Genomic DNA, 72,089 nt, shown 5'->3' with positions numbered 1-72,089 from the left:
GATAGGAAACGTTCTGCAGTTTCCTGTAGGCGATGATGTCATTGTAGCTGAGGTAGGAACTACCAGTAGGTTAGACTTTCAACTTTTATTGTACCGGACTTATGTATCTATATGAATTGTAATAATGGCAAAGAAATGTAAATTTATTCAGAACCTTCTTGAGGTGTAATGGCTTATTATGTAGAATAAAATGACTTGTGTTATTTTTGGTATTCATCTCTGAGACTATAACTTGTGGTGTGTGTGTGTATATTGTGGGGTCACAGTACGGAGTAGTTGATTGTTTATTTAGATTGGGTGTTTTTAAGGGAAATAAAACTCGTGACAACCCGGATCTCCGACCCCGAATTTGGGGGTGTTACAAGCATGGTATGAGACATTATCTCAGTTTTTTCTGGAAAGTGGATTCAACAGAGGGACTATTGATAAAACTTTATTTTATCTCAACCATGGAAAGGACTTACTTTTGGTACAGATATATGTTGATGATATCATTTTTGGTTCTACAAATGACACACTTTGTAAAAGGTTTGCCAAGCTAATGCAGTCAAGATATCAAATGAGTATGATGGGAGAACTTAGCTATTTTCTGTGCCTTTAAGTCAAGCAGAATGAAGAATGAACTTTTATTTGTCAATAAAAGTACACCAGAAATTTGTTGAAGAAATTTGGAATGCAAGACTATTCAAGTGCATCAACTCTTATGGCCCCTAAAACAAAATTGGATAAGGATACTGGTATATCAGTAGATATTACTGATTACAGAGGTATGATTGGCTCACTACTCTATCTAATTGTAAGTAGACCTGATATCATGTATGCTACCTGTCTTTGTGCGAGATTTCAAGCAGATCCAAGAGAACCTCACTTAATAGCTGTGAAAAGAATTTTCAAGTACCTTAAGGGTACAGCTGATCTGGGATTGTGGTATCCTAGAGAATCAGACTTTAAGCTAATAGGTTACTCAGATGCAGATTTTGCAGGGTGCAACATTGACAGGAAAAGCACAAGTGGAAGCTGCCAATTTCTTGGAGGCAGATTGGTTTCTTGTTTTAGCAAGAAACAAAAGTCAATTTCCACATCAACTGCAGAAGCAGAATACATTGCTGCAGAAAGCTGTTGTGCACAGATTCTTTGGATGAAGAATCAGTTACTGAATTATAGGTTAAGATATTCTAAAATCCCTATTTATTGTGATAATCAAAGTACTATTGCTATGACAGGTAATCCAGTTCAACACTCAATGACAAAGCACATCAGCATTAGGTACCACTTCATAAGGGAACATGTGATGGAGGGTACAGTGGAATTGCACTTTGTTCCAACAGATCAACAACTAGCAGATATCTTCACAAAACCATTGTGTGAAGCTACTTTTACAAGATTAGTAAATGAACTTGGAATGGTTTCAGGTTCTTTCTCTAAATCTGCCTAGTTTATGTTCTGATACATTAGACCTCATGATATTCAATCCAATGAGGATAACTGTGCTGGATGCTGACCTAGTAGTCTTTAATATACTAATAATCCCATGTTTGAAGTAATTGTTTATGTGGAAATCTTTTAATACAAGCAAATTCTGATATTGAGCTTGGTTAAAGTTTACTTTGTGTATCTTATTACTAAGTCAAAAACTAGAATAGTACTTCTTATCTGTTAAGTTCTGATGTTGGTAAATCTTATGGATGTACTAAGTGCTGATAAGCCTCACTTATCAAAAGAAAAAAAAGAAAAAAAATCAGGTACTCCTTTGAGATCTAGAGAAAAATACATGTGGAAGGGAAGACCCAAGTGCATTGCTGGTATTAAGTAATATGCATTAGAAAAGCAAAATAAAATTTTCTTGGTGACTTTTCACATTCTCTGGTTACTGGAGAAATACACTGATAATAGCATAAATTCTGATAAGCAGTCGTGACTCACTTACACTGAGAAGCCACTGTAAAAAGGAATTTCAAAAGATGCATAAAATGAGCACAAAACAGTTGAGGTGGACTTATGCATGAACTCATTCTGTAGTGGACTTCAGACTAATGACAGATTTTGAGCAAAGTTCTTAGTTATGACTTATTTCTAAGATATACTGAAGTGAATCAGACTTTAATCATTATCTGATATTTAGCTTACTGCACACACATACACGCCATATGAATGATGAAAATTACTGTGGTGATGAATGTTGTTTTAGATGAACGTTTAAGTGTCAGTTGCATAAATTCTGAGGACAAGTTCTGATGGAAGTTCTGATGATTAAGTTATGTTGTAACCATATCAGTATTTGTGTGAAGAATTACAGAAATAAACATTCACCTTTTGAGTTAAGGAGCCATATTCTACTGACTTTTAAATTCTGATAATAATCAAGTTCTGATGCTGACGTGGCAGTATTTATTTACTTGATTTATTTTTGGTCATTACTTGAACGGTCATATTTTTACAGAATATCGGTTTATGTGAGATAAAGCAGTAATAATCATTTGTTTAGTGGGAACGGTTTTTTTAAAAAAACTGAACGTGCAATGTAATCATTAATTATTTACCGTGCCCATTAACTTTTGCCTTAACTGCTGCATGGCTGACAGGTGTAAAGGTCTGTTCCACTTCTCATTAACTGCTGTCACGTGGGTTGTCTAAGTAAAAGAGATAAAAGATTTTCAAATCTTTTATTCACATATCTATTCTATTCACTCCCTCTCTTTTTCTTATCCTCTCACATTCTCTGACGGTTTTCTATACAGACATTTCATCAAACACCTTCCAGGCAAACTATTTTCTCACTTATTTCTGATGGCGCCCAAGGATTTAATTGTTGATGGAGCCAAGTTTATACCAAATAACTATGCTGCAATCCTGAATAATGCTAAAGCTCCATCAGATCTGCACTTTGTGCAAGATTTTTTAGCTAATAGCGAGATTGGGTATGCTTTGACCCAACCTCAAACTATTTCAAGCAAACAAGTGCTGACATTTTGGCGAACTGGGCTTTTTGATAATGGTGGTGTTGCTGGTTCACCAAGCATAATTTTCACATCAGGAGATGTCGAGCATGTGGTTACTCCAAGAGCAGTTCGTAAAGCTCTCCACTTACCTGAAGGTTGTACATTCTCAACAGTGGAGGATCCTGTTTTACAGCAGCTTATGGCCAGTCTGGGCTATGAGAAAAGTTTGGGAAAGATGGGTCAACTAAAAAGATCAAATATCAGAAAGGAATGAAGCTTTTTCTTTGATTGTATCACCAAGGCATTCGCCAATAAATGCTCCAACTTTGATCTTATTACCATCATGAGTCAGCAAATCGGGTATGCCCTTATTCATCAAACTCATTTTAATTTTGCAAGTATTGTGCTAGGTTTTATAGGGGATAGGATGACAGAGGATAGGAATGAAGTATACTTTGCTAGATTCTATCAACTTATATATACTTATTGTTGTGCTGATGAACCCCAACCAACCAGTGATTTAATTTCACCCTTTAAGCTTGCAAAAAGGGCCTTTAATGATTTGTTAAATGCTGACAATAAGAAATAAATGTTGAGACCCTTACAGATTCCTCAGTCAGTAAAACAAATCTTGGTAAATGCTGATCCACAAACTTATACATCTGTCTATCTTGATGTCCAACCCACCAACTCATCACAACCAACACAACAGCCATCAGAACATACCATCTCTCACCAACCTCAAACTCAACCTCAACCTTCAACACATCCAGTGAAACCTTCATCTTCAAAACCCAAGAGGACTAAGATAGTACCTCAGTCTCAACAGAAGAGAAGGAGAATTATTCTGAGAGATGAGTCAGATAATGAGGAACAGGTTCCTATATCAGAACCTGTTGTTGTAGAAGCTGAGAAGATCTCTTCTCAGAAAGATACTGAAACTGGGAGTTCTAGGCCCCTCAAAAGGCTTAGAAAGCTAAATACTGATGATGAAGCTCCCAAAGTCTCTACTTCAGCAAAGAGACTTAAAAAGCAAAGAGCCAGGAGGGCTGTAAGTGAATCATCACACTCTGAAATAATCCTGAACGCAGCAGCTAAGGAAGGGGGTCAGGAATCTCTGATCTCAACAGAACCTATAGTAATTGAATTACTTCTCACTGCTGAATCAGCTCACAAGTCTCCTATTTAAGAACAAGAGGATATTTCAGAGCAAGTGCCTACACCTCCTGTGTCTCCTATTAATGATCCAGTACATGCTGAAGATCCAGGTACAAGTGATGAAATAGATATTCACAACTTGGTTGTACCTGATGTTCTGTACTTGGAAGCACCACCCACTCAAGTTACTCCACCAACAACACCACTTCTAGATGCTGATTTCAATGCAGATATTCCAACAAGACAAATTCTGAATATAGATGATGAAGATCAGATTGTAGGTGGGCATCAAAATTTGGATGTTGATCAGAACTTAGTTGCAGATCAGAATTTAGAGGATGATGTTGAAACCTCTATAGCCTCACATACTGTTATTCTATCAGAGGATGTTGATACTGCAGGCTCTGTAAAATCTGATGCTGACAATGCTGAAATTACTGGTGAAGCTGCTACAAATGTAGACGTTGATGCAGCTGGTCCATCTGGACATGCACCTCAACAAGCTCCATGCAAAGCTGATCTAATCAAGAAGTTTGTTAGAGAGGATGCACCAGTATCTTGGAGTGAAACTCCTAGAGGAAAGGAGTGGACTAAGGAATGGTGTTAGGTCCCAATGTGTTTATAGAAGGGGGGTTGAATACAACTAGTACCGAATAATCGAATAAAATACGGAATAAAAATTGAAACAAAATTCAAGTTAAATAAGAATATTATTAAACTTGAAAGGTGTTACAACAACTGTATCGATTACAAGGAATTAATCTCAAATTAATTATCACAAATCTAGAATAAATTCGACATGAACTTTTTCTATTTTTGCAATAAAAAGATTCAAATGCTAAACGCAATTTGAGATTAAGTTCTAGGGATTTTGATCCGCTAGATAGTTACACAAGAACAAGATAAAGATTTCTAGTGGTTTGGATTTAACTTTACAAACTAGAAATGGATGATCTTGAATTAGCAGAGAAAATGAAATATTACTTCTGCTTCTTTTCTTTTTGCTGTGTTCTTGACTTCTGTTTGTTCTGGATAATTTGTTGAATGGCTGCTTCTGTCTTTTTAATCAATCAACAGAATGGAATGAACTGGAATGACAATCCCATAACTGGCAAGACTTTCGGTAGGACAATGGATTGAACTAGCAAGACAATCTGATTGAACTACAATGACTTTCGGTATGACAATCAGTTGAACTAGCAAGACTATCTCCTTCCCAGTAGAACTTTCGGTAGGACAATTGAAATGACTTGGCATGACAATCGGTATGACAATCCTGATTGTCATGCTAGTTCATTTTCAATTGTCTTGCTGATTTAAGACTGTTTTTAATCCAATTAAACTTCTGAAAATTCTTAATATTAATTCTGAATTAATTAATCAATTAATTCAATTAATAAATAAATTAATCTTTGTAGATATAATTTATTTTCTTAATTAAATTATATGACTTAATTAATTAATAGAGAATTAATACTAACCTTGAGCAGCAACCATTCTTCTGAAAATCTTCTGAAAATCACTGAGAATTATGAATCAATTCCACCACTTCAATGTTGACACTCGATGTACTATCTGGTTCATGAGTGACTAACTTCCGTGACGTTTCTTCATGTCTTGACTTTGATAATTGATTTTCTTCAGATTAAATCCTTGTAATTATCTGATACCCTGACGAGATCTCTGTCACTTGATTAAATCCACAATCTTGATTTATATCACTGAGGCATGATCAATTTCTTGAACTTCTTCCAGTGAATAAATTCCTCAAGTCTGTAGATGAACCTTATTTCTGAATCCTTTGACAGATATTACTTTGCGAGATCTCTTTGACGGTAGATCCACTATTTACTTATTACATTCTTATTTGAGTTGAGTTAAATCCTCGAATATACAAATAGGCTATGAAATATGCCTTACAATCTCCCCCTATTTGTTTGTTAGACAATAACACACAAATACCTAGAGGATAACTTAACTAACAAATAAGAAAAAGATATAAACAGAAATGCAAAGTAAATAGCAGAAAAGTTCTGGATAACATTTAACCTTTTCCAGATTCCAAATAGATGTTCCTCTAGACTGAACATATCTTCAAGTAGTTTCATCTTCTTTTGTACAACCACATTTCCTGTTGAGAAGCACATATCTCTCTTGCTTCTCATCCTATGAGAATCAACTGATTAAAGAAGATCACATTCGTTTACCACCTCTCCCATACAATAGGATCCGCAGATAAAAACCAATGGTACTCCCCTTTTGAAAACAGCTTCTTCCCTTACTAGAAAATCACCTTGTGTTTACCACCTCTCCCGTACAATAGGATTCATAGTTATAAACAACAATGGTGTGGTGTAGTGTACATATGTAGGATCTTTTTCTTCCTCCCTGCTATTTCTCCCCCTTAGTTGAGGAATCCTCCAAACTATTACTTAAGCTTTTATCTCCCCCTTTGAGAAGGAATGTATGTCATTGTCTGAAGGAGTTCTCATGTTTCACTTGGTTGGAAAAGAAATAACAAGTAGTTTCTCTTTCTTCCTCACTGTGAGTGTGTGATTCTGTTTTAGTGTACCTCACATGTGTTTCACTCTTCTCTCCACTCGTGTTTACACTCATTCTCACAAGTGTATCACTCCTCTCATAGCTTCAACATTCAGGTGTACCTGCAAGGAAAATCACCTTAGCCATCTTTTAGGAGGTCACAGGTGGTGCAATGGGAGTTCGCAAATCCCCATCCTTGTTAAACTCGTCAGATGAATCTGATTCATAATTTACAAGTTGCTAGTTTCCCTTTTAGGGTTCCAGATTTGAATTCTGGGAAGGTAAATAATGATCCAAAGAATTTAGCATAAAGATCAAGGTTCCCTTCTAATGTCTGTGAAGACATTTCCTTGTAACTCATCAGGTAATATCTGAATCATTGTCAACAAGTTGCCGATCTGAACCTATATCAGATCCACTATCCGCATATGCATCCAGGGGATTTAAGCCTGGGGAGGTAGACACTGACCACTGACATATGGCTTTTGGATCAGTATCCTCTCCTAACACCTGTAAAGGCAATTAGTCCATTAATGAACCTTGAACAATCGAATCTGACCTTATAATGGTCAAAACTCTTATTTCCGTCAACTCATCCTTTGTGCATGTAACCTTTCCTTGTGCATCAAGAATTGTTTATGTTTGAGGTGGTGACACTACAACGGATACCCTGGATGACAAGCAAATTTTAATAGACGTACCCTGTTGAGAGAATGAATCTAGTATCTGTTTTTGTGCCTTTTCAGCCATTACATCTTTTTGAGAAGATGTATGGGAGCTAGCAGTTGTCTCGGTTTAAATACTACTCATCTATGTAGGAGACAGAGCTACTGGGTTGACTACAGAACCTTCCTTACGTGGTGCACTAAGGCACTATCTCCCTCACGCTCATTCATACTACATTTTAGTGGTAAGAGAGTGTTGGTTGGTTCTGTTTTTGTGTTTGTCTTTACAATCTGGGATAGATGTTGTGGGTTTTTCAACCTCATGACTGTCAATGAAAGAAAGCCATTGGAGACTGAACCTGTATCACAGAACATATGGCAATATAGAGATAAAATGTACTTAAGATCTTTAAGGAATGAAAATTATACATTTAATCTTTTGAGAGAAATGATGTACACTAGTGATTTCAAAAGATTTTAATGAAATAAGAAATCACTAATGTAGAAAGAAGTTTGATTTTCTCCTAAAAATCACTGCACATATAAAACAATATGTTTGTGCCTAGTAATAAGAGAGTTATTAATATGACGACTCTACTAGTTCATATTAAACTGTAACTTCAGTTAGAGTGACATACCATGTTCTTGACGATTGCTTGAGTAGTACACTAGTTCATACCAACCTGAAGTGAGACTGTGAAGAAGAGATTGCATAGTCCAATAGATCTGCAGCTACAAAGTTCATGAACTGTGGTGCATTGACTTCCTCTTTTGACTCACCAACCAGGAGTACACTTGTACACATCTTACTAGAGTCCAATTCCAAGTGTAATGTACAGCAGGTGCCTGATATGTCGTAATATTCTCAAATCTCGTCACTGGTGCTATATGTTAGATACTGCTTCCTGATAATAACCTAGCACAATATACAAATTTTCAATGATAACATTCCCAGCTTGCAAGCAGCCATATCCCTCAGATAAACCTTTGCTGTTATCTCCAAAGGTAACCATGGGGCCAGCTTTCTCAACCACATTTGATAGCAGGGCTCTATCTCCGGTCATATGTCTTGATGATCCACTGTCAAGAATCCACACTACCGGTTACACCTGTTTAATGCCCTGCACTACAAATGGATTAGACCTTCTTCGGAACCCAAACTTGGTTGGGCCCGGCATACTTGTAGAATTGTCCTTTGTCAGGGAAAACAACATTTTTAATTTTAATGGTCTCAACTTTCTCACTAACTGAACATGTGACCTTATAAATAGCCTTAACAAATTTCTGTTTAGGCTTAGGCAGAAATGTCTCCTTTCTAGCCTTAGAAGGACTAGCAGTCTTAGACCTATCATGCTTCTTGTTATTCACATGCTGACGAGGAGTAGTCTTATCATTAGAAACATGCTTACCATTAAAATAAGCATACATCATATTAAAAGCACAAGACATACAATTAGAAACACCACATGCTTTATGACAGTGATTAACAGCAGGCTATTTATGCATGGTAGTCATGGCATTTTTGTTTTCCAACTCATGTGTGTCTGAGTTAGTCTCAGTTGCTTTCACAACTTTGACTAGAACTTTCGACACACTCGACTTGGAAACAACCTTCTCATTAGCAAGATCTTCAGCACGCATTTCTTCTTGAATAACAGAAGAGGTCGCATCAAATGGTTCAGCAATTGATGCTTTATAGAGGGGTTCATCAACACCCTTAAGCACATGTGGTACTTCCCTCCCTTTAGCACAGACATGAGGAGGGGAGTTTATGCCTAATTCTCCAATAGCAACATTGTAATCATAACCTATTCCAGATGTTTGATTAATAGCTTGCTTACTGTAGAACTCTTTAGCTTTCGAACAAGAATTGAAGTAGGCTCTAACCTTAGTCTAAAGACCGGTGATCTTGTCTTTGAGAATAGTTTCGAGTTTTCTATAACAGTCAACTCTATTCTCTAGAAAAGATACTTGTTCTTTTAACTTGTCTTGATTAATGTGCACAAGTCTTAATTCATTGACCTCTTTCTCAAGGTCTTTGATCTGTAAATTTAACAGTTCATTATCACGACGAGCACAATCTAAGTTACCTCCTAGATGATAAACTAATTCAGCATCAATATATTTTACCTCTTTTCTTGACGATGAAGCTTTTCCATCAATAGCCATAAGAGCAAGATTCCCTTCTTCTTCATCTTCACTATCAGTATCATCCCAGCTTCTTCCCTTTGCCAGGTAAGCCCTTTCAGAGTTACTCTTCTGATTTGAATCATAAGAGTTCTTCCTTACTTGCTTTGGCTTCCTGCATTCTATGGCAAAGTGTCCCAACTCATTGCAGTTATAGCATCTAATGGTGCTCCGATCAACCATCCCTATTTTGTATCCACCACTACTGGTGTTAGAGGATGAAGATCCACCTGTCTGGAATCTGTTGTAGTTGGACTTGTACTTGAACTTGAGATTTCTCTTGAATCTGACATTGGAGAATCTCTTGACAATTTGGGCCATTGACTCATCTTCCAATTGCTCCAGCTCTTCCAAGGAATGAAAATCATCACTGGATTGATTTGTAGTAGGAGGATCATATTCTGCTACTAACACATTTTCCTCAGCCTTGGAAAACTGTACCATTCTCTCTAACTGTTGAGATTGTTGTTGTTGTTGACCTTCAACTACAAGAGCAGTAGATGTGCTAACCATTCTATCTTTCCCGTAAACTTCCTTTTACTGAATCTGCTCTAACTCATAGGTTTTTAACACACCATGGAGTCTATCCAAAGAAATCTCACTCAGATCTCTAGCTTCTCTAATGGCAGTGATTCTATGTTCAAGATGAGTTGGCAGTGTTAAAAGGAACTTTTTGTTGACCTCCCTGATTGAATAATATTTTCCATTTATGTTCAGGTTGTTGATCAACGCATTGTACCTCTCAAACACTTCAGTAATTCCTTCTCCTGGATTGGATTTAAAGTATTCATACTCAGAGGTTAGGATCTCTAACTTGTTCTCCCTAACTTCCTCTGTGCCTTCATTAATCACCTCAATAGTTTCCCATACGTGTTTGGAATTTTTACAGTTCATCACATGTCTGTTCATCAAGGGATCAAGGGAATCAATTAATATTAATTGAAGGCTGGCATCCAAGGAGGCTTCTTCTTTTTCAGCAGGAGAAAAATCCTCAGGCTCTTTTGGATAGGTTCTCTCTTGGGTAATCACAACATAATCTACTATCACCTCTGGTTCAATAACCATTGGAGTTGTTGGACCCTTCTTTAACAAGTTCAGACATTTGGGATTTGCAACTTGTAAAAACAAGAGCATCTTCTTCTTCCACATGATATAATTTTCTTTATCAAATAGTGGAATTTTAACGGTTCCAACTTTTTATGAAGTCATTATGAATTTTTGAATAAATAAAAATTCAAGGAGTTGAAAAATCACAAAAGTCTAGGATCTTGATTTGTTCGTTAATCAGAGTGCTCTGATACCAATTGTTAGGTCCCAATGTGTTTGTAGAAGGGGGGGTTGAATACAAACGGTATCGAATAATCGAATAAAATGCGGAATAAAAATTGAAACAAAATTCAAGTTAAATAAGAATATTATTAAACTTGAAAGGTGTTACAACAACTGTATCGATTACAAGGAATTAATCTCAAATTAATTATCACAAATCTAGAATAAATTCGACATGAACTTTTTCTATTTTTGCAATAAAAAGATTCAAATGCTAAACGCAATTTGAGATTAAGTTCTAGGGATTTTGATCCGCTAGATAGTTACACAAGAACAAGATAAAGATTTCTAGTGGTTTGGATTTAACTTTACAAACTAGAAATGGATGATCTTGAATTAGCAGAGAAAATGAAATATTACTTCTGCTTCTTTTCTTTTTGCTGTGTTCTTGACTTCTGTTTGTTCTGGATAATTTGTTGAATGGCTGCTTCTGTCTTTTTAATCAATAAACAGAATGGAATGAACTGGAATGACAATCCCATAGCTGGCAAGACTTTGGGTAGGACAATGGATTGAACTAGCAAGACAATCTGATTGAACTACAATGACTTTCGGTATGACAATCAGTTGAACTAGAAAGACTATCTCCTTCCCAGTAGAACTTTCGGTAGGATAATTGAAATGACTTGGCATGACAATCGGTATGACAATCCTGATTGTCATGCTAGTTCATTTTCAATTGTCTTGCTGATTTAAGACTGTTTTTAATCCAATTAAACTTCTGAAAATTCTTAATATTAATTCTGAATTAATTAATCAATTAATTCAATTAATAAATAAATTAATCTTTATAGATATAATTTATTTTCTTAATTAAATTATATGACTTAATTAATTAATAGAGAATTAATAATAACCTTGAGCAACAACCATTCTTCTGAAAATCTTCTGAAAATCACTGAGAATTATGAATCAATTCCATCACTTCAATGTTGACACTCGATGTACTGTCGGGTTCATGAATGACTAACTTTCGTGATGTTTCTTCATGTCTTGACTTTGATAATTGATTTTCTTCAGATTAAATCCTTGTAATTATCTGATACCCTGACGAGATCTCTGTCACTTGATTAAATCCACAATCTTGATTTATATCACTGAGGCATGATCAATTTCTTGAACTTCTTCCAGTGAATAAATTCCTCAAGTCTATAGATGAACCTTGTTTCTGAATCCTTTGACATATATTACTTTGCGAGATCTATTTGACGGTAGATCCACTATTTACTTATTACATTCTGTTAGGTCTCAATATGTTTGTAGAAGGGGGGTTGAATACAAACAATACCGTTTAATCGAATAAAATGCGGAATAAAAATGTGAAACAAATTTCAAGTTAAATAAAATTATTATTAAACTTGAAAGGTGTTACAACAACGGTATCGTTTACAAGGGATTAATCTCAAATCAATTATCACAAATCTAGAATAAATTCAACATGAACTTTTTCTATTTTTGCAATAAAAAGATCAAATGCTATAAGCGATTTGAGATTAAGTTCTAGGGATTTTGATCCGCTAGATTGTTACACAAGAACAAGATAAATAATTCTAGTGGTTTGGATTTAACTTTACAATCTAGAATTTTGATCTTGAATAAAGCAGATGAAAAATGATATGTCTTGCTTTTTGTTTCTGCTTCTCTCTTGACTTGTGTGTTCTGTATGATAATTGCATGAATGTCTTCTGCTGCTTCTTTTAATCCAACAGTCGAGTAGAATGTACTGGCATGACAATCTCTTTGAGCTGGCAAGACAATCAGAATGAACTAGCAAGACTTTCGGTATGACTATCAATTGTCATACCGATTGTCATAGTAGTTCAAAATCAGATTGTCTTACTGAATTAATAATAGATTTTAATGTAATAAAAAATCTGATAAGACAATCCTTTTGAATTAGCATGACTTTCGGTATGATTATTGATTGTCATACCGATTGTCATACTAATACAATCAGTTGTCTTTATGAATTAATAACAGATTTTAAATCAATTAAAAACCTGAAAAACCTTAATATTAATTTTGAATTAATTAATCAATTAATAAAATAAATTAATCTTTGCAGATATAATTTATTCTCTTAATTAAATTATATGACTTAATTAATTAATAGAGAATTAATATTAATCTTGAGCAACATCCATTCTTCTGAATATCTTCTGAAAATCACTGAAATATATGAATCAATTCCACCACTTCAACGTTGACACTCGATGTACTGTCTGGTTCATGAGTGACTAACTTCCGTGACGTTTCTTCATGTCTTTACTTTGATACTTTGATTTTCTTCAGATTAAATCCTTGTAATTACTTGATACCCTGACGAGATCTCTATCACTTGATTAAATCCACAATCTTGATTTATATCACTGAGGCTTGATCAATTTCTTGAGCTTCTTCCAGTGAATTAAGTCTTCAAGTCTGTAGATGAATAATGTTCCCTAACCCTTTGACAGATGTTACTTTGTGAGATCTCTCTGACGACAGATCCACTATTTACTTATTACATTCTTATTTGAGTTGAGTTAAATCCTCGAATAAACAAATAGGCTATGACATATGCCTTTTAATCTCCCCCTATTTGCTTGTTAGACAATAACAACAAATACCTAGAGGATAACTCAACTAACAAATAAGAAAAAGATATAAACAGTAATGCAAAGTAAATAGCAGAAAAGTTCTGGATTATATTTAACATTTTCCAGATTCCAAAAGAAATTTACAAGTGAATACAAGATAGATGTTCTTCTAGCCTGAACATATAACTACATTAGTCTATCTTGATTCATAAAGCTCTAATCATATTACATTGAGTTTTGAGCTAATTGACTTCAATTGTCTCCTCTTCTGACTTCACCTTCTTCTAAATCTTGAAGCAACTCTTTGTCAAACACACGATCCTTTTCTGAAGTGAAGCTTGCTGGTCTGACTGGTTGAACTCCAACTGACTTCAGCTTATTCTTGATCTGATTGTACCTTTTAATATTCTTTTCACAATAAGCTTGAATCAAATCAGCAGCTTGAGTCTTCAACATGGATGAGTGTCCAGCAGTTCTTAAATGATGTTCCATCCAGACCAGATGCTTAGCTGAGTAGTCTTTAAGGGATTGTACATCTAGCTGACAGATTTGAAGACAATCAGACTTAAAGAATCTCACCTGATGAGGATTGTTGACCACTTGAGGACTAGCCCTGCTGGCAAACTCTTTAAGCCTTTCTCGAAGAACTTCATTCAATTCTGAGCTACTTTTTACCTTGTTGAGAAGAACCCAAGTCTCTGACAAAGAACGATTCTCAAACAGATGAAGTGACACCTTGAAAGATCCTTCACTCTGATAATATACAAAAATGCTCATCTCATTTAGGGATCTGTCAAAAGCAGCTGTGATCCTTGAGCCTTCAGTCTTGATAGGATTCATGTACATGTCATTGTTAGGATTTGAGATTTCCAGCTTGTCAAGAAGATGTAGGAACTGCCTATCATTGTTAGTGCTCAGCTGAGGCATATCAAGTACTCTCCTAGCTTCATCCCATTTTTCACCAATCTTCAGTCTGACATCTCTTCTCCTTTCTTGAGCCTTAATGTCATGAAGACGTTGCTTTTGAAGAGTTTATGTTCTTTGTATGTATTTCCTCATGTCAATGATCTGGGAGACCTTTTTAAGTTCAGCTTCTTTTCTTTTCATCTCTGACTGCTGCTGAAACTCTTTCTCAAAGATAGGATCCACTGTCGCTTCCTCTTCCCATTCTCCAAAATCACTTTCCTCTTCAGCTTCAAATAAACCATCTTTATCTTCCAAGACTGGTTCAGTGGGAATGTCAAAAATATCAAAGTCATCATGTTCTCCACTGTAGTAGACATCATCAGCCTTTCCTTTGTCTCCAGCATAGGTATCTTTTTCTTTCCCCTTTCCACTACTCCCTTTCTTCTCCCCCTTAGTTGAGGGATCCTCTACTGACTTTCTCTTAGATCCTCCATGACCTCCATCACCTCCCGAGCCTGAGCCTCCACCAGACGGCCCTTCAAAGTAAGTCCTTTGTTCTTCATTGGGACAGTGAGAATTTTTTATCATGTAGTACAGGTGCTTCATCCCTTCATTCAGATGTTCCATACCTGTCTCTATCTTCAGAAATCTGGTGGAATCCAGTGAATGATTCATTTCAACCAAATCTTCAAGAGAAGTCATCCTTGTATGTAGAGAGCAGAAGTTAGAAATGTCATCAGCTGATAAAGTTGGAGTTTCCTGAATGGAATTGAGCTTTGGTGTGACAGTGTTCTTGAGATCTGAGATATCATTCCTTATGAGTGCCAGCTGATTGTTGACTGAGGTGGAAGAAGAAGACCGTTCAACCACTTGTGCTTTGAATGCTTGAGCCTCAGCTTGGCTTTTAGCAAGTTCTTCTTTTAGAGCAGCAATTTGAGCTAACAGGTTTTCAGTATCTGTGTCTGTGTGTGCTCTCACCTGAATTTCACTCGTGTTTGGTTCACTCACCTCACGTGCTTGTGTTTCTCTCAATATAATTGCTCGTGAGGAGTCTTCCTGTTGCTGTTCTTCTGTACCTGCAGTTAAAATCACCCTAGCCTCTTCAAGAGAGGTCAGTGGTGGTGCAATGGGAATTCGCGAGTCCCGATCCTCAGTCAAACCTATCATTTCATGTGAAATAGATGTCTGAATTGCTTCAGGGATAGATTGACCGAGTTGCCCTCCACTTTCTCCAGATAAATCTGCGAGTGGAGAATCCCGTGAGGGAGCCAGAGGTGTTTGATCTGGGAGGGGAGAAAATGACTCTATTAAGGGTGGCTGAGAGTCAGATTTTCCCTCAGAAGCATGTGATTGCTCTTCTGCCGTAACTATGGCAGGCACTGTAACAGACTCTATGTGCACTCATTGCTCTGTGTCCTGAGTATCATCTGTGGGTATGTATGGTTCCATTGTGAGTAATGGAATTATGCTTGACTCAGTACAAGATGCCATGGCCCTATGGCGAATTTCAATAGATTCATCCTGTTGAGAGAATGTCTCTAGTAACTGTTCATTGGCCATTTCAAAGTCCATGTCATGTTGGGAGGACAAGGATGGGCTTTCAAATGCCTCAGTATAAGTTCTTCTTTTCTTTGGAGGAGGCAGAGCTGAGGGTTCACTCACATTTAACAATGCACTACTTCCTATTAATCTTCTGGGTAACATTTTAGACAGTGGGGGAGAGATTGAGATAGGTTGTGACTCTGTGTTTGGCTCTATGACCTGGGATTGAAGCTGTGGTTCTACAACTTCATGGTCAGTCCTATCGACCACTGGGGGTCTTTCAACAGAAGTAGGAATGGAGTGAGAGTGAGGAATTACTACCTGTAATGGAAGAGCATCTGATATTGGAGGAGCCTGGGTGGCTTGAACCACTGGAGGTTGAGGTTGCTGTTCATGACTGGGAAGATTGAAAATAGGTAAGGGAATATAAGTGGCCATGAAAGCAGATACAAGTACTGGAACTTGCATGAATTTGAAGGTTGTGTCTTGGCGGGTGTAAATCTTTTTGCTTACTGGAGGGGGTTCGGTTATCGCAGAGTTAGCAAAAAGGGCTTTGTGCTCAGGTGTGAGAAGATGATATGCTATAAGCATGAGAAAACTAGCATAGTAACATGATACCCTACGATTTGTAGAATGATCACGTAAAGCAGTAGTGAGACGTCTCAAGAGAATGGGAAAAAGTAGTTTGCCAAAATTGATCCTTTGATTGAAAACAACCGCAAGACCAATATACTGCAGAGTGGAAGTGATGTTGTGAAAGTTGGATTTAGTGCAGTTGGCAAACACTTTAGAAATTGTATCGAAGAAAATGTCCCATTCAGACACCAAATTGGATTTAGAAAGTTTGGTTAAATTGATCACCCCCTGATAGTGAATAGCATGGAAAAAGTTTATGATATCATTTTCTGAGGGCAAATTACAGAAATTGTCCAATGGAAAATTTAACGCTTGATTGACAACTGTTTCATCAACTACATACTGTGTGTTTGCCACGGTGAATGAAAAAGATTTTGAATCATCGGCCACAGTAGAGGTTGTGCAAATCAGTCTAAGCAGATCGACATTTAAAATCACATTTGATTTAATAGCAGAGTTAACAATCGAATGGTCATTTAAAAATCTAATCCATGGCTTAAATTTTCCACATCACATTTTTCTGGATTAAAATAACCAACCTGATTATGCGCGACAATTTGGAAATTGAGAGCCATTTAAAATAATAATAAGACACACACTTTCATAATTTTAAGAATAATATTAAGAAAATTCGAATTAATTAAATTAATTTAATAATTCGAATTAAATTAATTATAATCGAAAAATTTAGACAGAAATGTATCTCGTTAAAATTCTTAACTCACAAACGCAGATTTGAAAAGCCAAAAGACACAAAATAGAAATTGAAATTAAAATAAAAATAAAAATAAAAAAATAAAAAAAAACTGATTTTTGGGAAAAATCGAATTGAAGTAAAAGAAAAGAAAAAAATTGGCAGCATTTCTGTAAGTATATACTTGTATGTATATATCACAGGAGTGAAGTTTTAGTTTGCTGAGTAAAAACTCGAGCAAAGGAAGACAATGGCAGTTGAGTTTGTTTTTGGTCGAAGAGAGAGAAGAGAGAAAAGATAAACTGTTGGAATTTTTTAAGAAAAAGAAACTGAATGGAAATTAGAACACACAAAAACGATTAAGTAGTATAACTGGTATGACAATCGGATTGTCATACCGATTGTCATACCGATTGTCACACCAGCTTAAAGACAGAAAAAAACAAATAAAACAAAACAAATAATAATATATAACTGGTATGACAATCTGATAGTCATATCGATTGTCATAGCAGTACAAAATAAGACAAAATAAGTCTGATATTAATTTTATTACTGGCATGACAATCAATAGTCATACCGATTGTCTTGCCAGTTATAAAATTAATCTGATTTTAAAATAACCAATCATTATTACTAAAATGACTTTCAGCAAGACAATTTCAATTGTCTTGCCGATTGTCATTCTAGTATAAGATAAATAAGTATTTACATATACTGAGTAATTAACATAAAAACAGAATATATAAAATATTTCAATTTCAGAAAACTGAAATGAATATTGCAGAAAATATTTACATAAATAAAATAATTAAAATATTTCAGAGATAATAATATTTTCAGTCCAAAAATAGATTTCTTTTGAATTTTAACAAATTAAATTCATAGAACAATATTTTTAGAGAAAATAAAATATTCTGAGACATTAAAATTAACAAGTTGAGTAAATAAATAAGATAAGATAATAGAAATTACATAGAAATAAGCAAGATATATGATACAATGATAAAATAAATTTGCAAATGAATTTTTCATTTATGAAAAATTCATTTGTAAATTCATTCAAGAACAGATCTCAGATATTAATTAAATTAATCACTAAAACTATTCAACATGCCCAATTTATCAACTAATCTGGTAAATGTGGATTCATCAAGTGGTTTAATGAAAATATCTGCTATTTGTTCTTCTGTTGGAACAAAAAATAGTTCAACAGTACCATTCATGACGTGCTCTCTAATAAAATGATACCTGATGTCAATGTGCTTTGTCCTCGAGTGCTGCACAGGGTTGTTGGTGATGGCTATTGCACTTGTATTGTCACATAAAATAGGAATTTTGTTCAATACAGAGCCATAGTCTCGTAGCTGGTTCCTAATCCACAAAATCTGAGCACAGCAGCTTCCAGCAGCAATATATTCAGCCTCGGCCATTGAGTTGGAAACTGTTTGTTGTTTCTTGCTGTACCATGAGACTAGCCTGCTTCCTAGGAATTGATAACTCCCCGAGGTGCTTTTCCTATCAACAACACTTCCTGCGTAATCTGAATCTGTATATCCAACAAGGTTAAAACCAGATTCTTTAGGGTACCAAATACCTAGATTTGGTGTTCCCTTAAGATATCTTAAGATTCATTTTACAGCAACGAGATGAATATCTCTAGGATCCGCTTGGAACCTTGCACATAAGCATGTAGCATACATAATATCTGGTCTACTTGCAGTAAGATAGAGTAACGAGCCAATCATACCTCTGTAGCTTGTGATATCTACCTTAATGGAGTTTTCACATGGTCCAAGCTTGACAACTGTAGTTGATGGAGTCCTTGCTGATGCAGAATCCTCTAGATTGTACTTTTTGAGGAGTTCCTTGAGATACTTGGATTGACAAATAAATGTTCCATCTAACCTTTGATTTACTTGTAATCCAAGAAAGAACTTCAGCTCTCCCATCATGCTCATTTCAAACTTGCTGTGCATTAACTTAGCAAATCTCTTACAGAGATTATCATTAGTAGACCCAAATATTATATCATCCACATAGACTTGGACTAATATAGTATCATTCTTATGTTTTTTAGAAAAGAGAGTTTTGTCTATGACACCTCTAATAAAGCTATTTTCAATAAGAAATTCAGAGAGAGTGTCATACCATTTTCTTGGAGACTGTTTGAGCCCATAGATAGCCTTGAAAAGAAAGAAGACAAAATCCAAATGATCTGGATCTTCAAGACCAGGAGGTTGCTCTACATATACCTCTTCATCCAGCTTTCCATTCAGAAAGGCGCTCTTGACATCCATTTGATAAACTTTAAAGTTTGAGAATGCTGCGAATGCCAGAAATATCCTGATGGCCTCAAGTCTAGCCACTGGAGCATAGGTTTCATCATAATCAATGCCTTCAGCTTGAGAATACCCTTTTGCTACCAGTCTTGCCTTGTTTCTTGTAACCACACCATCTTCATCTAGTTTATTCCTGAATACCCACCTAGTACCAACAGCTTTCTTGTGTGTAGGTCTAGGTACCAGTTTCCAGACTTGTTGACTTTCAAACTGATTGAGTTCATCTTGCATAGCAATCACCCAATCTGGATTAGTTAGTGCTTCTTCAATCTTCTTAGGTTCCATCTCAGAAAGAAATCCTGAGAACATACACTCATTTTGAGTAGCACGTCTAGTTCTGACTCCAACATCTGGATCACCAATAATCAACTCAAAAGGATGAGCTTTATTCCAGACAGTCTATCTTTGAAGATTTGATCTAGATGATTCGCCTTCAAATTCATTGGGATGTTGTGTCCTACTAGATGATCCTTCAGCATCTCCCCCTGAGTTGTTGCCATGTTGACTTGAAGATTCTCCGTCAGTAGCAGTGGTATCTCCATTGTTGCCAAAGTTTCCATCACTATTACCTTGAGTATCATCATGATTACCAGGTTCTTCACCAGCAACAACCTCAGGTTCTTGACCATGTTCTGATTCTGAATCTGACATATCATCAAACTTCAGTTTCTCAGAAGGATCTTCAGTTTGGATACTAGGGAGTTTAGTGTCATCAAATGTAACATTGACACTTTCAGTTACTTTGTGTTGATCAATGATATACACTCTATATGATCTTCTTCCATATCCAACAAAAATACCCTCATATGCCTTTGCCTCGAATTTACCACGACGATCATCTCCATCCTTGAGCATGAAGCATCTGGCACCAAATACATGAAAGTATTTGATAGAAGGTTTCTGTTCATTCAAAATCTCATAAGAAGTTTTCATGAAGTCTTTGTTGATTAGAGTTCGATTCTGAGTATAACATGCAGTATTGACAGCTTCAGCCCAAAAGTACATTGGAAGACCTGATTCACTTAACATCGTTCTTGCAGCTTCAATCAATGTACGATTCTTCCTTTCTACCACTCCATTTTGCTGAGGGGTTCTAGGAGCTGAAAATTGTCTGGTAATCCCTTTGTCTATACACAATCCATTGAGAAGTGAATTCTTGAATTCTGTTCCATTATCTGACCTTATTGCTCTAATAGGGACATTAGAATCTAACTCAATCATCTTGATATGATCAATCACAACTTGTGGTGTTTCATCCTTAGAGTGTAGAAATAAAACCCATGTATACTTGGAATAGTCATCAACTATCACAAGACAGTAACACTTCTTTGACATCGAAAGGACATTAACTGGTCCAAATAAATCCATGTGCAATAATTGCAGAACAAAAGTTATGGAAGATGTGTCAGTGCCTTTGTGACTTGCTTTCTTTGACTTTCCTTTCTGGCAAGCCTCACATAGTCCTTCTGGAGAGAATTCCAGCTGAGACAGACCTCTTACCAATTCTCTTTTTACAAGAGAATTCATTGTTTTGAAATTGAGATGAGAAAGTCTCTTGTGCCATAGCCAACTCTCATCTGACGATGCCTTTGCATAGAAACAATTGACTTCAGGATTGCTTCCAGAGTTCATGTCAGCTACGAACAGATTTCCTTTCCGGATTCCCATTAAGGAGGGTTTTTCACTTTTCTTGTGCAGAATCTGACACTTCAGCTTGTCGAATAAAACATTGTAGCCGTTGTCACAGAACTGACTAATGCTAAGCAGATTGTGTTCAAGTCCTTGCACAACATACACATTTTCAATGATAACATTTCCAGCTAGCAAACAGCCATATCCCTCAGTTAAACCTTTGTTGTTATCTCCAAAGGTAACTACTAGGCCAGCTTTCTCAACCACATTTGATAGCAGGGCTCTATCTCCGGTCATATGTCTTGACGATCCGCTGTCAAGAATCCACACTACTGGTTGTACCTGTTTAATGCCCTGCAATACAAATGGATTAGACCTTCTTCGGAACCCAAGCTTGGCTGGGTCCGGCATACTTGTAAAATTGGCCTTTATCAGGCAAAACAACATTCTTAATTTTAATATTCTCAACATTCTCAATGACTGAACATTTGACCTTGTGAACAGCCTTGACAAATTTCTGTTTAGGCTTAGGCACAAATGTCTCCTTTCTAGCTTTAGGAGGACTAGCAGTCTTAGACCTATCATGCTTTCTATTATTCACATGCTGACGAGGAGTAGTCTTATCATTAGAAACATGCTTACCATTAAAATAAGCATACATCAGATTAAAAGCACAAGACATACAATCAGGAACACCACATACTTTATGAGAGGGATTAACAATAGGCAACTTATGCATGGTAGACATGGCATTTGTGTTATCCAACTCATGTGTGTCTGAGTTAGTCTCAGTTGCTTTCACAACCTTGACTGGAACTTTTGACACACTTGACTTGGAGACAGCTTTCTCATTAGCATTATCTTCAGCACGGATTTCTTCTTGAATAATAAATGAGGTCTCATCAAATGGTTAAGCAATTGATTCTTTATAGAGGGGTTCATCAATACCCTTAAGCACATGTGGTACTTCCCTTCCTTTAGCACAGACATGAGGAGGGGAGTTTATGCCTAATTTTCCAATAGCAGCATTGTAATCATAACCTATTCCAGATGTTTGATTAACAGCTTGCTTATTGTAAAACTCTTTGGACTTCGAACAAGAATTAAAGTAAGCTTTAACCTTAGCCTCAAGACCGGTGATCTTGTCTTTAAGAATAGTTTCAAGTTGTCTATAACAGTCAACTCTATTCTCTAGAAAAGATACTTGTTCTTTTAATTTATCTTGATTAATGTGCACAAGTCTTAATTCATTGACCTCTTTCTCAAGGTCTTTGATTTGTTGATTTAACAATTCATTATCACGACGAGCGGAATCTAAGGAACCTCCTAGATGATAAACTAATTCAGCATCAGTAAATTTTACCTCTTTTCTTGACGATGAGGTGTTTGCATCACTAGCCATGAGAGCAAGATTCCCAACTTCTTCATCTTCACTGTCAGTATCATCCCAGCTTCTTCCCTTTGCCAGGTAAGCCCTTTCAGATTTACTCTTCTGATTAGAATCGTAAGAGTTCTTCCTAACTTGTTTTGGCTTCCTGCATTCTGTGGCAAAATGTCCCAACTCATTACAGTTGAAGCATCGAATGGTGCTTCGATCAACCATCCCTGTTTTGTACCCACCACTGCTGGTGTTAGAGGATGAAGATCCACCTTTCTGGAATCTGTTGTAGTTGGACTTGTACTTGAACTTGGGATTCCTTTTGAATCTGACATTTGAGAATCTCTTGACAATCAGGGCCATTGACTCATCCTCCAATTGCTCCAGTTCTTCCAAGGAATAAAAATCATCTCCTGATTGATTTGTAGTAGGAGGATCAAATTCTGCTACTATCACATTTTCTTCAACCTTGGAAGATTGTACCATTCTTTCTGACTGTTGAGATTGTTGTTGATATTGAGGTTGTTGTTGTTGTTCATCAGCTACTAGAGCAGTAGACGTGCTGACCACTCTACCTTTCCCGTAAACTTCCTTCTGCTGAATCTGCTCCAACTCATAAGTCTTTAACACACCATAGAGCCTATCCAAAGAAATCTCACTCAGATCTCTTGCTTCTCTTATGGCAGTGATTCTATGTTCGAGATGAGTTGGCAGTGTTAAAAGGAACTTTTTGTTGACCTCCCTGATGGAATAGTATTTACCATTAATGTTCAGGTTGTTGATCAATGCATTGTACCTCTCAAACACTTCAGTGATTCCTTCTCCTGGATTGGATTTAAAGTATTCATACTCAGAGGTTAGGATTTCTAACTTGTTCTCCCTAACTTCCTCTGTGCCTTCATTAATAACCTCAATAGTTTCCCAGATATGTTTGGAATCTTTACAATTCATCACATGTCTATTCATCAAGGGATCAAGGGAATCTACTAAAATTAATTGAAGGCTAGCATCCAGGGAGGCTTCTTCTATTTCAGCAGGAGAGAAATCCTCAGGATCTTTCACATAAGTTCTCACTTTGGTGATCACCACATCATTTTCTATTACCTCTGGTTCAATAACCATAGGAATTTTTGGACCCTTCTTTAACACTTGCAGATATTTGGGATTAGCAACTTGTAAAAATAGTAGCATCTTCTTCTTCCACATAACATAATTTTCTTTATCGAAAAGTGGAATTTTAACGGTTCCAACTTTTTGTGTAGTCATTATGAATTTTTTGAGTGAATAAAAAATTCAAGGAGTGAAAGAAACACAAAAGTCTAGGATCTTGATTTGTACGTTAATCAGAAGGCTCTGATACCAATTGTTAGGTCTCAATATGTTTGTAGAAGGGGGGTTGAATACAAACAATACCGTTTAATCGAATAAAATGCGGAATAAAAATGTGAAATAAAATTCAAGTTAAATAAAATTATTATTAAACTTGAAAGGTGTTACAACAACGGTATCGTTTACAAGGGATTAATCTCAAATCAATTATCACAAATCTAGAATAAATTCAACATGAACTTTTTCTATTTTTGCAATAAAAAGATCAAATGCTATAAGCGATTTGAGATTAAGTTCTAGGGATTTTGATCCGCTAGATTGTTACACAAGAACAAGATAAATAATTCTAGTGGTTTGGATTTAACTTTACAATCTAGAATTTTGATCTTGAATAAAGCAGATGAAAAATGATATGTCTTGCTTTTTGTTTCTGCTTCTCTCTTGACTTGTGTGTTATGTATGATAATTGCATGAATGTCTTTTGCTGCTTCTTTTAATCCAACAATCGAGTAGAATGTATTGGCATGACAATCTCTTTGAGCTGGCAAGACAATCAGAATGAACTAGCAAGACTTTCGGTATGACTATCAATTGTCATACCGATTGTCATAGTAGTTCAAAATCAGATTGTCTTACTGAATTAATAATAGATTTTAATGTAATAAAAAATCGGATAAGACAATCCTTTTAAATTAGCATGACTTTCGGTATGACTATTGATTGTCATACCGATTGTCATACTAATACAATCAGTTGTCTTTATGAATTAATAACAGATTTTAAATCAATTAAAAACCTGAAAAACCTTAATATTAATTCTGAATTAATTAATCAATTAATTCAATTAATAAAATAAATTAATCTTTGCAGATATAATTTATTCTCTTAATTAAATTATATGACTTAACTAATTAATAGAGAATTAATATTAATCTTGAGCAACATCCATTCTTCTGAAAATCACTGAAATATATGAATCAATTCCACCACTTCAACGTTGACACTCGATGTACTGTCTGGTTCATGAGTGACTAACTTCTGTGACGTTTCTTCATGTCTTTACTTTGATACTTTGATTTTCTTCAGATTAAATCCTTGTAATTACTTGATACCCTGACGAGATCTCTATCACTTGATTAAATCCACAATCTTGATTTATATCACTGAGGCTTGATCAATTTCTTGAGCTTCTTCCAGTGAATTAAGTCTTCAAGTCTGTAGATGAATAATGTTCCTTAACCCTTTGACAGATGTTACTTTGTGAGATCTCTCTGACGACAGATCCACTATTTACTTATTACATTCTTATTTGAGTTGAGTTAAATCCTCGAATAAACAATTAGACTATGACATATGCCTTTCACATTCTTATTTGAGTTGAGTTAAATCCTCGAATATACAAATAGGCTATGAAATATGCCTTACAAATGGAACGCAATTAGTTTGTTCCTACTGAAAAAATTCTTGCTGAGCACCTGGCTAAGGCTGATGAAATGCTGATAAATGATAATTTCAAAGCACAGCTTAGAGTTACTGCATTGAGTACTAGGCACCTTCAAGGTCAACACTCAATAACTCATGACAAGATGAACAAAATTCAAGAATCACTGATCCAGCAAGATATGAATATAAAATTGGAAAAGAACAGATTTTTTAAGCCAGCCTTTGACCGAATTAGATATATTGAAAAGACTCAGGAGAAGCAACAAGATCAGATTTCTGAAATTCTAAAGAATCAAGCTTCTCATCAAACTCAACTCAATGAGATCCAATCCTCAGTGGAATTGCTTGTCTCTTTTCTTCTACCTGCTGATGCCAAAAAGGGGGAGAAAGTGATTAAGTCCAAATGCAAATCTAGTCAAGTACTGAAGGGTAAGGATGATGGAAATGATGACCAGGGAAACTCTGAAAAGGGTAGAGGTCATGGTCAAGGTAAAGGTTCTTCATCAAGGACAGCTGAAACTTCTATACAGAGATCAAGCTCTGATGCTGACAGAAGAATAAGTTCTGGTAAATAAGTTCTGACAAAGCCTGATATTCTTACACAGGGTGAAAGTCAAGAGTTTATGCAGAAACTGAAGCTCAAGGGGAAGGAAACAATAGTTTACTATCAAGACCCTAAGTTACAGAAGCTGGATGAAGAAATTTCAAAGAGATTATTTCTTAAAGAAAATCCAGGAATGGACTTTGAAAGTCTAAAGGAAGAAGAAGCCAGATTTAAAGCAGAAAATGTCAAATCCAAGTCTAAAGCTTCTATTGTTGAAAAGAAACTTCCAAAGCCTAAGGGTATTGTGATTAAGGAAAAGACAAATTCTAAGGCAACCAAAGCCAAATCACAAGTGGAGGTAGAGCCAAGATCCAAGGGCAAAGCAAAAATTGATGAACCTGTAAAGGTATACATGCCAATCATGGATGAAGAAATAATTAATGATGGAGATACTAGTCTGATTTTGAAGAAAAATGATATTCAAACAACCTCTGACAGAGCTCATGTTGTTCAAGATTAGGACTTAGTAAAATCTGATATTGCAGTGAAACAAGCAACCTCTGACATAGCTCAAGTTGGCTTGATATCAGAAGATAAAGAAAAGGAAACCTCTGACATTGCTCATGTTAAACCTTCAAAGATGTTACTACCAGGATTCACAAAAGCTCAACAGACTCAACCTTTGAAGACTACATCAAGTGGTTTTGAAGCAAGAGTTGTTCAAGGAAAGGAAGCAAGAGATAAATCAGGATTGGGTAGTTCTAAAGAGAAGAGAATACACAACACTACCAATGATCCAACTTCCTTAAGTGAACCAGGAATAGGAGCAACTCCTGAAAGATGAATCAACTTGAATCTGTACACATGGTTTACCATTCTGTTTTGAAAGAAGATATCATGTTATATTTTATGACTGATGGGAGGGTATTCCAGATCAGGAAGAATGTTATTTCATTGAAGTATTTTGAAGAACTGGAACATGTTATATTTCTACTTCAAGTGAAAAACAGATCAACAGATGGTGCTGCAGGTTATTTAAAATCAAATATTCAAAGACAGAAGAAACTTTACTCTGTAAAGTCTGACAGCCCATACTGTCCTAAGTACAGATCTCACGGTGGAGATATTGTTGAAATGAAGCCTAATACTGCTAAAATCATCACTACATTTTCTGGTATTAAGGGACTTGAATTCAATCTAGAGTCTGATAAAGCCTATATCATCAGACTGGATCAGGATACAAGAAAAGCTAAAATAAATGATCTCTGGGCTGCTATCTTTCAAACTGGTGAAGATACAGTTGAACTGAAAAATGCTAAAAGGAGGATGGTCAATGAACTTGAATATGCTAAGAGAACACTTTTGAAGAACTATCTCAGAACACCTCCTGACATCAAAGAGATCAGAAATTGAAGCCAAGTCAAAGATCTACAACTGCTTAAATTCTGAAGTCTATACAGACTGAAGCTGATATCAAACTTTAAGGATGGTAAAGATACAAGGACTGTAAGTTGTAGTTATCTAGTCAAATTCGGATGTATTTGTACTTAATATTTTTGACATCATCAAATATCTGTTGAACTTGTATATTATGCTAATTTATAAGTTGGGGAGATTGTTAGATATATTTGTGATGTTATGTCTAATGATGAGGACAATCAGGACTTAACTGGAAATCAGTACTTATACTGAAGTCAGGACTTAAGATATCAGAACTTAAGTTGTCAGAACTTAAGTTATCAGAAGATATTTATCAGGAGATAATACCAGGACTTAAGGAGACTTTCAGATAAGGAAGGCGGCTGATTGAAGGAAAGAAGATCGAGATTAAAACAAGAAGAGATATGCATGAAGAAGAATTCTATGAAGAATAGAATACTTGGAAGAAAAGATAACTAGTTGATATATTTTAGGATACGGAATTATATTCTATATCAATTAGAAGATTATCTTATAACTGTGTGTCTATATAAACACAGCATAGGGTTTACACTATATGTGTTATCTAATTCGAGAATATTATTAATTGTAACCCTAACAGCTCTCGTGATATTTGTTCATCACTGAGAGAGGTCGGTTCCATTATAATACTGTTTTATTAATAAGATTATTCTGTGTTTAATACTTGTGTTCTTAATTCGATTTGATTGTGCTAGACACTGTATTCAACCCCCTTCTACAGTGTGTGTGACCTAACAACATTTAAAATATAAATAGACAAAAGGTCTTTAGAAAATGTGTTGGTCTATTTTAGTACAATTTTTGTAAACTGTGCATGTTGATCTATAAAATATGTCACGGGTCCTTTGTTCTAGTTATAACAAAACAATCTAGATTTTCTTGTATTATCTCAAGAAGTTGAAGCTAAGTTCTGAAATATCAAGAACTTAGATTTGTAACACAACCTATTTGATTTTCAATATAACAATCAAGTGAGTTTTGATAATTGTTGTCTCTGTCATTTTACAATCAATTAATTCTCACTACAAAATATTTAGTTTGTGAAGTTCAAGTAAACCAAACACATAACTTGATTGCTTTCTAACATATCAAAAAGTTTTTAAGAAAGAAAAATTAAAATATACACAATCACGCCCCTTGATTTGCATTTCATACATAACAATACCTATACCTACATGAGTGGGTAACCGATTGACGACGAGTTTTACCGAATATGTAATAATTTTAATATTTGACAATATTTTTAACCTTTAACAACATTTAAGTCATCAGTTATGACAATTTTTCTAGCATTCGAAATATCGAGTTTTTTTATATATATATTAGCAAGTCGTGATTCATTTCATATAAGGCCGTGTAAATATAAATTATCGGGAGCAAATTATAAGCCTAATCATTTAAAACAAAGTAACTATATTTCTTATATCAACAAATATTTTTGTAAAAAAATAAAGAAAAATGTCAATATATAATTAAGAATTCACTTAAGAATGAGAAACAGAATATAACAGATATAATGAATTGAACCAGATAGAGTTCAAATTTAAAATAAATTGAAAATCACTAATTTTCAATTCATATTCATAACAGTAAATTATACATCTAATAGAATAATAAATGCGCCAAGAGAGGAAATGCAAGTTCCCAGCCACCAAATTTCAAACAACTGATATCCACACATGTTTTCAGCGTCTCAAGCAAAACCAACGGGCTAATATTCTTTCGTCGAGTAAGAAAGACTTCTTTGCTTTACAATTGAAATTAAACAATCAATTATTCAGCAAATAAATTTAGATATTCCGTTTTACATGTTAAAGGCTGTGGAGTAGGAGTATTCATCAAACCGTCCGCCCTCATATCGTTCGCGTAGTTTAAATTTTTCGTGATACAGTCGTAATTTGCATATTTATCAAACCCCACGACACAATACAATTTACAGTTTGAGACTTTATTCTCGTGATTAAAACTGCTTAAACCGCACTACACTGTATTTTAATAATATAATTTGCACCGCTTAAAATTTACGCGGCATGATTGCGGTTTGAGAATTTGGTCAAACCACACATGCAATTTGATTTACGATTTTAGCCTCAACCTTACCACATCGCACCGTAAACAACTCTATTGTGAAAACAACAACATACTTTTATTTTATATTTATTTTGATCCAATAATTCGTATTCTCAATTTTCTTTTTCACAACATCTAAATATAAATGAAAAATTGTTAAAATTATCACATTTATTACAAAAATACGTCAACTAACTAATGATCATTTCCTTTATAAGAATAAACTCTGTGTGTATTTATATGATCCCCGTAAACAATTAAAACACAATATTGTAGTTGAGAAACAATTTTGATATTATTTTAGAACTTGCTCAATTTCATTTACCACAAAAATTAAATTAAAATAACTATAATCGTATATCCGTTTATAAATAAAATTACGAAAAAAATTTACAAAAAGTTATAACACTCCTTTTCAATTTATAACAATCAACATAATTTGTCAAAATAAACCAAAATAAATTTGGAATTCGGAAACAATAAAAGGAAAGTTTAAATTGGTGAATGTCAAAATTAAATATAAATCATGTGAACAAAGTGTTGGTGGTTGAGGTCTTTGTTAGTACTCTCTAGGGAGATCTGGAGCTAGACTCATAACAGGTACGTGTTTAATAATCAATCAGGAAAAAGATAGAAGTTAAACCTAAATTATCCCGGTAAGCTCGATCTTTTTTCCATTTTAATAGAAGCTGCAAAATGCAAGTTACACGCTGTTACCCAGAAAGCACATTATTTTGACAATTTGACCAATACCTGCCAAGAAAAGTTCAACAAGGTAGCCCGTTTTCTACACAACCCTCCAAAACCATTACTCACAACATTTGTATCTACATTTTAAAAACCATTTGGAGGCACACACATAAACTAAAAACAAATCAAAAAACAAGAAAACAAAGAGAGTGGTCATTATTCATTACCATAATTCACCCTCCCTCTCTTGATTTCTCAGGCACAAACATGATAAATTTTCATTCTTTGTAAACCCCTTTTTGTTACTTTAATCAATTGGGGTCTTGTTTAATATTAACAAGAAGGGCTAGAACAAGAAATATAAGGCAATGGAGAGCATTTTAGCAGGATGGCAGGTGACAATTTTGTGTGGAATTGCTTGTTGGATTTATGTTTCTAATTTTCTTGATCTTACTGTAAAGCTTCGATCTTTAACCCTTCCTTGGATTTCTGCTAAAGTGGGCTCTGAAATTCCCATTATACTTCACATTCAGGTTGTTTCACTAGTCTTTTCTTGATGGCCATTTTGCTGATTATGCCTATTTTCATGTTTGTGTGTATTTTAGTGTTTTAAATGGTTCTTGTGTATGTTTGGTTGGATGTGCAGAAATATCAAAATGGGATCTTGGATGTTTTTTTCTCTGGCTTGTCTTGTGTTGTTTCTGTGCCTTTTTACACTGCTTTTCTTCCCTTGCTATTTTGGGTAAATTTTTAAGTTTTTGATGATTTTTTGATGGGTTTTGCTGGTGATTTATGTATGTGCATTTTTGGATATGATTTTCTGGTTTATGTTGTAGAGTGGGCATGGCAAATTGGCTAGACAGATGACCCTTTTGATGGCTTTTTGCGATTATGTTGGGAATTGTGTAAAGGTAATGTGAAGTATACTCTTAGTCATCCCTTGTGAGTGATACCTAATCAGCATGTGATTTTTTTATTATTAATTTGTATTCTATGATAATCTTTTATGTTTCATAGGATTTGGTTTCAGCTCCTAGGCCAAAATCACCTCCTGTTAGGAGAGTAACAGCCACTAAAGATGAGAAGGAAAATGCATTGGAATATGGATTGCCTTCATCGCACACTCTCAACACAGTCTGCTTGTCAGGGTATATGGCTATCTCCTTCTTCGATCTGTATTGTTACTTAACAATTATTTTAAATATGATTGAAATTTATATAGATTTTTTAAAAGAAACATTGAGAAGCTGTCTGTTCTAGCCTGTCTATTCATGTGTTAGGATGACGTGTTACTTAAATTGTGTTATTGTTAAAAAGAATTACACAGGAACAGTGTGTGCTCAAGTTGCCTTAAAGCCTCAGCTGAAATCCTCTATTGACTTAGCCATTAAGTCCCGAATAAACACTACTTTGTACAATAATTTGATGAGACCATGTCACAGAGTTTAGCAATAGAGTTTCTCAATAATTTGTACAATAGTTTAGGTGAGACCATGGCACATAGTTTTTCAATAATTCCGTCATTTCTTTTTTCCTTTCTAAAGGCATAGTTCAACAGTCTTCTTGTGTTGGTACACCTGCTCAAAATGGCAGGGTGGAATGTAAACATAGACAATTACTTTCCATTGCTCGATCCTTAAGGTTCCAATCTGGCCTACCTATCAGGTTTTGGGGGGAGTGTATTTTAACTGCTACCTATCTTATTAACAGATTACCAACTCCTGTTTTGTCTAACAAAACTCCTTTTGAGTGTCTTTCTCACTGTCAATCAGACTATTCTATGTTAAAAGTCTTTGGGTCTTTATGTTATCCTTCAATTCATGAACATAACAAGTTTGCTGCTAGAGCAGTTAAGAGCAGTTAGAGCAGTTTCCATTGGTTATCCTCATGGCATTAAGGGTTATAAACTTCTTAATTTGGATACAAAATAACAGTTTGTTTCTAGGCAGGTTGTTTTTCATGAGACATCTTTTCCTTTTTTGAATCAAACTCATCAAGCACCTTCCTCAGATCCTCATTTCTTACAGACCTGGTATCAGTCTGATGTTCCTACAGATGTTTCTGTAACTGTAGATCAGTCTGCAGGTGTTTCTTTTCCTTTTTCTAGTACTTCTGATTCTGCAAATAATTCTGCAAATTCTGACATTAGTCCTGTTGTGTCTACTGATTCATCAGATGTGAGAAATGATTATCCTCCAGATAGTGATAGCCTTATTACTATTGATTCTGTTGAACATGTTGTACCTAGACATTCTACTAGGGCCAGAACTAGACCTTCTTGGTGGCAAGACTATTCAATTTCAGGCAAAAATTATTGTTCCTCTGTATCTAAATATCCCATCAGCTCTTTTGTGTCCTGTCATTCATTTTGTCATCAGTACAGGGCTTTTGTTAAGGAACCTACCTCTTTTACCAAAGCAGTGTTGGATTCTAACTGGATCAATGCCATGAATAATGAATTAGAGGCCTTAGAAGCTAATCAGACCTGGACCTTAGTTCCTCTACCTGCTGGCAAGAAAACTATTGGGTGTAAGTGGGTATTTAAGATAAAATATCTCCCTAATGGTGACATAGAAAGGTACAAGGCATGTCTAGTGGCTAAAGGCTATACACAAGAACATGGTGTTGATTTCCATGATACATATGCACCAGTAGCTAAAGGTGTATCCGTTAAAAAATATTTTCACTTGCTGCCAAGATATTAACAATGCGATTTTACATGGAGATCTTCACGAGAAAGTCTACATGGATGTTCCACTTGGATATAAGATTCCTTCTTTTGTTCCTTTGGTCTGTAAGCTTCATAAATCCCTTTATGGTTTACGGCAGGCCTCTAGAGAGTGGCAGGTCAAGTTATCTGTTTTCTTAGTTGACTATGGCTGTGGTTTACGTCGATGACATTTTACTTACTGGTAATAATCTTTCTGTTATTCATGACATTAAGGCTGCTTTACATGCGAAATTCAGTATCAAAGATCTTGGTGAAGCCAAATATTATTTAGGGCTTGAGGTCTCTCGTACTGACCAAGGCATTGCTTTAAGTCGAAGAAGTTTATACTTGATATGCTTGCTTCTGTCAATATTTTGGATACTAAACCATTGTCTATTCCTCTTTAATCTCTTAGGTTCCTCTTTAATCTCTTGGCAAGCCAAGAAGCAAACTGTTACTTCAATGAGCACTGCAGAGGCTGAGTATAGGGTTTTCGCCACTATCACCATTGAGCTCATGTGGTTGAAGTATCTCATTAATGATATGCAAATTTCTATTACAAGTCCCATTTCAGTATTTTGTGATAATCAAGCTGCCATTAAGATTGCTACTAATCCAATATAGCATGCTCGTATGAAAAACATCGAGTTAGATTATCATTTTGTGCATGAAAAGGTGCAGACAGGTGCAGACTGGAGTTATCATCCCTCAGAAAATTCACTCCTCCTTGCAGCTGGCTGATAGTTTTACTGAGGCCCTTGGTGATTTCAATCATTGGTCTATTTGTTGGGATTACACAATCCTTGTGTTATCTCAACTTGCGGGGGAAGTAATACGAGTGATCATACCAGTATGGCTAAAAACAATAACACATGAACATCGTGTGCTTAAGTTGCCTTAAAGCCTCAGCTGAAATCCTCTATTGACTTGGCCATGAAGTCTCAAATACTTTGTACAATAGTACTAGATTAGTTCTCGGGCAGATGTCCGGTTATATAATATTTATTTTAATTAAATTAATATTTAAAAGTCAATATATATATATATAATTTTTACAAATATATCAAGGATGTTATATTATATATCACGAAATAAATTAAACATAATTATATACTAAATTATATTAGTTATAATTTGATATTAGTAATTTATATGTATTAATAGACATGTCTTATATTTTATTTGAATATGTTAAGTGAAGATTTACGATGATTAGCACGATCGGATAGATCAAGTGATTATACGTTATCCTTTGTCGGGTTCATACCATTGTGAGAATTTTTTAGGACATTGTAAGGTTACAAGTCATATTAGTAAAAAAAAGAAAAGAAAATTACAATGATAATTAAGAAAAAATGAGATAAAAAAATTAAGGAGATATATAAATGAAGGAGAGAGAGAATTAGTGGCGGAAGAAAACATAATTAAGGAGGAGAGAGATTTAGTGGAGAAGGAATTTAAGTTTTAAGAAAAGGTAGTGGAGCTTGCCATGTAAGCAACTATTTTTAAGAAGGGAAAGACACGTGTCCAATTTAATGAGAGTGTGACACATGTTCAATTGTATTCTTCTTTAGTATAGTATAGATAGATATGGTCATAGCCAGATAATTAGTTGGTTAGTTACGGTCAACTCAGTTGACCAAGGCTTTTATATATATCATCATTCTGTAATGCTTACTCATTAAGTTTTCTATCGATCAAAACATCCTCCTCTTCGTTTCCATACATACACAATATGTACATACTATTCTATCAGTATACACATATAACTTAGCTCAGACCCTCGCACATGTATGAAATAGCCCAGGAGTTCTAATTGATTTTGAGTGTGGAAGTAGTCAGGGACGGAGGCAAGGGGTGGCAGGCGGGTGCGGCCGCCACCCCAAGCTCCGATATAATCATGAAATTAGTATTAAAATTTACGGGTAAAAATTATATATTAATATATTTAGTATCAAAATATTGTTATTTTTTAAATTTCGCGCCCTCAAAAATATATAATTTTTTATAATTATAATACTAAAATAAATGATATTTACAATAATTATGAATTCAGATACGTGAATTCAAGTATATTTGTACATTGAAATTGTTAAAATTAACTTCTATTAATTTATTTAATATATTATCAATTATAAAAATATATTAGTTGCTCCGGATATAAAAATTTGCTCCAAAAAAAAAATCGCCCCCGCAACCTCTTATTTCTGGCTCCGTCCCTGGAAGTAGTAATGAATAGGTTGTAAATTTACACTTTACACAAATTGGTGTGTATATAATTTTATGTATTCTGTTTTAATCGTTATGTTCCAAACTAGTGCCGCAATTCGAAGAATATATTCATCTGGTATACTGAATTATTTACATACCCGCTGACTCTCTCAAATACTTGGGCATTCAGGTACCTGTTGCATTATGTTTTGTCATACATTGAAAGTAAAGATGCTTCCATCCAAATTGCCGGATTTGCAATTGTTTTCTTCATTGTTGGCCTCATTGGCTGTGGTAAGTTTTTCTCTGCCTTTCAAGTTTTTGGTCACTTAGCCCCTTCTTTACTTTTCCCACTTTTTAAGTTGACATTTTACTCTCTTGTCAGGAAGAATCTACCTGGGGATGCACAGCTTAATCGATGTTATAGGTGGTCTAGGTCTTGGATTGGCAATACTTACATTTTGGCTCCTTGTACACGACTACATGGACAGTTTTGTAATTTCAGGGCAAAATGGTATGCGGACTCGTATTAGTATATTAAATTAGATGGGTTATGTACTTGTATCAGTATGAACGATTCTCAGTCGCATAAATTCTCATAATAAATTTTAAGTGATAATTGAATTGCTTAAATGTCAGTCCTAGTCAGACAAAGTCAAGGCTGTTGCTATTAGAATATGTCACTCAATTATTAATATAAGTTGCTGTGCTGAGGATGCCACAGACAATAATTCTTGCATATGATTCTCAAACCACCGATGCATGCAATTTTAATTATCATTATTATTAAGGTGGTGGCTTAACCACAACCAACAATGGTTTCAACAACTATGAGTGAACACGTGAAAAGAGACAATTATTGGAACAATTCATGGCATGATTGTAATAATTTTGACATGATAGTATGAGGGTATTTGTTAACACTGTACTTTTTCAAGGAAAAAAAAAGTTTTTATGTCCCTTAACAATGCAAAATCTTGTCGTGGCATGTTAACCGTAATAATGGTCTTTAGACATCTACTTCAGATGATATTTAAGAGAATATTTGTAAGGCATGAGCCAACCGTGTAGGTTGTATAACTAAAAAGAAAGGTGTTTGGCCTGTTTCTCCATGGATCAGTTCTGAGTTCTATAACCTCAAGTAATAAGCTGTTTATGATATTTTGCGTCCTATCTTATTCAGGTTGACTTATTATGTACATTGTACATATTTACTAGTCTTTATCCCAATGATGATTTTCACCCAAGTTAAGTCCATTTCATTAGTGCCAACTAACCGAAATTTGAAAGTTTGGTGTGCTGTTTTTAGATTTGTATAACGTTAGTAAGCCTTTAATTCAAATAAGTGAGATATCACCAGAAAAGATATCAAATGTTACCTTGTGATTCTGTCCGTTACTTTTTGGATCTTAACACCAATTTTTAATTTCCTTGCAGTCACATCATTTTGGTCTGCACTTACTTTCTTGTTGCTCTTTGCGTATCCGAAACCAGAGGATCCAACTCCAAGTTTTGAGTATCATACAGCCTTCAGCGGTGTGGCCTTGGGAATTGTAAGTGTAAAAAAGCTGCATGGTCATAACATATTATGTTTCATATAATTGTATGCCTTTATCTTGAATGCTCTTGATGTTAACTGGTTATTAGTGGGATAATTCTTTTAATGGCCCAAGAATAGAGATGTCTTAAGTATTTCCTTGTGCATTATGTGTGTATACAGGATATAAAAACTTATAGAGCAAATTAATTGTGTTGGACAGGTAGCTGGGGTCCAACAAACATACCATCAGTTTCACCATGAAAGTGTTCCTCGCATCTTCACCTCCCAGCTCTCGATACCTATGTATGCTGGTAGAGTTTTTGTGGGCATTTCAACTATACTACTCGTCAAGTTCTGTAGCAAGACAATAGCAAAATGGACTCTTCCGATATCAGCAAATGCCTTGGGCATCCCAATTCGATCAACTAGCTATGTCCCAGCTCTAGTTTATTCACCAACAGGCAAAAAGTCAGAAGCAAAACAGTCAGGTTATCTTCAAAAGCTTTTATTTTTCGTCAATCAGGATTTGTTTGATGTAGACACTGGTATTAGGCTCGTTCAATATGCTGGCCTTGCCTGGTCTGTGGTAGATCTTGTTCCCTCTCTTTTTTCTCACCTAGGGTTGTAATAGTTTACATAATTTTTGTTATATATATATATTTGCATTTTTGTTTTTACTCTTTAGGTCTGCCTTTATTTTGTAGTTGGTATTATTATGTCTTTTGACCCTTGTATTTACTAGCCTAACTCTCTACTTTGTATATAATTCGCAACTCTTACTCATGAATGATCCTATATTGAATAGATACTCTTGGATATTTACTACTATTCTAGTAAAGTTTGAAAATCATCCACCAATTACTTAGTTGACATCTTGGATTTATGTTTTCTTATTTATGTCATTCGTGTGATAAGAAATTAACCTTTTCGAGTTAATCTCAGAATAAGGCAATTAAGCTCTTTGAAAGCAAAAAGTTAAAAGAGAAGGAACACTACTTGATCAAATTATTTAAGGTTCTGATGAATTTTTGAAGCTGTACTTGGGAAATAATACATATTTATTATCTTGTTCTTTAGTTCTGAAGATTTGGTATGCCTAGATGATAACAATATGTAAGATGGAGAACTTTGCTTACATCTGTGTTGCTGTATAAAAGGTCAAGTTATGGAGCCAAATTACACTTAAACATCAACATTTAAACATCGGAAATTAATAGGAAAAGTAAAACACAAATTCATTACAGTTATTTTTGTAAAAAAAATTAACATGCCATCCCTAGTGCAAGAGATATGATCTGAAGCCTAGGAGTTGTAGTTTGGCATAATATATGTATGTAAATGTAAATTTAGCTGCACATCCCTCTTTCCTTCATGACATGCCTCCTCAGCCCTGGAATATGAACATTTGAGATATAATCTTTCCAGTCGATGCTTCCCAAGTTAAACCCAAATGTCCGTTTTTCTTCCTCGGACATGCACGCCATCAATCTCTCTGTGTTGCTGTTGTCAAACCTATCATTTTAAATATATTTTTCGGTGAAGAAATATACACACATTACATATGGGAAATCGTAAATGTTGAAGTTAATGCTAGTGACCGCGTAAAGATTGAAGTGGATAAATTGTATTGGCCTTGAAGCATATGCTGATCTTACCTTCCACCGTAGAATGTGTATGGAGCGTAAATGTTTGCCAAGTACTTTGCCTGCTCAACTGATTTTCTGCAAATATTTTCAAGTTTCCGGGATACTTTCCCATTAGGATCAGGCAAGTCGGCCAATCCAATTCTGTGAATCGTGTCCCTCCAAAGGTGAGAAGAGAAATCATCCATAGAGTTGAATAGTTTCATGGTTGGCACGTGTATTGGCTTCCCCTTGCTATCAACACAGGGCAAGGACTTGAAGTGTTGATACAGCAACTCAGCCAAATCCCGAAAAACTAATGGGTTTACAACAGAAGAAGCTATCTGGTATATGTTGGTTTCGGGTTTTCCCGCAGCCCCGTGTTTTGCCATTGCTGCCAAGGTTGCATTGACAACCATGTCTGCTGGAACCTACAACTCATATTCTTTAATGCTTTTTCTAAAGCATCAAACATGATAACTTTACATGGATATTTTTTTTAAAAGCAGATACATCACTTACAACATCAAGTACTCCATTGGGGTCTGCTAGAAATCCAGTGAGTTGCCCTTTCCCATAGTACAAAACAATTGGATCCATCATCCTGGGTAAAGAAATAGATCGAAAGAGGAGGGACATAGTTTACATTTTAAATCATGCTTGATGTTTTAAGAACTAGGCAACGTATTTGGAAACTGAACACACCTGTTTCCTTCCATCCAACCAGGAAACGGTTCTTTGTATGTACTCTCAATGACACTGGGTCGAATTATCACTACTGGTATGTCTCCTCTCAAACCATCAATCAACATTTCACCCATAGCCTTCGTGAATACGTAAGTGTCTTGCCACCCGTACTTCTGTGCTCTAAAAAGTAATACTATAGATTTAGCATGATGTACTTTAGTAATCAACTACAGAAAAGGTTTTTTTTTTTTTATGCAAAAGCCATCACCTCTCTGATCCCAAAACCTTCATGTTTTGGGCAAATGCATTGCCTTCTAAACCCTGTTTCTTGTCCAGAACGAACTCTATTTCATCTTGAACATTCAGTTTTGGAGGACTAGATCTTCCTGGTTTGCCATATGTGTTACTCTCTCTTGCTATGCTATCGCCAACACGGAATGGCTTTTCCATGACTCTTCCTTGTCTCTGTCCATTAACATAAGCTGCATGCAACATATTCAAACCATCTACATTGTAAGTAACGTACTTGTAGACGGAAAATCATTTGTGCTGTTTTTTGTAGTTGGCATGTTGATTATTCTCAATTATTCTCAAATGCAGTTACGGTCTTGTCTCTAGCGACTAACACTAGCAAGTTCTTATCTAATCATATAAAAAACTTGGAAGAGAAATAGTTTAGTCTTGTAATATACCTGTGGAGATTTGCAGGAAGAGTTTGAGCTTTGTACATTTTTTAGCTAAAGTCAGAACTCGACTAGGTCCACCGGTGTTTATGTCAAGAGAAACATCATATCTGTAATATCATCACAATGCCGTAATTTATATACATATCAACTTTACTATATCATACTTTGAGAAGTTAAAGACAGCAGATATAAACAACCTTTCATCGAAAGTGGTATTAGCTGCAGAGTTTACAATTATGTCAACATCATGCATAATCGCAGTTGCCATATCATCATCTAAACCAAGATTAGATTCACAAACATTCCCAACAACAGGAAAAAGCTTGCTCGACATGAAAGCTTGGTAGGATTTCCCATGTTTTTGTTTGAGACACTTAAAAAGCTCAGTATCAATAATCTGCAATACAAGTTAAGTCAGAACTGCACATGAAAATAAGAAATTACTACAACTAGCTACGGGCTTACTTCATTTTTCATTCTTTCATTTGCAGCTTCCTTATTCTTCGCTTTGATCAAGAGATAAATTTTACCCACATCAGGAACTGTGCGTAGTATCTTTTCTATAAGAACTGTGAAATCAATAACGAGACAAAAATAGAAATATATATGTGAGGTTCGGAAAAATAAAAGGCAATAACTCAGAATCATCATACAGTTACTTGCTAAAGAATGCACCTTTTGCCAAGAATCCAGTTGCACCAGTTATGAGAAGCCCTTTTCCTTCAAGAAACTTGACAATTCCAATACCCTTCTCATGCACATCTAGAAGAGCTCCATTGTAAGGCACCAACTCCTTTGCTACAATCTCAGCCTGGCCATTCCCATTTGGATTCAACACCAAGCTCCCTGCTGCATCCAAGAGAGCAGCACCATTATCCGGGCTTATCACAGTGGATCTATCTGTTAAAACAGACGAAACCTTGCCCGTCTTTATAACATTTTTACCACTTTGACAATATATCATGCCATTTCTCTTGGTTGAAAGGCACCTGCTTTGCATTTGTGACAATCTTGAAGTTGTTTTTGGTGCGACCGGGATGGAAGATAGAGATAAAGATTCCATCATGCAAAGAGAAGTGGGGCAAATTAGAAGATTACTAGAGACAAACTAAAGCTTTACAGGTGCAATTACGGTGGGTTAAAGGTTGGAAGGTGGTAAGTTTAGCTAATCACCTCCTAATTAACAATAAAATACACAAGGAAAACAACAAGTAAACAAACAAGAATCTACAAGTTAAGTTGGGATGAGAAGAGAAAGATGGGTTGGTATGAGGTTTTAAGGGAGGAGGGAGATGAGAGTTAGGTGATAAAAGGCTCTCTTTTTGCCATCCTTCTCAAACTTCTCATCAATGGCTAAGATGGCGGGAACTCTATTTATTCTCATGTTTGATTAATCACAAGTTGTTTAGAAAATTAATCAGAACAAAGGGTGTGAGGTGCTATAAGTAAGCCTCCTTTATTTTCTGTTTTATGTTGCTATGTACCAAATACCAATCTAGCAAGTTCGTACTTTATGTATGAGTAATTTTTTTTGGCTAAGCTTTTTTTCCGACTTAAAAGTCAGGAATTGTTGTCAAACAGATCTTTAATCTTGTTATTTATGAGTTTTTTGTAGCTATATTTCTAATTTACTCTTCGTTGACTTGACGCAAGTTTAACATCCATTTTGATAATATGAAAAAAAAATTCAGGCTCTTCATGAATTCTTTCCAAGCTCACAAGTCTCTTCATGTAGAGTCCGTTGTCCAAAGTAGTATCATAGCACCACAATCGTACCGTTATATGCAAAACTACCATTTTCAAATAACACATGGATCCTGTTCACAACAAATGTACGTTAACATACCATGCTGCAGTAATTAAGGATTTTTGATTGAATGCAAGAGCACTCATATTTACAGATACCATGATTATGTATCGCAGTATTGTTAAAAAATCGTATGCCCTAGACAAACAACCCATAATACATTATCTGGGAAAAGAAAGGACAACAGGCTTCGACATAATAAGAACAGTACGTGCCCATTTCTTTGATGGATCAACTGTCGAAATCTAAGAGCAAAACTTTCTTAATAGTAGCAACATATATAGCTGTCACACATGTATTGCTTACTACCACGTACAAAACTTAGGCTAATTACATAGAAGAAAGTACTGAATTCGGGTTTAATTGCCAGCTTACTTAAGAGAACTTAGTTTTACATGACAAATGCCAACTAAATGGATTTGGGGTTCCTAAACCACTATAACTATTAATTTTGTTTGATTAAAACAAATGAGCCTGCATCTTTAGATTGGATCATGATTTCTCCATTGTAAAGCCTTTGTGGGTCATTCTAGTATCAGTCTTGAGCTCAAATGAAATCAAGGAAAGAAAACAACATGACTCCTCTCTGTCAAAGGCAGTCCCCCTCATTTAAGCAAATTTAATCAACAAGTGAAGCACTTCTTAATCATTGGATAAACAGCGAAGACAGTGGCACTGAAAACCAAACCCTTGAGACAGGAGACTTTGCCGGGCTTCATAATCCATGCTAGCATCAATATAACATATGCGTAATTCTTCACCTGCAAAGCAAAGCAGCAACTATAAGAATTGATTCGTCAGAGCCAGTCCGCCCAATCCCCAACCTTTTGGAGGTATAGGAAACATTAATGATCCCTTAAAGTGGCTATCAATAATTTTAACAAAACTGCAAAATATATAAATCACTTAAAGGATGCCCATTACAAATTGAGCTCTGTGTCAACTCAGTCGAAATAAAACATGGTAGAACATGCAAAACGTCTGATAAAACAATTAATCTTTTAGCAATATTAAATAGCAACTTATTTTCCTATACAGAATAATTTCAGTATTTGTTATATATCATTAATATTTTCCAAAAAAATGGATCCCTCCGAAACTCAGAGCCCTGGGAGGTCGCACCTGCCCACACTCAGGACGGATCTCTGTGAAGCATGAATTTAAAATTTGCTGTTAATTCATAAATTCAGAACTTCAGAATATTGTAGATATCCCAACACCCCCCCCCCCCCCACTTTCTCTCTTCTATATACATATATGGTTTATTATGGATGAAAACAAGGCCGATACGTATAAAGTCAGATGACCAAATTAGAAGAGCTCACCTGCTTCAATGTCACGGAGGGCCTTCACTCTTGCATTTACATTTTCAACCCATACTATGTGTATGTTGGGATCTAAAAGCACAAAAAGTAAAACATAAAGTCAGCATAGACCAGTAATCATTGCATTTTTTAAATGTCTATACAATGAATCTGCATATGGCACAACTATCATTTATAACAGCAACAATACAAGGAAGAATATGCATCCTTTGCTCTATCAGATGAGTGTTATGTAAGAAACAGAAAATTAGAGAATATTATGTATATATAGAAAAATCAGATGGATTTATGGATTCATGCATCAAATTCACATTCAATGCAAGTAGCCTCTACTAACTTTTACCAAGCAACTACAACAAATGGTTCAACCTCAGATGTGTTTATCATTTATGAACAGAAATTAGAAAATAATTTAGTAAAGGAACAGATGGATTTATGGATTCATGAATCATTTTCACAATCAAGACAAGTAGCCTCTACTAACTCCTAGAAATTATTTTCAACAAACGATTATCCTGTCAAGTAAAAGTTCTCACCATACTTAGGCTATTGTATTAAGTTGTGTAGACACCATACTTAGGCTCCTGTATTAAGTTGCGATCTAAACCTACTCCCACTATTGCATAGCAAATACAAGTTTATAATAAGTGCAAATTGAGTTATAAGTATTGCAAGTATCTTGTTAACCTATGTACTATTAGTTTTCATTCATACAATTTGGGTCCAATTCTCACTTCTCAGTACCTATTGTCAGCTCTGGCTGAAAGCTACAACATTTAGTTCAGAGTTTAACCTGAATAGTGATACATTTTATTTTTTCATCTTCATCTGATACATAGTAAACATATTAAAAGATTGATCAAGCTCGGGAAGAATGCTCTGGTTTCGCAAAAAATATAATATTCTCACCACAGTCATGGTTATAAAAGGATGGAAGCATATAGATGGCACTGCCAACAGCGGCTTCTGCATTTACTGATGATGATGCTGACAATAAAAGATCTTCGTATGATCCACCAACCAATTCAATGCGGAACGCATTAATACGTATCCGTGCCAGAACATTAATGTACCATTGCTTGGTTAAAACTAGAAAATTAAAAAGTAGATCCATTTAACTCCCACATAAGAATAAGGCATCAGTCAATTAATGAAAATTAATAATCTTTATCAAGCTTAAGGAGTTACACGCCATCTTTTCGCCCGTCACATCTGCATGTAAGAGAGCACTTCTTAGCAAGCCAAATTCCTCTTCCATCTGAAATAAAAGAAATACAATATTGTTGTAAAGTCTTAGAAATTACATGCCATAATTAGAAATAGATGATAATAATAATGTATCCATGTTAGAAGTGAAGGACCTGTAAGTAGTTCCCATGGCTAATATATTCATTAAATTAACTAGATCTAATACTTTGGGCAGTGCACAGGATACTTTAACAAAATTATATATATTTATTGTAATTGTGCATTATTATATATATTTATTTATTTATTTATTTATTTCAATATTCCCATCAAAAGGGCTACATATGCAATTCTAGTATTATCAATTATATTATTCTTTCTTGATATAAAAAATATAAATATGATGTCAGCTTTTTAGTCATGTACAAATTTGTATCAATTTTACGTGTATAGTATTTTAGCTTTGTGGAACTTTGTTGAACAATTGTTCAGATTTCTTATATTTCTTAGAAATTAAATGTTTATAATGTAGTTGGACTCTTTGACAACCACGAACCATACCACACCATACCATATTAAGTCCCTTAAGCTAATTATATATAGGACATATAATAGATTAGATGAGACTAAGAGTATGCATGTGCTGCTGAGAAATGATTTTAACTTTTATATACACGATGCAATGATGTCGGCAATTAATTTTTACATAGTTTTTCAGTTACTGAAAAAAGGGGTTATTAAAAGTTTGTAAGCGTCAAAATTCAGTTTAGTATTCCCATTGCCCGTAGTTCATTACATAATATAAGTGATTCATTACTTTAATCAACTAAAACAGATTCTCCTTATGTAAAAGGAAAAAAACTGTGTGATAAAGAAATATAATATTCGAAAACAACTATTAAATTCCATCTTTTTTTAGGCCAAGTAATTCTAACTATTTCGAACAACTTGATGATATTTGTTGTCATAACCGACCTTTAAAATTGTTAAAGTAAACTACTAAGAATACGGGATGGGTACCAGAGCAATCATCTCAGGAGACACAATGGCAGGTTGAAGTATGTCCAGACTGTTTGACGATACAATTCCTGATATAACCATGCAAGCCAACCTTCTTACGAGCAGCGGATATTTTAAGCCCTGAGTTCTTCAACATATTGTACAAAACTTTAGCTCGCAAAAGATATAGTTTACTGAAGATATAAGGTGCAAATTCAAAATATCAACTTTTAAAGCTCATGAGAAAGCAAACGCCATTCAGCCCCAAGTACATCCGTACTAGTGAGGTCAGAACTACAAAAAATATACTTTATACAAAATCTGAATAAATAAATTAATAATACAACAACACGAGTATCAGAAATTCACGATATAATTACACTGCATAGTTGAAGGAACTTACGAGTTCATTCAATACATAGAGGCAGTAAAAAGTGCTATAAAGAGTAAACTGAGTTAAATATCACATACCGGCAATGAGTATCATATGCTGACCAATCTGCTTGGTTTTCAACTTCACAGAAACCCTGAAATCAACAGAAAACACACAATGTGCAACAAAGATAAAGTAAATCTTATGGAAATTTCAGAGTCAGTATTAAAAGGCGACATAGCAGAATTTCCTAGTAGTTAGCTAAACCATCCAGCAAACGTAAAAACTATTACAGAAAGGTGTATTTCTGCACAATTTACAAATGGGTTTCAATCTTAAGCTTATAGGATTGGTGTTTACTTAATTGATACGTGACAATAAGCATACTAATTCAAGCTTCAGATTAAATGTTTTTGCAAATCATCGACAAACCAGCTTATAAGTCCAAACAAATTCATAGGTTCAAACATATTGATTTGTAAAAACTATAGCTTAATTTTCTTTTTCTCACTATCTAAATTTCGACCCTACAAAAATTAATTTACAACTGCACGTCTACCTCACAGCTAACATTTAAAATTTTTATCCGTTAGTTTCCTTATTTTTAATGAATTAATACATATTATTTCAACTACTCCAAGAGGTAGTAATTTCACTTGCAATTTATAAAAAAAAAACTGAACAGCTAATTATATTCTAATTTAAATCCAAAAAGGCCCTAAGCTACATAATACACAATTCACTCTTATAAACCAAAATTCAAACACATGGTGTGCATATAATAAAGAAATCCGGACAAACCATAGCATGTTTTCGACACGAATCACTGCAAAAACTGATACGGGAATTCTGCGCATTGTTGAGTTTCTTGAGGCAGAAGTAACAAACAGTGTGAAGTGAGTTGAAATAAGGATGAGAAACCAATGGTTGGGCAGTGTGAATGAGATCGCCTGATACTATTTTCCGAGTTGCGAACACACCTCGGCCGGTTGACTCAGTGAGTAACACTTGGATTGGTGGGGGAGATAAGTGACTCGGTTGTGACTCGGGAGGGTCATTTGTGGGGGTAGAAAAGTAAAAATGGGTGAGTAGAGATGGTTTATGTAAGAGTTGTTTTAACGGAGATGACCAGCGTTGTTTCTGACTCATCAGCGCCGACGACATGTTTTTTTTTTTAATTTGAGTTTAAATTAAACCCCAATGTTGCGGACCTTAATTCATATTCATCTTAGAATCGGGTAAAAAAATCATTTAATGATCAAAGTAAGACCAAGGTACCATTTGTTAATAGGTGAATGAGAGAATATATGGATTCTATTTTGTTTATTCAGATTGTTTATTTGGAATTTTGTAATAAATAATTATCCTGGACAACACCAAATTATCTCCATTGCCTCTCTAAAATCTATTGAATGGTTGGTAATATAAAATCTATCTAAATGGTTGGTAATTGGTGCATTATTCAAGTTTCACACGGGTGCTTTATAGATAACAAAAAGATTCTTAATATCAATTTCTTTTTATAAATTTATTTTTTATCAACCATTAATGTGTAATTAGATTAAATAAATATATTATATGAAAATTTGTAGATAAACTCTTATTTTTATCATATAAAAATTATAATTTTCTTAGATATTTTAATGATAAATTTATACATAATTTCTCAATACATTAAAATTTCGATAAATTAATACATTTGGGACCATTAAAAATTATTAATTAATTGAAATATTAATATATCGATAAATTAATAATTTATTAATTTATCGATATATTAATAATTTATTAATATATCGAGATATATTATTTAAAATTTTATAACATATACAATTCTCAGAATGATAATTTATTTTCATATATTAAATACTTAAAATAACATTAAAAAATATTTATGAATTTAAGTAAATTTATGGAGGATGAACAAATTAGTAGCAGTGTCTTGGAAAATAAGAAAGAAGGTGAAGTTGGAGTCAGTCTCACGAAAAGATGTTCTTAAAGTAACAATTACATTACGTAATTTTCTCTTGTAATATGAACATAATACGTCAGAGCTCCATAATGTATTAAGAAAGATTCAAGATGAATTATAAGGTGACATCAATTTTAAAAATAAGCAGGTTACGATTCTCGATTTCAATGAAATAAAGGGCTATATAGCCTAATTACTAATCTCGTCTTGTCATCTGACATGGTTGGCTTTTGTTGAGTGTATCCCACTCGTTCTTTGTTTATAATTTGTAACCGTATTATTCTGTAACCAAAAGCTTTCAACTATTAGCTTTCATAATGGTGAGAGGGGATAAATCTATTCAAGAAATGGAGGAAGCGTTTGCATTGGTCAATATTGATGAGGAACATGGGGGAATCAATTATGGGGGAACAACCGATGATCTGAGTGACATAGACACTAGGTGGTGCCTGGTAGGGAGGTTTCTCACTGACTCTCCTATAGATTTTCAAGCGATGCAACACAAAATGGCATCATTATGGAGGCCAGGAAGGGGTTTATATGTGAAGCAACTTGAAGGCAACAGATTCTTATTCCAGTTTTACCATGAGATTGACATTAAGCGGGTAATGGAGGGTAGCCCATGGATGTTTGGTAGATTTCATTTGATCATGGAGAGGTTGAAGGAAGGTGACAATCCTAGGACAATGGCTATCAACAATCTAGACATCTGGGTCCAGTTACATGATATGAGTGCTGGTTTCATGTCATTACGTGTTGCCACTGATGTAGGTAATTACATAGGGAAGTTCATTGAAAGTGACTCAAACAATTTTACTGGGGTATGGAGGGACTATTTACGAATTAGAGTTACACTGCCATTGGATGTGCCAATTAAAAGACGCATGAAGCTTAAGAAGACGGAGGAAAATTGGTGCTGGGTTAACTTTAAGTACGAGGCGATTCCCACATTCTGTTTTATCTGTGGTATGGTCGGGCATGGTGACAAGTTCTGTGAGAGATTATTCGATAATCCAGGGGGAAATGTACAAAAAGCATATGGCTCATGGCTGCGTGCCGAACCAAGGAGGAAAACACATACAGTGGGATCAAGGTGGTTGAGAAACCCAAATTCCGTTCAGGCAACTAATTCCGGTGAGAAGTTTGGAGCAACCGCTGGAAAGATGAACTCCGTAATTGGTGGGACAATGCAACAAACCAGCGTGAATAACGGGATTGGATTAGATGGAGGTTCATTTCAAAAAGCTGATAACGCGGGAGGAGGTAAAGGAGATATGGTGGGAGTCAATAAAGGAGGAATTATAGGAGATAATGCACAACGTACTGATCTTAACGAGGGTAATGAGCATAATTTGAAAAATCAAGGAGATGGGCAAAAAACTGGGTTGGACTCTTCAGAATTATTTATAGTGGACCCTAAAAGGCGTAGATTGGGCCTGGACCAAACTGTAGAGGATAAACAGGAGTTCGAAGATGATACAAGCATGGAGACAGGGGAGGATAACCAAAGTATTTCAAAAAACGAATTTATGGCGGGTGCTGCACTGCAGACCCGCCAATCATTATGATTTCTTTAGCTTGGAACTGCCAGGGGTTGGGTGCGCCTGAAAAAATTCAGTTCCTTCAAGATGTCACCCGGTATGAACAACCAAAGTGCATGTTTTTATGTGAAACCATTACGAGTCGAAGGAAGATGGAGGAGTTATGTGTGAAATTAAAATCTGAAGGCTTGTTAACTGTGGAACCTCAAGGAAGGAGTGGTGGTATTGCTTTATTATGGAAAGACGCGGAGGATGTCAACCTTATGAGTATGTCAAAGAATCACATTGATGTGTCAATAAAAGTTGAAGGTAAGGATCCATGGCGTCTTACAGGTATTTACGGTGAACCTATTCGTGCTCAAAGACATAAAACCTGGGATCTTCTCAGACACCTGGCAAGAGATGCAAATTTACCATGGTACTTGATTGGCGACTTCAATAATGTTACTTCCCAACAAGATAAAAGGGGAGGTCATTCTTATCCAAATTGGCTTGTTGAAGGATTTAATGACTGCCTAAGAGATGCAGAGTTACAAGATCTTGAGATTACAGGACATCAATTCACTTGGGAGAGAGGGAGAAATTCGGACCAGTGGACAGAAATAAGGTTGGATAGAGTTTTGGCCAATGCTGCATGGTTAGATAGATTTCCAATAGTTACAGTGTACAATTTAGAGGGATCCCCGTCTGACCACAGCCCTCTATTGACAATACCAGCAGTAAAGAAAGTGAATAAGAATAATTTCAAGTTCAAGTTCGAAAATGCTTGGTTGACTGAGCCAATGTGTGGCCAAATTGTGAGAGAATCTTGGAAGGAGGAGCCTGGCGATAGCGTGTTGAACAAAATTCGTAATTGTGCTAACAATTTACAGGGTTGGGGACAGGAAATCACAGGCTATTTTAATAAGAGAATAAAGGAATGTAAGCGGATTTTGAAGGCGACAAGAAATGGCAGAGACCAGAATTCAAAAACGGAATATATGGAAGCAAAAAAGCAATTATTTTTGGTGTTGGATCAGAAGGAAATTTTTTGGAGACAACGGTCGAAACAGCTTTGATTACAGGCCGGAGAGAAAAACACTAAATTTTTTCATGCGGCCTGCAACAGTAGACGTCGTACAAACAGAATCCAGAGGTTGAAAAGTGAGGAGGGGCATTGGTTCGATTGGGAGAATGGGTTACATGAGCTGATTAAAAGTTATTACCAGCAATTGTTCACAGCCACTAATACTCAAGAGGGGAATGTTCTTGACTGTATTCCGAAAACAATTTGTGAAGAACAAAATGCGCAGCTGCTTAGTCAAATTACAGATGAGGAAGTTCGACACGCTATTTTTCAAATGCATCCCGATAAAGCCCCGGGGCCAGATGGCATGACCCCGGCTTTCTTTCAGAAACATTGGAATGTTGTTGGCCCATATATAGTATGGTTGGTTAAGCAATTTTTTCATACAGGAGAAGTGGTGAAGGAGTTAAATGAAACAAATATAGTCCTCATTCCGAAGAAAAAGAACCCTTCATGCTTATCAGAGCTACGACCAATTGCGTTGTGTAATGTGGTCATGAAAATAATCACAAAAGTTCCTGCCAATCGACTAAAGCTAGTTCTTGATTCAGTTATTTCGAATTCTCAGAGTGCATTCTTACCGGGGAGGCTGATTTCAGACAACATTATGGTCAGCTTTGAGGTGATGCACTATCTAAAGCGAAAGAAATTTGGGAAAGAAGGGTACATGGCTCTGAAACTTGATATGTCTAAAGCATATGATAGAGTTGAATGGACTTTTTTGCGTGGCATTTTGCTGAAGATGGGATTTTCTGATTGGTGGACGCATTTAATAATGCAATGTGTCATGTCAGTTTCATATAATATTGTTCATGGGGAGCATGTTATTGGTCCTATTTGCCCTAGTCGAGGACTTAGACAAGGAGATCCTTTGTCTCCTTATCTATTTATCATTTGTGCGGAGGGGCTATCAGCTCTTATTCATCAATACGAGGAACGAAAGTTGATTCATGGAATTAGAATATGCAATAAAGCTCCAATAGTCTCACACATGTTTTTCGCTGATGATAGTTATGTGTACTGTAAAGCGGATACGAATGAAGCTGACAAGGTGCTGGAACTTTTAAAAGTGTATGAAGACGCGTCGGGGCAGAAAATTAATAAGGAAAAGTCTTCAGTTTTCTTTAGTGGGAATGTTATCCAGTACAACAGAGTTGAAGTAAGTCATAAGCTTGGGATGAAGGAAGCAGATGAGCATAGCACGTACTTGGGACTCCCTAACATCTTAGGTCGAAAGAAATCAGTGGTGCTGGCCTACTTAAAAGATAGAGTTCAAAATAGAATTCAGAGTTGGAGACCGAAGAAATTCTCAAAACCAACGAAGGAAATACTAATCAAAACAGCTGCTCAGTCCTTGCCAGTATTTGCTATGAATGTGTTTTTATTACCCATCGAAATCACCAAAGAAATTGAAAAGATGCTTGCTAATTTTTGGTGGAGTTCGACTGATTCTGGTGGCCGTACGATCAACTGGATGGCCTGGGATCGTATGACTAAACACAAACATTCTGGAGGCTTGGGATTTAGAAGTTTTCGTGACTTTAATCTGGCAATGTTGGGAAAACAATGTTGGAGGCTGATCACGAACCCAAATAGTCTTACAGCTCAAATTTACAAAGCCAGATATTTTAAGGACACGTCGTTCTTGGAAGCCAGCTTGGGTTCTAGTCTGAGCTTCATTTGGAGAAGTCTATTAGAAGCAAAGAATGTCATCTTAACTGGTTCAAGCTGGAGAGTTGGTACAGGAAATGATATTAATATTATTGGCCAGCCATGGTTGGGAAACAAGGAGAATGCATTTGTCACGACAGTATCTCCATCAATTGTCAATCAAAAAGTCAGCTCCTTAATGTGCACAGGAACAAGGAATTGGGATTGGGAAGTGATTGCAGATATCTTCAATAATAGGGATCAGGAAAGTATACAAGCAACTATCATTGAAGAAGAGTTGGATTCTGATATGCTACAATGGGATTGGGATATCACTGGTCAGTACACGGTGAAAAGTGCATATAACTTATTGCAGGTTCAAAAAGGAGCATGGACAGTTCATGACGATGATAGCTCTTGGAAAGCTCTCTGGAAAATTAAAGCTCCCAAGAAGGCTCTAAGTGTGCTATGGCGAGCCTTGACTCATTGTTTACCTACTAAAATGCAGCTTATCCAAAAAAGAGTTCAAGTTGACTCTTTGTGTGAAATTTGTAAGTCTGGTGTTGAAAATACAGCTCATATTTTTCTCCACTGCCCTTTTGCAGCTAGTTGCTGGGAGGTTTTGCAGGTTTCACCAGTGTGGGACTCGACTTGGGAATTTGCGAATTGGTTTGAGCAGTGTTTACTACATGAATCAAAGGAAAACAAAGTCAAGATGATTATGCTCTGCTGGTCTTTATGGCGGTATAGAAATGATGTGGTGTGGAACAAAAAATTTTCGAGGCCAGAGCGTGTAGTTGCAGCTACTTTAGAATATCTCTCACAATGGAAGATAGCCCAAAATAGATTCTATAAGGTCCCTCTCCAACCGTCGATGCCTGGGGATGGGGCAGAAATTTGGGTAAAACCTCAACAGTACACAGTGAAGATTTCAGTAGATGCAGCCACATTCAATGACAGACATGCCACATGGATGGGAATGGTGGCCAGAGACTATACAGGTGGTCTTGTGAGCGCGAAAACAAAACTTCTGCAGGAGCTTTTGCAACCCAGTATGGCAGAAGTTGTAGCAATCAAAGAAGCTTTGAGCTGGATAAAAGAAATGAAATGGGACAAGACTGTAGTGGAATCTGACTGCCTAGTGGCGATCCAGAGCATTCGAAGTTCAGTCCACATGCGCTCAAGGTTTGGACGCACTATTGAGGATTGCAGGAGGATAATCAAAGGGTTAAACAACATGGAGTTGTATTTCATTAAACGGTCTGCGAATAGGTCGGCACACGAGCTTGCTCGATTGTCACATATGTATCCTGATCGTATATTTGACGGAAGCTCTATTCCGGTCATAGTTAAAGATTGTATTGTGCTTGATTCAGTTGAGAAATAAAACTTCTGCATTTTGGTCAAAAAAAATAAAAATAAGCAGGTTACAATTGAGGTTTGCTATAAAAGTACATACTAAAAATTTATAATTTTGATGTAATATGCAATTATTAATTTATATATTATATGGGATTTATATGCATTGATAAAAAAATATTATCTTATAAATTTAGCGAATTATTAATTAAGCATAAAGGGCTCGGTTCGGAGTTACAAGCAATTATTAATTTAATGAGATTATTAATTTATCGAGTATTAATATATCGAGGTTTTACTATAACAAATTTCATTAATTTTGTCTTTTTTATTACAGGTAGTTGTGTTATTTATAATTTAATTGAAATTTATAATTTGTGAAATTTATTTATTAATACTAAAATATATAATTTATTTTTCCACAAAAGTTCTAAATTTATTTTTATATTTTTCAAAATATTAGGTTGTCGCGTTAAAAAAATATATTGGTGATACTATAAATAGTTAAGTTTTGGATAACTAATTTAACACCTAATTTTCTAATAAATAATTTCAATCATATCTTTTATAAATTAGTTTAGTTAGATTAAATTAGTTTAATTAGATTAATAAGTCGTGGTTCAGAAACATAAAAATTATTCATCAAAAGACATTTTCATCCATCGTTCAAATTTGTCATTCATTTAGAAAACCGTTCATTCAGAAAATATCATTCAAATTTAACAAAAGACCCCTTTTAAATATTATTTTTTGCTTTTCAAAATGATCATTAATTAATAATATTGATAGTTATAATTATGTGTCGATATTTTTTAAATGTAAAATTTCAATAAAAAATGATTTTCAATTTTTTTTTAAAAAAATAGTTTCGTTAAAATAATTTAGACTGATTTTTTGAACTTAAAATAAAAGAAAAGGCAGTTATTTTAAAATAACTTCAAGTGGATCACAATTATAATCATATTTTTCGATTAATTAAATATCACTCCAAGTTCATAACTAAGAATTATACAAATAGGAAAAGAGCAAAATAATTACTATTTGAGGGATAACGAGATATTTCGTCCAAAATAATTACGGATCACGCATCTGGGGATATGTATATATTTACTTAAAAATACAAATGTATAAAATGTATATTTTTTATTAATTTTTAAAAACTCAAATACACATTCTCAACGTATTTTTGATAATTATTTTGATTTTTGACGATACTCGCCATATAGGTATTTTGAAAAATTAAAATTGAAAAATGATCATTTTAAACATATTTTTCATTGCCAGAGAGGAGACGATATAAGGGTTGATGAAAAAATAGTTCAACTTTCACTCATTTGGATGGAGGGTTATGAGAGAAGATTGAATAATATATTTTTTAGATAAATCAAAATAAAATTAGGCTTGCATCCAAAATTTTAAAATTTAAAAAAGAAATTAAGATTTTTATTTAATATTTGAGAAAAATTAACAAATAGTTACAATTGAAATATTTTAATTTTGATTAAGATCATAATCGAAATGATAAATTATATAAGTAAATTTCAAAATTTAAATTCATAAAAAATTAAAATTACTACTATATTTAATAAATTTCTATTATTTTGTTAAGTTGATTCAAATAAAATTTTTTGATAAGAAAATCCTATAAAATTTACTGGTCAAAGTTTTATATAATTATAAAATCAAATAAAATATCAATTTAAATTATACAGGAAAAAATTCAAATTATATGCATTTGTGATCCGAAAGTTGGGAGAGAAAAAGGAAGGAGAGGGCGTGTGAGAGAGGAGAGAGGAGAGAGAGAAAGAAGAGAGAGAGAGTGGAGAAAGTAATAAGATTGAACTGCCAAATGAAATTATGCTGGCACAATCAACACCCCAATCTGGGGTGTTGAAAATCGTTAATTTTTACAGAAAAAAACCCTCTTTAACCCCCACAAACCCAACCATTGCATTAAATTTTTTTAACCCATCCCTTCCCAACCCGTCAACCAAATAGAGTCTTGGGAACCATAAGGGTTAGTTTTTTCGATTTTACATCTCTTTATTTGTATATACATTCATTTTTCTGGATATTCTATTCAATTTTATAAATTTCAAAACTTACCAAAAACAGTATTTACATTTTTATAATATAAAATTTAACTATACCCACTTATATTCACTATTTTTTCACTACACTAACTTTATGCATTTAATATTGACTAACCTCATCACTTTACATATTTCTCTTACTTTTTCTTAATCTCAATACCCAAATCAAATGTATACAATTTAATGGAACGGAGGGAATATATAAATCCAAAAGTTAAAAAAAAATTGGAATTACAAAGGTAAACTTTTTAATATTAGAAAGCCTATCTATACTATCTATACAAGAGGGCTTTCTTGAAAAATATTCAAGGGAAAAAGATTTTGGTAAAAATATTATGAATTTTGTAAAAAATTTGCAAAAATGTTTTTATTTGAATTTTTATTGCAAAGAAAAGTAATTTATTTATTTATTTATTTATTTTTACAAAAATACGATTTTCCTGCAAATCGATCTAAATAGATGCATTATCGATGAGTTTTTACAGCTCTATACGACTGGATGCAAACTCAAATGCAATAAAATAAATGGATGCAACTAATTGCGGTTGATTTTGATTACACCATATTTTTGAAAATATTTCTGAAAAATTGTAAAATGACAAAAAATATTTGGAAAAAGTAATATTTTTTATAATTTCTTTATTTAAATAAAAAAATGATCAAAAATAGTACAACTTCTGCGAGTTGAGGAACTTTAGGATACAATATGGCAATAATTGGACAGTTTATACGTTAACGACAATAATTTAAACAGCTGTTTACGAGAAAGGAAGAAGATATCTGGAAAATTTTATATTCATGAACTAATCTGCAGAAAAGGGATGTAAAAACATTTTGCCGCATTTGTAGACAAAGATATATACGTAACCTAACTTGTTGTACTTGTTGCGTTGCTTATACCGCCGGAAAAGAAAGAATAATGGAATAAACAAGTTTTGTCATGTTCAATTATCCACAATAATAATACAGACAGATATGAAGATGATTCATAACGAAAGATGGAGATCGGGGGAATGTCATTGTCAGGCCTGACCAAAGTTCAGCCAAAATATGATGCTTTGTAACTGGCCGAAATTTCATCTGGACTTAATAAACAGTGTATCCAAACAAGTCACCATCACTTGTCCACATATATCTTCTATCCTTCTTTATCTTATCCTTCACTCTTAAGTTTCCGGATCTTTTGGACCTTAAATTTAATTTCATATAGAAGCTTAAGATTTTACAATTTCTGAAAAATTTATAACTCAATAAAAATCTATATCTACATCCTATCTATACAAGTGTACTGTTTATTTTGACTTAGTTCTCGCTTGAATTTTTTTAAAATAAGTAACTTGACTTGAACTGAACAAGTGAGTGATAAGAACATATTTAATAAAAGTTGTCAAGGAGATTGACAAGTTTATGTGGCATGACACCCTTGATTGCTTGGAGGTTGCCAAAAGGTTGTCTACCAAGGTTGCCATAACTTTACAACGCAACTTCCTAAAGTATATATTACTCAACTCACTTTTATATTGAACTAAATATAAAATTAATATAGAGGGAACACATGTGCAACCTTTAAAGTTACTTAACTATTGGAGCAAAATTTTAATAAATGTTGCCAAGAGTGACATGGATGTGAGAGAAAATTAAAAAATAATATATTTATTGATTTGTCACAATTTTGTTAGCAACCTCTATTTGAGATGATCTAAGTGATAAGTTGATAAATGCTTATAAGTTATAAAAGTGTTTGGATAATTTAATTTATAAGTCATAATTATTTTTATTTAAATGAACTAAAATAAATAATTTATATATAAAAGTATCTTAATTCTTATATTTTAAGTTAAATTAATATTTTAAAAAATATATTCTAAAATTAAAATTGATAAAAAATGAAAAATAAAAAATAAATAGAGAAAAAATATGTTGTTACTAACATTTAACTTATCAGTTTATAAGTTGTAAATTCAACTTATAAATTAGATCGATAAACACTCGTCAATAATCTGTTACGGGCTTAGAAACCAATTAGCTGGCTCGTAAGATTTGCCAAATAGACCCTTAATATTGTTTACATCCACTGAGTTGTCAACTTCCTTCATATACCTAGATGTAAAGTGAATTCGGTCAAGTTTTACTTGTTGCTGTTCTCAGTTTTCAGTTAATTTCGGTGACTATTTTCGAATATAAATTCATGGGCTTGAAAATTATGCGAAAGGAATGATGTTTCCCCGATATTGACAACGTTATAATCTTATCTTGAACCCCCTATTCGACTATGCACGATCAATTTTCAAGTGTCAATGGAAACTCCGGCTGAGGTGGGGCATTTTTCAAATTTTTAAAAAGTGTCAAATACGTAAATCTTATATAAAAATGTGTATACGTTTTTTGAAATTTATGTTGGGGCGGGGAGATATACTTCTTAATATAAATTATTAAAAAAATATCAAATTTGATATAGCACAGGAATTATAATTATAAATTTATAGAAATTGCAAAGTTCGAGGAACATGTATCGGGACTAGCCTGAATATTCGATAGTGACAGTACATATAACTCCTGAAATGACTAGTCCTGAACCTCTAACTTCATACAGCTCCTGGAATGGCTGGTCCTGGGCTCTTGGAAGGACTAGTCCCCGACTCCTAACTCCATGCTAGTACTCGACTCCTAACTCCATGAAGCTCCTGAAAGGACTAGTCCTGCATCCTAAATCAGTCTAGGCCCGGACACTGCCAGTCCTGACTGACCCAATCCCGTAAGAACGACCTTGAGGAATCCCAGCACGTGAGACACCGGCCCAAGCACATGATAGGGACAACTGTCATACATCAATCATGCGAATAATCAGGGCACGTGTCAGAAGATCCTCAGAACATTCATCGGCCAATCTCGCGCTGACACGTGTAAAGCATCCACTCAAACCAGGTGTCCTCCGCTCCCAGAACCAATGGCTACGATTTAAAGATACCAACCCCAAAACCCTATCCTTGGGGGCTATAAATAGCCCAAGAATGTGATGTTTTGGGGTTAATCACTCTCTCCCACTCATATGCACACATAGCCACCTTGTATTTCTACTTATCTTCCTCTTCAAATTTACTTAGCCTCAATACCAAACCATCAAGTCCTACAGATATGTCGAGAGGAAAATGAAGAAGCAGATATTCTATCCAAATTAGTCCGGAACTCATCAGATCTGGACTGCTCAATTTTCTTCGAAAAACTCCACAAACCATCTATTGAATCCGGAGAAATCTTGGAGATCGAAAGCAACCAAAACTGGATAACTCCCTTCATCAACTACTTGGAGAAAGGAGAGCTCCCTGAAGACAAAGGAAAAGCCCAAAGGTTAAAAGCAAAAGCAACCAAGTTCTTCCTCGAAGAAGGACTACTCTACCGCAGGACTTTCTCATCTCCTATCCTGAAATGTATCGGCCAAGAGGAAGCAAAGTATTGTTTGACGGAAGTGCATGAAGGGATATACGGAGATCACATGTCCGCAAAGGCCCTAGCTCATAAGATCATAAGACAAGACTACTACTGGCCAACCATTCATCAGGATGCAATAGAGTTCGTGAAAAAGTACAAGGAATGCAAACTCTTCAGCAATGTGTCCCGGATCAGCCCAGTCCTAACATCCTCAGTCATGTCACCTATCCCCTTTGATGTATGGGGCATTGACATAATGGGATCCTTTTCCCGGTCCAAAGGAGATCTTAGGTACTTGTTAGTCTCAATGGAGTTAATTGAGGAGGTCCGGGACCAAGCTGTAGAAAGGATGGAAAAATACAAGGAGAAAACAAGAGAGCACTTCAGTAAGAGGTCCAGAGTCAAAAACTTCCAAGTCGGAGACTTAGTCCTTCGAGACACAGAAGCATCAGATCCCACAAACACTGGAAAGCTAATGCCCAAATGGGAAGAACCATACAAGGTCAAAGAAGTCCTGAGGCCAGGAACCTACAAACTCCTGAACATGGATGGCTCAGAAGTCCCAAATACTTGGCATGGACTAAGGCTAAGAAAATTCTACCAGTAGGAGAACAAACAAAGCAACCAAAATCATGTAGCCAATATGGAAAACAACCAACTTGTTTTTTCCTATATATTTTGTATGAATAATTAATGAAAAGCATTTTACTAAGAATTAATTTTCAAAGTAAAAAAGCAAACCACTAGTCCGGACAAGCTATTAGTCAGGATTAGAGTAACCATTTTTACTTAGAATCAATTTCCTAAGTAAAAAAGCAAACCACTAGTACGGACAAGATATTAGTCAGGACTAGAGCAACCATTTTTACTTAGAATCAATTTTCAAAGTAAAAAGCTAGTTACTAGTCTGGACAAGCTATTAGTCAGGACTAGAGCAACCATTATTACTAAGAATTATTTTTCAAAGTAAAAAAGCAAACCACTAGTCCGGACAAGCTATTAGTTAGGACTAGAACAACCATTTGTTAGTCCCTTAACAATATAGCAAGAATTACAGAAGGGGGGTTGAATGGAATTCTTGAACTTTTTCTTGAAATAAAAATGTTCAACTCGATTATAGATATATTTGTTTTGATTAGCACAATGCAGAATATAAACTTTAATGAATCAAAACAAGAGTAATTAAAAACAAAAGTCTTTAAAAACTTTCTGGTGGATTTAAACAATTCCACCAGAGATATATTTAATATATTGAGAGGACTCTGTGTGCAGAAATGCTCACAGCTGCTTATACAAAATAGAACTACTAAGAACACAGGAAATGCTAAAGATAGTGCTTACAAAGATTTCTCTGTGTTTGTTTCTTAGCTCTCTTAGTTGTTTTTCTATTTGCTACTCTCTTGGTTTATATATTACCAAGATTACAAAGTCAAAAGAACTGAATAAATATAAAATCTAACAGTCTTGATCTTTGCTGCTTTTCGTCCTCTATTACCCAGTTAATGGGCTTCCACAGTGTGTTTGTATCCAACTCGACGGCTGTGTGCCAGCTTTCACTGTTCAACTGATGTTTGAATCTTGATATGATCATCCGTCGACTTTCAGATCATCCGTCGATGACTTACTTGATCATCCGTCGACTGCTATTTTAAACATCCGTTGAAAGTCATTTGATCATCCGTCGAAGCTTTGTTAAGCATCCGTTGATAGCTATTTTGGCACTTGACTTCATTTCACTTATACAGAATTACAAGACATTGCTTATGTACAGTTAATCAACCTATTCTGCATATCTAGTTAAAGTCAACATGACTTATATACTACTACAGATTCTATACAAAGGTGCATACAACACTGTGCTACAAACTTATTATTACATAAGCTACTCACTCGATGGATAATAAGTTACTCATCCGTCGGGACTAAAACGAGTTATCCGTCGGGACTATAATTCTTATCCGTCGAGTGCTAAATTATTTCACTAAGTAAAATTTACTTAGATATTTTGTTTAGGTAATCATCAAGTACACAACATATTCACAACAATCTCCCCCAATTTATGTCTACTGGAATTGTAGCCATAAATTAAGAGATACTTGATGATAACAAAACATCCTAAACATATATCTTTAAAGATAAGTAGATAAAACTGAGAGTGCTTCAATTTAAACAGGATATACAAGGTTTGGCTCACAGTCAGTTCAAGATGCTCCTCTAGCCTGAGCAGATTTTTCTAGTTTCTTGAAGGTCTGGATCTTCTTCCAAGCTTTCTGTTGTTTTCTTCAATTTGATTCTGGAGCTGTCTGTGGAATTCTAATTCATCAGATTCTGAGAGATCTAACATTTCTTGCATTTCCAAGAGAGTCTCATTGCTAGAGATACTCAATTGGTCTTCTAATTTGAAGAATCTTCTCACACCCTTGTCATCCATGAATTCCATCAGCCAGTAGGGCCTTAGATGCACTCTTCTCCCTGTGTATGGGATGTTAAGAGTTTTGGGTAGTGCATCTTTGGCTCTAACACTCCTTAGCTCTTCAATCTTCTTCAATACTAATCTTCTTGCAGTTACATTAAACCCAAAGTTTTTCTTGAAGGATGAATAGACTTTGATCAACACAGCTTGGCTTTCTTGAAGTATCCTGTGAAGAGGCCACTGAATCTCTCTTCCTCCTTTGTACTTGAATACCAACCTTTCAGGTAGGTTTCTGTATGCATCAATTGCCCTTACCTCATCCAGCTCCTCCAGATAAAGGTTTAGGTCTGAGAATTCTTTGATGTCACACAAGTACAAGTAGTCTCCCTTGTTGATCTTGAGTTGAGCTTTGACTACTGCCTTGGATTTGAGAGGTGACAACTTCACTTTCTTGACTACCCTTGATTTTGTCCTTCTTGGCTTGGTGAGAATTGGCAAGTTGAAGTCAGGAATTGGTAATTTATCCCACTCTATTGGCTCATCCTTTGGCACAATAGGCTCTCCATGTATGTTCCTGTAGGGGTCCACCACCCTTATATCTTCAAATACCACAGAGGGCTTTGATGCTTGAGTTTCAGCTTTAGTGGATTTCATTGGAAATTGATCTTCCAATTCCTTGTTAACAATATCCAACTTTCTTTTTGTTCTTTTAGCCAGTTCTTTCTTTCTTGGAGATTTCTTCTGTTCTTCAATCTTCTTCTTTGATTCAGTAGCTTGAGTTGGTTGAGAGGGAATTTGTTGAGAAGAGTTCACAACCTGTAGCTTGGTCAAGATAGCAAACTGTTCTTTCTTTTGTTTAGACTTCTTTGCATCTAGAGCAACTTGCCTCTTTTCCTGCTTCAATCTGACTTTTTCTTCTTCCTTTGCATGAGCAAATTGTGGATGTCCAGCTACCACACAAATTTCCTTCCCATTTCTGAATATCTTTGCAATTCTCTTTCTTGAGGCTGAATCAGCTGGATCTTTGTAGAGGAGAATAGATCTTGACAGAAGCTTCTTTTCATCAGGCTTGGGTGTCTCATACACAGTATCCATTGGGTTCTTCAAAGATGACTTTGGATAGTTTGCCCTTGGTTTAAGAATTATCTCAGCCTTTTTAGTCTTGATGCATGAAGATTGTCCTTTCTTCAGATAGTTAATGCTCATCTCATTCACATTGATTGACTTGACATGAGAGTGATGGATGGCTGACTGATCTGGTTCCTTGACTAATTGAAACTTTTTCTGTATTTCCTCATCAATCTTTTTTCAGTTGATCAGAGTCAACTCTTCTTTATCAGCATCTTTCAAATTTGCTGCTGCTGCATTTATAAGATCTATACCATCTGCAACTGGTGGCTTGGAGATAGTAATTGAAGGTACAATTACTTTGCTGATTTGAACTAAAATGTTCTCCCCTCAGTTGGTCCTTTCTCCCCCTTACTTGATTCTCTCTCCCCCTTTTTGTTATCATCAAGTGGAGGAGTTAGGCCTTGTACTTTAGCCAGTTGCATGAGAAGATTTGTCTGAGTCTGTTGATTTTGAAGAAGTAGAGCCACTGAATTCTCAATAACTTGAACTCTGGTCTCCAGCTTGGCTATCTTCTTGTCAGAATCTGATTCTCTTCTCAACCTTAGTAATAGATCATGCATGGTACCATATGGCATTATTGAATCCAGCTTCTCAGAGTTGTATGTCTTTAAGTCAGCTATCTCCTTTTTCAATTCATCCACACTGATATTTTGTCTTGAGTGTTGGATCTTCATTAAGTGCAAAGAGTCTAGATGATCTTTAAGAATAGCCTTGGTACCAGCATCTGAAGCTTCCTGAAGGGCTTGCTGAATAGCTGTTACTTGTTTTACCAAAGACACCTTAAATTGTCCTGGTGTAAATTCCTTTGCCCATGCCCATTCAGGTAAACTTAAAGCAGAACTTGGGCCTTCAGCTCCCCCTAAGTTCATGCTACCATTCAAAGAACTAGAGTCATCATCATCAGAATTTACTCCAAATTCTTCATATGGCTCTCCAGCTTGAGGAGGCATCCTGTTTACAGCAGCTTTATCTCTTTGAAGAGATTCTGTGGTGTGCACTAAGTGCAAAGTCTGCTCTGCCTCCACATTGCCCTGAGCAGCCAACAGTTGATAGGCTGAAACAGGGTGAGTAAAAGTGTCAGCATCCAAGGAAATGTTATCAATTACAGCTTTGTAATGTTGCTGAAATTGTCTTTCCTTTTCAGCATCATCCACAATCATTGACTCACTAGCAATGGCTGGTTCCATCCTTATTTCTCCAGTACCTGCTTTTCTCTCATATTCTCTCTTTTGTTGTATCAGGGTCTCACCCTGGCTCCCCACCCTCACACCCTCACCTTCACCTACTAAGGTGGGACTCCTCTCACTCACTTTTGCCAATTCTGAATGAATGGATTGCTGAGATTCACTCTTTTCCTCTCCTTTTGCCTGGGAGCAACCCAGCCTCTCACTCAATGCACTCTCCTCTCTCAGTCCTAAGAGTGATTGTATTACCACCAAATCTTATGCACTTGAAATTATTGAAGTTTGAAGTTGTGCAGAGACACTCGACGGATAAGTGATATCCTTCGGGTGAGTGGTAAAGTTATCCGACGGATAACTGCTGTTAAGCTTATCCGTCGGGATATAATCACTACTCGATGGATGAGCAATATCCATCGAGAGAGTGGAAATGAATGAGGTGGGAAGATAAACTATTGTTGACTCTGTGTTGATTGAAGTTATTTGAGGCACAAATGTCACAATAGAATCAGAAAGAATTGGCAAGTGAGCCAACAAATCATCTAAAAGATGATGCTCACTTGCACTGGATTTTGGCTTCCCAACAGAGTTAAAGAAGGGGAATCAGGAATTGAAGTGTTTATCATGTCCACTTCCAGTGAGTTGGTTGGTGAGTATTGTGTTTCAGTGGCTTCTATAATGAGAGATTTTGGCTGTGACTCCACATTTATTGGAGCCACATCAATCTGAATTTGAGAAGGTGCAGGGACTGTGTCTTTAGCACCAGTTTGCACTAATTGTGTGCCCTGTGCATCCCCAGTTGTTTTGGATTTCTTCTTTCTAGTGTAAGTTTGGTGTGAGCTTGTGTCCCTAACCCTCTTGGCCTGTGCTCTTGGATGAGAGCTTTGTTCAATAGCCACATCCTTTTGGGAGGATGCAGCTAGAAGTGAGCTTTTGTCCTTTTTAAGCACTGCAGTTTGTTGGGAAACTGCAGTGTGGCTAGGCTGGGATTCACTCATCTCTCCAACCTTATCCTTGGGGTTTCTTTGATGTTCACCCCTTCCCTCACCTATCTTACCCTCCTTCACACTCCCCTCTTTGGCTTTGGTAGATTTTTCAACTGGTACCTTTTGAGAGATACCATAGGGGGTTTTCTTTGATTTGGATTTGGGAATTGCAGTTGTTTTGGCAGCTTTGGCAGGCAACTGTTTGGTCATTTTCACAGTTGCCATAGCTATGCCTGAAGTCAAAGAAATAGAAGAGATTGGAATAGTTGAGGGTATGGATAAACTTACCTTACTTACCTGAGGTGTCAGCATTACAGGAAAATAGAACATTGGCACATCCTTGTGATGGTTGGCTCTGTTCAAGTCTGCAATGATTCTTCTCTCTTGAACCCAACAAGCTAATTTGTTGTTTGGGTTCTCAAGTTCAATCTCTTGACAAAGATGGTTAGCCAAAAGCATAAAAAATCTAGCATAGTAAATATTCTTTCCTCTTTTGGCTAAGTCACCTAATTTAAAACCTAACTCATACACAACAAGGTCACTGAAATTATAATATTTGTCTGTAACTAGCATGTATAGCATGTTAATCATGGAAATGTTCACAGAATCAAAATTACTGAATTTTCCAGAAAAGACTTTAGTTACTACATCACACAAGTAACTCCATTCCTTCCTAAGACCTAGTCTTCTAATTTCACTTAGTTTTGCAGTAGGAAGTGCATAATGAATGGAATTAAGCATATTGACAATATCAGTGTCAGTGTGTGGTGCAGTTACATTATCATCAGGAATCTTGAAACATGCTTTTATTACATCACTATTGATACAGAAATCATTACCTTTGATGGTCAGAGTGATGGTTTTGTCAGTAGAGTTGTAGATTGCTGTTGTCCACATTTCCTCAACAACTTCACAATAGATTGTGGGTGATTCCAGCATAGCAAAACTTAACTTGCAGTTCTTCACGAAGTCCATTATCTTATGATAGTCTTCAGATTGCTGAATCCCCTTATTGACCAAGGCAGTGAAGTTGTTCTTCTCATAGATGAACCCAGTCCGTGACATGATCTTTACTACGGGTGCCATTGTTAGAGAAGAAAAGCTTGAAGAGAAAGAGGATTTTTGCTTGAGAGAGAATGAAATAACACAGTTGAATTTGAGAATGATAAAAGAAAATGATTAGAATGAAATAGGCTTTTATACTTTGCTCAGACTCAACGGATGAAAATAATAAAGAGAAGTAAATTACCCAATAGAAATTTCCTAAAACGACCGTTTTAAAATAAGCTTTAAAAATTTCACCCATTATCCGTCGTGTAATGCTTATAAACTGTAAGTACACTCGATGGATAATGTTCAGGGAATTAACGGTTCAGATTTAGATACTTCGACGGATGAGGATAAAATATTATCCGTCGAGCTTTAAAATATTCCAAAAAAGTAATTGATTTTTATTTACAATTTGTATATCGACGGATGACTCAACCCGATGGATAATGGTCATCCGTCGAGATACAAATTTTGACTTAGCCAAAATTTCATCCAAGACTAAATATCAACTAAATTTCTGGCTTCTTTTCAAATTGCAAGAATAATACAGATAAATTCAAGAGTAATTAAGCATACCTAACTCACTTACCAACCTAGAAAAGGTGGATTCATCCAGTGGCTTGGTAAAAATATCTGCAAGTTGCTTCTCACTTGGAACAAAATGTAATTCTACAGTACCATTCATTACATGTTCCCATATGAAATGGTACTTGATGTCTATATGCTTTGTCCTTGAATGTTGCACTGGATTTTCAGTGATGGCAATTGCACTTGTGTTGTCACAGAAAATAGGAATCCTTTCAACTTGCAAACCATAGTCTAGCAATTGATTTTTCATCCATAAAATCTGTGCACAGCAACTGCCAGCAGCAATATATTCAGCTTCAGCTGTGGAAGTAGAAACTGAATTTTGCTTTTTACTGAACCAGGACACAAGCTTGTCTCCTAAAAATTGACAGGTTCCTGTTGTGCTTTTTCTATCAATTCTGCAACCTGCATAATCTGCATCTGAATAACCAGTTAGATCAAAACCAGAATCTCTTGGATACCAAATGCCAAGGTTTGGTGTTCCTTTGAGATGTCTGAAAATTCTTTTAATAGCTATCAAATGAGACTCTCTAGGATCAGCCTGAAATCTAGCACACAAACATGTAGCAAACATTATATCTGGCCTACTGGCTGTTAAGTACAGAAGTGAGCCAACCATGCCTCTATAACTTGAAATGTCCACAGACTTTTCAGTAGTGTTTAGTTCAAGCTTAGTTGCAGTGGTCATGGGAGTTTTTACAGATGTGCAATCCATTAGATCAAACTTCTTTAAAAGATCAAAAATATATTTAGTTTGACTAATGAATATTCCATCACTAACTTGCTTAACTTGTAAACCAAGAAAGTAAGTTAGTTCTCCCATCATACTCATTTCATACTTGCTTTGCATCAGTTTGGCAAACTTTAAACAAAGTTTCTCATCTGTAGAGCCAAAAATAATATCATCTACATAAATTTGAACAAGTATGTTAGAGCCATTCACATTTTTGAAAAATAAAGTTTTATCTACAGTACCTCTTGTGAAGTGACTTTCCAAAAGGAACTTTGATAAAGTGTCATACCAGGCTCTAGGTGCTTGCTTCAGTCCATAAAGTGCTTTCAGTAGATAATAGACATACTCTGGGAAATTTGGATCTTCAAAGCCAGGAGGTTGACTTACATACACTTCTTCCTCCAAATCTCCATTCAGAAAGGCACTTTTGACATCCATTTGATAGACTTTGAAATTGGCATGGGCTGCATAGGCTAAGAAGATTCTGATGGCTTCAAGTCTTGCAACAGGAGCAAATGTTTCATCAAAATCTATCCCTTCTTGCTGACAATAGCCTTTAGCAACCAATCTTGCTTTGTTCCTTACTACTATGCCATTTTCATCCATCTTGTTTCTGAATACCCATTTGGTGTCTATTGGATTCTTTCCTTTAGGCTTGGGTACCAGCTTCCATACTTTATTCCTTTCAAATTGGTTTAGCTCCTCTTGCATAGCTAAAATCCAATCAGGATCTAATAAGGCTTCTTCTACCTTCTTTGGTTCTTCCTTAGACAGGAAGCTGCTGTATAAACATTCTTCTTGAGTTGCTCTCCTGGTTTGAACTCTAGAAGAAACATCACCAATAATCAGTTCAAATGGGTGATCTTTTGTCCATTTTCTTGGTTGAGGTAGATTAGCCCTAGATGAAGAGACCTCAATGTTGTCTTGATGTGTGATTGAGTTTTGATTGTCAGAAACTCCCCCTGAGTTTGTGGATCTTTGATTTGAGATTGGGGTGCTTTCTATGGGTGATCTTCCTTGACTTCCTGCTCCTTTTGATAACCCGACGAATGGTGAATTTTGAGTATCGACGGATGAGGCAGGTTATCTTCCGACGGATAATACAGATTGCCTTCCGACGGATGAAGCATTATGTAACTCGACGGATGTTGAGTTTTGTGCTTCATTTATAGTAGATTTGTCTGCATTATCCTTAGACACTTTTTCTTGATCACTCTCATCATCACTTTCATCACTGACCATCTCAACATTGTCGAATTTGAGGCTCTCATGGTAATCTCCATCTTTTAGTCCTTCAATCTTTTTATCATCAAACACAACATGTATAGATTCAACAACAATGTTGGTTCTTAGATTGTAGACTCTATATGCTTTACCAACAGCATATCCAACAAAAATTCCTTCATCTGCTTTAGCATCAAACTTCCCATTTTGATTAGTTTGATTTCTCAGAATATAACATTTACAGCCAAAGACATGAAGAAAGTTCAGAGTTGGCTTCTTGTTTTTGAACAATTGATAAGGTGTCTTGCATTTTGCTTGATTAATCAGAGAGATGTTCTGAGTGTAGCATGCAGTGTTGACAGCTTCAGCCCAGAAATATGTTGGTAATTTTGATTCTTCAAGCATTGTCCTTGCAGCTTTAATAAGAGATCCATTCTTTCTTTCCACTACTCCATTCTGTTGTGGAGTCCTTGCTGCTGAAAACTCATGCAAGATCCCATTTTCCTCACAGAATGCTCTCAAGACATAGTTCTTGAACTCAGTTCCATTGTCACTCCTGATTCTTCTAACTTTGAAATCAGGATGATTGTTAACTTGCCTTATGTGATTGATGATGATTTCACTACCTTCATCTTTGGACTTTAGGAAATAGGTCCAAGAGAACTTTGAGAAATCATCTACAATTACTAGGCAAAATCTTTTCTTTGAGATTGACAATACATTGACTGGTCCAAACAAATCCATGTGAAGCAGTTGCAGAGGTTCTTCAATTGCTGAATCAAGTTTCTTCCTGAAAGATGCTTTAATTTGCTTCCCTTTTTGGCAGGCATCACACAGTCCATCCTTTGTAAACTCCACCAGAGGAATGCCTCTAACCAGCTCTTTCTTTACCAGCTCATTCATGGTCTTGAAGTTCAAATGGGATAGCTTCTTGTGCCATAGCCAACTTTCATCTTGACTTGCTTTACTGAGAAGACAAGTTACAGATTCTGCTTTAGTTGAGTTGAAGTCAGCTAGATACACATTTCCTCTTCTCACACCAGTGAGAACCACTTTGTTGTTTTGATTATTAATCACAACACAGGTTTCTTTGTTGAAGGTTACTGAGTTGCCTTTATCACAAAGCTGGCTGATACTCAACAGATTGTGTTTGAGACCATCCACTAAGGCAACCTCTTCAATGATGACATTGTCCTTTGAAATCAAGCCATATCCCACAGTATAACCTTTGCTGTCAACTCCAAAAGTGATACTTGGGCCAGCTTTCTCTTCAAACTCTGTGAGCAGGGTAGAATCACCAGTCATGTGTCTTGAACAACCACTATCCAAGTACCAAAGATTCCTTCTGTTTCCCTGCACACATCAAAATCAAATCAAGTTGATTTTGGTACCCAAGTTTCCTTGGGTCCTGCCTTGTTAGCTTTCTTCTTCTGTTTCTTAGGTCTTAACTCATTTGACTTAGGAATTTTAGATTCTTCCTTAATCATTTGGGTTGGGCCTTTGAAACCACTAGATGCAATAGAATTATTATGCATGTTATGGCTAACAGGAAATGGCATGCTTGGTGCAAACATGTTATTCCAGTAAGGCATGCTAAATGGCATTTGAGGCATATTGTATGCAGCATAATATGGATTAGGTGCAAATGGCATGTTAGCAAACTATACATTCATGTTCTGTGTAGGCATAGCATTAACAGTCATAGGAGGCATGGCATTCATGTTAGAGAATTGAGGTTGAACAGACATGGGAGTAGGCATGGCAGATTTGCAATTATCAGACAAATGATTTATACTACCACATTTGACACAGATTTTTCTAGGAGCATATTTGTCAGGTGTGTAGTTATTATGTTTGTTAATCCCTACTTTACCATTCCTATTGTTTTTCCTTTTAGTCTCTGTTTTTACCTCTATCTTCTCAAGTCTCTCACTCAACTGTTTGACAGTCATGTGACCAACATTAGCCTTCTTTCCTTTCTTGGCTTGACTTGACTCCCCTGAAACAAAGTTCTTGGAAACAGACCCATACTTTTCATTTAGCTTGGTTAATTTGGCTTTGCTAATGGGTTTGCTCACAGCCGACGGATTAGGATTTTTATCATTCGACGGATAACACATTTTGTTATCCGACGGATAGTCCTCATCATCCGTCAAGACATCTGTCAGCAATTCATCTACCAAAATAGGTTCTAGTTTCTCCTTATTCTTTTTCCAGGCTTCATTACAAAATGACTCAATTCCTTGAACCTTGGTGATTTGAGCATGAACATCTCTGGATGTTTTCCATGCTTTAATCACCTCCTGTTCACGATCAAGCTGCTTCTTTAAAATTTCTTCCTTTTTCAAGGACTCAGTTAATTCCTCCTTGGCAATTCTATACTCAAATGATACAATTCTGTAGACATGTCATTTATTGCATCATTACACTCAGCTTTAGATAAATGTGCAAGGTTTGTAGTAATTACATGATTGCTTGAGGAACTTGTCTCTGTTTCATCAGATTTGGCCATAAGGGCTAGATTGACATAGCTGACATCCTCATCTTCATCCAAACCATCAGCTGCTCAGTCATTCTCTTGTGTAATAAAAGCCCTTTCCTTCTGTTTGAGTAGATCAAAGTATTTTTGCTTATAATCCACAGACTCAAATTTCTTCTTACTGGAATCTGACTTTCTACACTCATTTGCAAAATGCCCTGCCAAGCCACATTTGAAACACTTGAATTTTGACTTATCCACCATGTTTCTATTTGGCTTGGCAGCTCCAAAGTTCTTCTTGAACTTGAGCTTGGCAAATCTTCTTGAAAGGAATGCTAGGTGCTCATCAATGTCCTCCATGTCATCTTGACTCAAAGAATCTTCACTTTCTGCAGCTAGCCCTTTACCCTTGCTTTCACAGGCCTTTGAAGTTGATTCCACAGCTTCCATCTTCACTTCCTTCTCCTTTTCCAGTTCAGCCACTAGTGCAATGGATCCTCCTTTCTTCTTTCCTCTCTCCATTCTTTCATCCTGCTCTATTTCAAGCTCATAGGTCTTCAGAATGCCATACAGTCTCTCCAAAGTAAACTCCTTATAATCTTGAGAGTTTCTCAATGAGACTGTCATTGGTTTCCATTCCTTTGGAAGAGATCTGAGAAATTTCAGATTGGAGTCTTTAGTCTGATAGACTCTTCCATGCAATTTAAGAGCATTTAGTAGCTTTTGGAATCTACTAAAAATGTCAGTGAGTGACTCACTTTCTTCATTGTGAAAATGCTCATATTGCTGAATCAGGAGCTGCATTTTATTTTCTCTTACTTGCTCAGTACCATCACAGATTATCTGTATTGTGTCCCAAACTTCCTTGACAGTCTTGCAGTTGATGATGTTATAAAACATATCTGCATCAACACCATTGAACAGAATGTTCATGGCCTTTTTATCTTTCCTGACTTGTTCAAGATCAGGTTCAGACCATTCATGCCTTGGCTTTGGAACAGATGGTTCATTTCCTGTTGCAGCTCTCATTGGAACATGAGGGCCTCTTTCTATGCAGTCCACATAGGCCTCATCTTGAGAAAGCATATGAAGATGCATCTTTACCTTCCAATGATGGTAATTATCTTTATCAAGAAAAGGAATCTTGACTCCAACATCTTTCTTTTTCATCTTGCTGTATTGTTTTGATCTTTAAACTCTTTGTAGATTAAGAGCCTGCTCTGATACCAATTGTTAGTCCCTTAACAATATAGCAAAAATTACAGAAGGGGGGTTGAATGGAATTCTTGAACTTTTTCTTGAAATAAAAATGTTCAACTCGATTATAGATATATTTGTTTTGATTAGCACAATGCGGAATATAAACTTTAATGAATCAAAACAAGAGTAATTAATAACAAGAGTCTTTAAAAACTTTCTGGTGGATTTAAATAATTCCACCAGAGATATATTTAATATATCGAGAGGACTCTGTGTGCAGAAATGCTCACAGCTGCTTATACAAAATAGAACTACTAAGAACACAGGAAATGCTAAAGATAGTGCTTACAAAGATTTCTCTGTGTTTGTTTCTTAGCTCTCTTAGTTGTTTTTCTATTTGCTACTCTCTTGGTTTATATATTACCAAGATTACAAAGTCAAAAGAACTGAATAAATATAAAATCTAACAGTCTTGATCTTTGCTGCTTTTCGTCCTCTATTACCCAGTTAATGGGCTTCCACAGTGTGTTTGTATCCAACTCGATGGATGTGTGTCAGCTTTCACTGTTCAACTGATGTTTGAATCTTGATATGATCATCCGTCGACTTTCAGATCATCCGTCGATGACTTACTTGATCATCCGTCGACTGCTATTTTAAACATCCGTTGAAAGTCATTTGATCATCCGTTGAAGCTTTGTTAAGCATCCGTTGATAGCTATTTTGGCACTTGACTTCATTTCACTTATAAAGAATTACAAGACATTGCTTATGTACAGTT

The 72,089-nt window shown here is 35.4% G+C and overlaps 3 protein-coding genes and 1 long non-coding RNA gene across 4 annotated transcripts; 2 read left to right on the top strand and 2 right to left on the bottom strand.

Annotated features, from left to right (window-relative positions):
- Positions 1-30,021: 30,021 nt before the first annotated feature.
- LOC141707745 (lipid phosphate phosphatase delta) lies at positions 30,022-37,203 on the top strand. The gene is made up of 8 exons (XM_074511089.1): positions 30,022-30,598; positions 30,712-30,807; positions 30,902-30,976; positions 31,083-31,213; positions 35,177-35,280; positions 35,372-35,500; positions 36,424-36,539; positions 36,747-37,203. The coding sequence occupies exons 1-8, from the start codon at positions 30,434-30,436 to the stop codon at positions 37,152-37,154; spliced, it is 1,224 nt and encodes a 407-aa protein (XP_074367190.1). The 5' UTR covers positions 30,022-30,433; the 3' UTR covers positions 37,155-37,203.
- On the top strand, positions 31,223-34,561 carry LOC141707746 (uncharacterized). The gene is made up of 2 exons (XR_012569146.1): positions 31,223-32,977; positions 33,191-34,561. It is a non-coding gene; the product is annotated as an uncharacterized LOC141707746 (long non-coding RNA).
- A 499-nt stretch (positions 37,204-37,702) lies between the features above and the next one.
- LOC141707744 (fatty acyl-CoA reductase 2, chloroplastic-like) lies at positions 37,703-40,584 on the bottom strand. Its single transcript, XM_074511088.1, has 9 exons — positions 40,197-40,584; positions 39,987-40,090; positions 39,719-39,918; positions 39,528-39,628; positions 39,104-39,317; positions 38,854-39,015; positions 38,671-38,752; positions 38,182-38,579; positions 37,703-38,038 (listed from the first exon to the last, which is right to left on the bottom strand). Exons 1-9 carry the CDS (start codon positions 40,582-40,584, stop codon positions 37,873-37,875), a joined length of 1,815 nt encoding a protein of 604 aa, XP_074367189.1. The 3' UTR covers positions 37,703-37,872.
- A 940-nt stretch (positions 40,585-41,524) lies between these two features.
- On the bottom strand, positions 41,525-46,514 carry LOC141707743 (histone-lysine N-methyltransferase ATXR4). Its single transcript, XM_074511087.1, has 7 exons — positions 46,015-46,514; positions 45,312-45,367; positions 44,862-44,988; positions 43,842-43,911; positions 43,563-43,742; positions 42,654-42,725; positions 41,525-42,089 (listed from the first exon to the last, which is right to left on the bottom strand). The coding sequence occupies exons 1-7, from the start codon at positions 46,375-46,377 to the stop codon at positions 41,971-41,973; spliced, it is 987 nt and encodes a 328-aa protein (XP_074367188.1). The 5' UTR covers positions 46,378-46,514; the 3' UTR covers positions 41,525-41,970.
- Between the last annotated feature and the right edge of the window lie 25,575 nt (positions 46,515-72,089).

This window comes from Apium graveolens, chromosome 2, assembly GCF_009905375.1.
Source record: "Apium graveolens cultivar Ventura chromosome 2, ASM990537v1, whole genome shotgun sequence".
In the NCBI taxonomy this organism is placed as follows: Eukaryota; Viridiplantae; Streptophyta; class Magnoliopsida; order Apiales; family Apiaceae; genus Apium; species Apium graveolens.
This window is presented reverse-complemented; position numbering and strand designations above follow the sequence as displayed.

Excerpts from the sequence above, each read along its gene's own strand:
- LOC141707744 (XM_074511088.1), bottom strand. The coding sequence starts at position 40,584 with ATGGAATCTTTATCTCTATCTTCCATCCCGGTCGCACCAAAAACAACT. Across the intron at positions 38,580-38,670 it reads CCAATGGAGTACTTGATGTT|GTTCCAGCAGACATGGTTGT; the intron begins GTAAGTGATGTA and ends TATGAGTTGTAG. Across the intron at positions 38,039-38,181 it reads TACACATTCTACGGTGGAAG|GTTTGACAACAGCAACACAG; the intron begins GTAAGATCAGCA and ends TTAAAATGATAG.
- LOC141707743 (XM_074511087.1), bottom strand. The coding sequence starts at position 46,377 with ATGTCGTCGGCGCTGATGAGTCAGAAACAACGCTGGTCATCTCCGTTA. Across the intron at positions 43,912-44,861 it reads CTCCTGAGATGATTGCTCTG|ATGGAAGAGGAATTTGGCTT; the intron begins GTACCCATCCCG and ends CTTTTATTTCAG. Across the intron at positions 43,743-43,841 it reads GACGGGCGAAAAGATGGCGT|TTTTAACCAAGCAATGGTAC; the intron begins GTAACTCCTTAA and ends TTAATTTTCTAG.
- LOC141707745 (XM_074511089.1), top strand. The coding sequence starts at position 30,434 with ATGGAGAGCATTTTAGCAGGATGGCAGGTGACAATTTTGTGTGGAATT. Across the intron at positions 30,808-30,901 it reads TTCTTCCCTTGCTATTTTGG|AGTGGGCATGGCAAATTGGC; the intron begins GTAAATTTTTAA and ends TTTATGTTGTAG. Across the intron at positions 35,501-36,423 it reads TGTAATTTCAGGGCAAAATG|TCACATCATTTTGGTCTGCA; the intron begins GTATGCGGACTC and ends ATTTCCTTGCAG.